Below are 60,948 nucleotides of genomic sequence, written 5' to 3' on the forward strand. Positions count from 1 at the left end.
TCATACTCTGGGAGACAAGGCTTCCAGCCCAGAGCTAAGTGGGTGCACAAAGGTGAATCACAATCTCTCCAAATGGTGGGCTCAGCCTGACAGGGCTCCTGAAAACACAGCTCCCATCCTGCTTTAGGATGCTTGAGTAGGTACTGTACAATGCACTGATGTAGCAATAGCCCCCCTTACTCCTGCCGTCATGGGGGAGGGGTTTCAGGGGCCCGCTTCCATGGCCACCTTTCAGAGCAGTGACAGCAGAGTGTCACACCTTACCTGGTTCATGCAGTGGGACAGGTGCTCACTCCTCTCTTCAGGGCAACTCTTCTCCATGCAGTCCATCTCCTTGTGGCTCCCATCTCTGCACATCATGTGATGTGGATTGGGAGACGCAAAGTAAAGTATGAAGCTCAGCTGCCACTTCTCTGCTGTATCTTAGGTGGGGGAGGGGGCTACCTAAAACTTGGTTCTTGGGGGATTCAGATTTTCAGATTTTGCTGATGGGGCGGGAGGAAGGGCAGCCAGCAACAACTAGTTACACCCCTTATTTAAACAGAATGTGTGTTGCTCCACCATCGGGTAATGTATAATTGCAAATTAGGGTTGCTGCGGTATACCGCGGTTTGATTTTGTGTGGTAATCATACCATGCACAGTCCTCTATTACCGGTTTTGGGGGAGGGGGAAGATGCAGCAGTGAGGGCACGAACAGCAGCAGGGGTGGGATGCAGCAGCGGGAACAGAAACAACAGCGGGGTAATCAGACACTCACATTGCCAGTATCCAATCGCTGCATGTACAACTTACTTCTTCCTGTTCCTGCATTTCATCTCACTTTAATAGTGCCTACTGCCTACATCGTTCCCCCTATCCACAGCGACCTGGAGGATGAATAGTATTTAACACCACCAGGACTTTTGCATGAGCAGGGTGTGCTGTTTTACAGCTTTACCTTGCCCCCAAATCTCCTGGTGGCTTAATCATATGTATGCCGAGGGAGTGGGGCACATCTGGCTACCATACTGGAGGTGGGGGGGCACATTATTTAATATAAGGGGAGGCCACGGTCCAAATACTTGTGTAATACCGTATACCGTTATACCTTCATACCGTGGTATTTTTTGAGACGACTATCATACTGTGAAGATTTCATACCATTGCAACCCTACTTGCAAATATGTGGAATAAACCTGTTTATGACAATTACAGAAACCCAGATAGCTCATGGTTACCCAGAGCCAGTAGGACCCAGAGCCAGTATGACAATCAGAGACAGTGGGGTTTTTGTTTGGTTTTTGTTGTTGTTTTTTTCAGGCATTTTGGGTATGACCCAGAAGACTTGGCAAGATTTGGCCCTGTGTGTCCTGAGGAGGCGTGCCTAGCACATGAAACAGCTGTAGACCAGGGGCTGTTATTGTGCCTGTTTGCCATGTGTTCAATAAACAAAGCTTGCTTGGAGAGGACCGGAGTCCGTATCTTTTGTTCCTGTTGTGAATTTGGCATAATGTTTTGGATTGTAAAGGTGTTCGTTTAAAGGAACCCAAGGTTTGAACCCGACCTGTGTGTGGGTCATCACGATTTTCATGATTTTTCAGGAGACCTTACTATTTAAAAACACATACGATTTTAAAAATGCAACACAACGCAGCCAGTGTGTACAGGCCCTAAGGGCTGTTTTACACTGAACGCTGAAAAACTGATATATTTTAACTGATCAGTTTGTCTGCAGAAGCGCATTGTGAAAAAGCTTTCAGTTAAAATGAGTAGGTGTGAACTGACTCATAGGGAAACATGGAAATTTCCGCCAACTGGTAAACCAGCCCTATACTATTTTCTGCAGTTTCCAAAATATATAGTTAAAAAATTGTCAGGTATTATACTGTATTATGAGCTTTATACAAGCTTTTCTTATAGCTATCCATTTTATATACAAGCTTCCTCTACATAATAACTGCAATGTGCCCCTGTGAGCTTCTATGTATATGAATAGCAGCTTCTGCTGTAGCCTTATGTCTCACCTGCCATGGCCAGGCATTCTTAGCGGAATTGGCTCCTCCCACTACACGTGCATTGTCCTGAGAATCTTCAATGTACTGAACATCAAGGCAGTGTCCTTTAGGAAGAAGAGATACATTTAATGACATGTCATTTTATCATTATTGGTTATGGTTTGTCATTCATCTATGAAGTGTCAGGTCTAGTGTAAGATATACAGGTGTCAGGTCCTCTTTAAAGGCTAATCTGCCAAAAATATTGTTTCCATTTTAGTTTGATTTTGGTCAGCTGAACTCAGTGCCAGCTTGTTATCTCTAATGCTGGGAATAAACAATGAGTTTTTAGGCAGATTTACTGGCCTAGCAATTTTCCCTGAACATTTTTCTGATTGATTCATTGATCATTTTTCTGATCGATTCCCATTCACTTCTACGAGAAATCAATCAGAAAAACAAACAAAATTAGATTGGACCTGTTGGAAATTATCTATCGAGCCATCTATCTGCCAAAAAAACTCATGGTGTATTCCCAGCATAAAGCTCTCTGGTAGCGGATGTCCCATGAGATGCCGCAGAGTACAGCAGAGAAAACAAATTGTTGGATTAACAATAGCTGTGGACAATGGTGTAGCTAAGTAGCTAGGGGCCCCGGCACAAGTTTTACATTGGGCCCCTCTTAAGCAATTGATATGGAGCACTAAAAATACATCTGCAGTGACAGAGAGTTGTAAGCAGGAGAAAGAGAACACTTTGCTAATGATAAACATTATTCAAAGCCCATATAGAGGTGGTCATTACCAGCATAGAACCAATAAAGAGCGAATACAGCAGTTGAAGGAGGGCCCTTAACCATTTATTGCAGTGGAGGCAGTATATCTACGCCCCAGTGGTAACTAATAATGGTTCCAGGGCCGTAGATATTCGTACCTCGCTCCCGATCACGTTCTCGGCCAGCCCGCTAGCACAAACAGTTTCCATTCACCGATCTAAGTGCCGGTTTCAATCATCACTGGCATCAATGAGATGCTGTGTGCTTATTGACAAAATGGAAGTGAAAACATACACGTATTACTTTCTGTAATGTGGGTATGAGCAACACACAACACATTAGGGATAAACTGAGGGGGGGGGGGGGGGGCGCATCTAGTGGCCAAATAGTAAACTACACCCTAGTACAGTACATTATATGCAAATACTTTTTTTTCCTGTTAAAATTAACCCCTTACCTCCCCCACTATCCCATAGTTTTCAAAATAAAATATTTGTATTATATTAAAAAAAAACAATGACATAAAAAATACATAAATAGTTATCTTAGGGAATTAACTTTTTTAATATGTATGTCATGAGGGTATATTACTGTTATTTTGGGGCATGTAATTAGTGCTGAATGCAAAACCGTAAAAAAATTCTCCTTTACTTCCAAATAAAATATTGTCACCATACATTGTACTAGGGGCATAATTTAAATGTTGTAATAACTGGGACAAATGAGCAATTAAAATGTGTGGCTTTTGACCACAGCAGCATGTTTTATTTTAAAACTATAATGGTGGGAAACTGAGAAATAATACATTTTTTACATTGTCTTCTTATTATTCCCATTAAAATGCATTTTGAATAAAATAATTCTTAGTAAAATGTATCACCCAAAGAAAGCCTAATTGGTAGTGAAAAAAACAAGATATAGATCATTTTGTTGTGATAAGTAGTGATAAAGTTAATGGCAAATGAAAGGGAGGACCGTTGAAAGGTGAAAATTGCTCTGGTCCACTCTGTATATTAAATAAAACACCATATGTAATAAAAAAAAAGTGAAGTGGTCACTTTAAATACACTATATATCACATAAGTACCATATTGCAGTCTTAATTATCTCTATATTTATCTTTGAATCCATATATCTTACCAGAGAGGACGAATGCAGTGAGTAAGAGGAGCTTGAGCATTTTGGGTGAGTTGATGTGTTGTCAGCTATTACTGCTCGCACCTTTATATATACAGTGTAAGCTATTGGAAACATACATGGGAATATTCACAGATGTCCCATATGCTAAATGTGCAAGCTTTGTGTTTACCATTATCTCTTAATGAGGAAACCTAAAATGTTTATGCAATCTACACTTAACTAGAAACTACAACTTTATGTGAAACTATGCAACTTTAAAGTGACACTGGAACAAAAATAAACCTTATGATATAATGAATTGTATGTGTAGTACAGATAATAAATAGAACATTAGTAGCAGAGAAAAGAGTCTCATATTTTTATTTTCAGTTATAAAGCTTTTGTTTATAACATTGCATCATACTGTCATATTTGCAATTACAAACCACACTCTGTATTTTAAACTATGAAACAGAACAGAGCTAATGACCATTTGAACTCGCCTGCAGTAAAACCTTATCTGAAGCTGCCTTTCACTGTTTCTTTGATGTATAAGTTGTCAAAAACCTGAGCGGTTCTTGCCTTTTTCATAATTGCTAACTCAGTAAAGGACCAGACTTTAAAGCGTTGCTATCATATAAATCCGGCATAGCGGGGTCTGAACCCTCTATAACAGTAATTATAGATTGACGGTATACCTTGAAATGAATTAGAGCACTCAGTATATGAGTTTAAATAAAAAATTGTATTTGCTTATCATACAGTATATATACAGAATATGAACAGTTCCAAGTAGCGTTTCCTTCTAACAGTATTCCATCTCATCAAGGCTTTAGAGCCAAGCGATCATCAATCTTCTAAGTACATTCAAAAAAGAATATAACAGTTGTGTTATGTAGAATAAGATCAAAAGTAGTCTCATCTGTATCAATAGCTGTGTATCTAGTAGCTGTGTACAACTTGTAGTAATCTTAAAGGATACTGCAGCCCACAGGCTGCGGAGAGATAAAACCTGCAATGTGTAGGGAAAGAAAAGGACATACTCACCACTCCCCTCGCTCCCTGCCGTTGGGTCCCGCTCGCCAGTCACAGCTCCCAGTACTGACCGACTCTCCTGACCCCTGACCCGGACATACTGCACTGCACATGCGCAGTATGTCCTGTAATCTTCGCTTCTGGCGTTGCATCATGACGCCAGAAGTACGGACACTCCCCCGCCTCCTGCGTGTGCGCTCCAGCGGCTCCACTATGCTAGCTTTATAGTGGAGCCGCTGGAGCGCACACGCAGGAGGCGGGGGAGTGTCCGTACTACTGGCATCATGATGCGATGCCAGAAGCGAAGATTACAGGACATACTGCACATGAGCGGCGCAGTATGTCCGGGTCAGGGGTCAGGAGAGTCGGCCAGTACCGGGAGCTGTGACTGGCGAGCGGGACCCGACGGCAGGGAGCGAGGGGAGTGGTGAGTATGTCCTTTTCTTTCCCTACACATTGCAGGTTTTATCTCTCCGCAGCCTGTGGGCTGCAGTATCCTTAAAGAAATAGCATAAAAATAACTTCTAAAAAAACTTCTTGCTAACATCTTAACAGAACTTAATGCTGAAAAATGAATAAAGTAAATCACCAGTAGGGATGGCCTTAACCTCCGATTTTCAGTTCGTGAACCGGGTTTGGTTTGCGCTAACCGGGTTCGGTTCGGTTCATGCGAACTTTTGCGAACCGCAATAGACTTCAATGGGGAGGCGAACTTTGAAAAATAGAAACACTTATGCTGGCCACAAAAGTGATGGAAAATATGTTTTATGGGGTCTAACACCTGGAGGGGGGCATGGTGAAGTGGGATACACGCCAAAAGCCCCAGGGAAAAATCTGGATTTGACGCAAAGCAGCGTTTTAAGGGCAGAAATCACATTGAATGCTGAATTGTAGGCCTAAAGTGCTTTAAAACATCTTGCATGTGTATACATCAATCAGGGAGTGTAATTAGAGTACTGCTTCACACTGACACACCAAACGCACTGTGTAACGCACCACAAAAAGCTGTTTGCGTAGTGATGGCCGTGCTGGACTGGTGCGCACCATGGCGAGAGTGTAGGCCGTGGCGGTTTTCAAGCCCATATGGTCGCCGGGCTGTTGTAGCTCAATGATAGAACAACAGTGACTGTCCATCTCCTCTTGCTCTTCCTCAGTGACAGCATGCAACTCCTCTTCCTCCCCCCCCCAGCCACGAACAATACCACGGGAACGTGGAGCAGCAGAAGCCCCCTGTGACGGCTGCTGCGGTTGTTCTTCTTCCGCCGCCTCTTCCTCCTCCACAGAAACACCTTCCTCATCATCATCATCCAGGTCCTTCCCCGCACGACTCCTCTTCCCTCTGTGCTGCCGCAGGTATTGAGGAAACATCTGGTTCGGATGAAAATTGCTCCCACGCCTTCTCCTGCCGTAACTGTTCTCGTTCACGCTCCTCCACAGCTGTATCCACCATTCTACGCACGGCATGCTCCAGGAAGTAAGCGTAGGGGATCAAGGTGCTGGTGGTGCCCTCAGCGCAACTCACCAGTTTGGTCACCTCCTCAAAGGGCTGCATGATCCTGCATGCATTTCGCATCAGTGTCCAGTTGTTGGGCCACAACATCCCCATCTTCCCAGATTGTGTCCTTCTACTGTAATTATACAGGTACTGGGTGACGGCTTTCTCCTGGTCTAGCAGGCGAGAGAACAGAAGCAGGGTGCAATTCCAGCGAGTCGGGCTATCGCAAATCAGGCGTTTCACCGGCAAGTTGTTTCTACGCTGAATGTCCGCAAAGCGTGCCATGGCCGCGTAAGACCGCCTGAAATGCCCACACAACTTCCTGGCCTGCTTCAGGACGTCCTCTAAGCCAGGGTACTTGGACACAAATCTTTGCACAACCAGATTCAGCCCTTGTGCCATGCAGGGTACATGTGTCAGCTTTCCCAAGAGTGCGAGAGTGCAGGCCGTGGCAGTTTTCAAGCCTATATGGTCACCGGGCTGTAGTAGCTCAATGATAGAAACACAGTGACTGTCCAGTTGATCAAATTTGGGCTGTCCACAATGAAGCAACAAACTTATCTTCTTGTATGTAGGTAGGCATAGGTAGGTTCCCCAGTATAGGTAGGTGGGCATAGGTAGGTGTCCCAGTATAGGTAGCTAGGCATAGGTAGGTGCCCCAGTAGTTAGCTAGGCATAGGTAGGAATCCCAGTATAGGTAGGTAGGCATAGGTAGGTGTCCCGGTATAGGTAGATAGGCATAGGTAGGTGCCCCAGTAGTTATCTAGGCATAGGTAGGAGTCCCAGTATAGGTAGGTAGGCATAGGTAGGTGTCCCAGTATAGGTAGATAGGCATAGGTAGGTGCCCCAGTAGTTAGCTAGGCATAGGTAGGAGACCCAGCATAGGTAGGTAGGCATAGGTAGGTGCCCTAGTATAGGTAGGTAGGAATAGGTAGGTGTCCCCGTATAGGTAAGTAGGTGCCCCAGTAGTTAGGTAGGCATAGGTAGGTGTCCCAGTATAGATAGTTAGGCAGGGCCTGGCTGGCACAGTAATAGCAATTACCAAGGTCCAGCTGCAACAGATAGGGCTGTATAAAGCAGTATCAGTGGGAAACACAAAAAAAACACATCAGGAGAACATTAGCTCTCAAAAGAGCTGCTGAGGAGTGCTATTTTAGCAATAACAATCAGCCAGGAGCAAGCTAACAAGCCTACAAAAGCCTAACTAATCTTTCCCTATGAGAGTCTGCCAGTAGCTGTCCCTTCACTAATTAATGCAGGCACATGAGTGAGTGTAATGGTCAGCGCTGCCTGCCTTTTATAAGGGGGGGAGTTGCTCCAGGAGAGAGTGTAGTCTGATTGGCTACAATGGGCCTGCTGACTGATGTAGAGGGTCAAAGTTGACCCTAATGGCGCACTATGGGGGCGAACTGAACTTCCGGAAAAGTTCGTGTTACATGGCGAACGCAAACCACAGGAAGTTCGCCTGGAACCGTTCGCAAGCGAACCGTTCGGGCCATCTCTAATCACCAGAACATTAAGCAAATTACCCCTTCTCTGTCATCTCTTCATGCATCTAGAACCACTTGTGGGAAGGTAGCTTCTGCCTTGTGTGTCTTCTCAGGAGATTGGAAGTCTAGTGCAAATTATGAGCTTTAAGCTCCTACTTTTTATAGTGATTGGATGCAATATTTTCTGCCTAATCTGGACTTTCCCTAAATCCCAGGTTCTGATTGGATGAAACTTCTGTGCGCAGCTCGCTATTTTTGTTTTGAATACTGTAAATAGTTGACATTTAAAATAACCATAACAGATTGGACAGTTGGCTGATGATGTAATGGTTGAGGGCTCTGCCTCTGATACAGGAGACCAGGGTTCGAATCTCGGCTCTGCCTGTTCAGTAAGCCAGCACTAATTCAGTAGGAGACCTTTGGCAAGTCTCCCTTACACTGCTAATGCCAATAGAGCGCGCCCTAGTGGCTGCTGCTCTGCTCTGTCCGCAAGGAGAAAAGCGCAATATAAATGTTATTTGTCTAGTCTTTGTCTTATAAACTCCTTAATTACCTTATCTTGTGAGAATTAACATCATTTGGAGTGTTTGACATTTTGACATTTGACTAAAAGGTCATATTTGACATAGTAAATAAAAATGGACGTCACCAGCCATCTCGTCTGCTGATTTGACTTATTTGACCCAGACATTAGGACTTTCAAACATTAAACAATGTCATTTATGATGCATTTTTGATAATGTGTCCTTCTGCTAATTAGTTTGGAATGTGTCTGTCCTTTTCCAGAAATAAAATTGGTCAGGTTGGCACAGTAACACTGTAAAGAGTCTTCAGCAATTTAAGGCTTATTGAAGCATACAGGGCTTCTAATATACTTATTTAAATATAAAGCTTATTATATCATTCTTCTTAAAACAATTAATCATATAAGATATAATTGCATATTAAAACTTAATATAAAATCATGTTCTATATATTTGTCTTTCTGATGAAGAAATAAATATAATTTCCACCGCCAGATGTCATTATTTCATCATGTAAATATCAAGCTGTATTAATAATATTAATTATAAGACTATGAAACCGCCAGGTGGTATAATTGTCCTAAATATGAGTCAATAGAAAAAACCTTGCAAAATTCTTTACATTCTAAAGGACATTTATAGTCAAAACATCCTTGTACAATACATCTAATGTGTTTTGAAACTTTCACTGCAGAATCCAGCATTTAAATATATTTCAAAATAATACATTGTATTATAGGTTTCAACAATAATTATTTCTTTCTTTGGAAGGACTGTATTGATTATTAATATTTAGATTAATAATATTTATATATAATAACTGAGCAAATGTGTATACATATGATTGCTGCAGTAAGGTGACTTTTAAACGTGTTTCTTTCCAGTCTTCACACAGTACGCTTATCTATAACCTTGACATTTGAAAGATGATTCTAACATAAACAAGAATGTTTTAGCTTCTGTAACTAAAATAATATAATAATGAGTTTCACTGTCGGGAATATGCTGAGATGTCTCTGTAATGATCGGTGTCAGCACACAGAGAGAATCTGATTATTGGTGATCTGCAGAATCACCGATAATCCAAGTATAACTAACCTCTGGACACCTATATAGTGTGAGTGTTTGCTGCAATAGTAATGACTTTGAGTAAGACCACCCGAGGAGCAGGTGGTCTTTGGCAGTATGGGCGATACTGCCTTCTGAGAAGTGCAAAAACCTTCCAGCAGCCTGAGACCTCCAAAGGGGTGGAGTCCCAGGCTGAAAGTAGGAAGGACCTGTGAGTGAGTGACACCTGAAAGGTGGATGTCACTAGCAGGTCTGGAGACTATCTCTTAAAGGAGAGAGATAGCTCTCAAGGTCGGGCAAGCCAGGTCGGCAACACACGGACAGGCAAGGTACAGAGATAGAAGGCTGATTCGGTATCCAAAGGCAGGCAGGGTTGGCAACAGATAATCAGATATGCGTAGGTACCGAATCAGAAAGCAGAGGGATAGTCAGAAAAGCAGTAGGTCATAACAGATATCAAACAATGCCTAGTCTTGGGTGTGAGGTCCGTGGTCTCTACACCCTGGAACTAGTCTGGAGTATAATATGATGGTACACAGTATCCCTAGTCTTGGGTGTGAGGTCCGTGGTCTCGACACCCTGGAACTAGTCTGAAGTATAACAGAATGATAACACAAAGTCCCTAATCTTGGGTGTGAGGTCCATGGTCTCGACACCCTGGAACTAGTCTGAATTATAACAGAATGATAAACAGAAGTAATCTGGCTCAGTGTGAATTCCCAGGTCCTCCTGGTTTTAACACACTGTAGGATCTGACTAAGGTCTGAGTGCTTCCACGTAAGTGTTCGCAAGGGCAGACAACTTGAGACTACATATAGAGCAGCGCTCTACGGCGCCATCCATCAGTGATTGACCAATAGTCACTTGCTCTGAGGTTAGCTGACCAACCTGGTCAGCTGATCCCTCCTCGGCTGTCATAAAGGTTCTGCTTCTCAGCGCGCGCGAGCGTATCTCTCAATCTGTGTGAACTAACAGACCCAGCCACACCAGACGCACGCTTCTGCGTGCAAACCGCCGCGCTGGACGCGGAATCAGCCGCCTTACTGTCAGTACACGCGGCGGCTTTTCCGCGTTCCATTACAGTCTCAGAGCAATATTTTAAAGAAGTACTCTAACTTTACAGTTTACAATGAAATTTTGCATAGAACAGTAAAACTTAAAACATACACATATGACAGCTTTTCCTGCATAAATAAACCACTAGAATTCTGACAAAGTGCTTCAGAAAATAGGACTGTCTCCGACCCAATTACGATCGAAGAGCTCAGAGAAGCTCTTTTGCATAGATAACAACTGATGTTTCCTAATGCTGGGAATACTCAATGAGGTTTTTTGGGGGGCAGATACATGGCTCTATAGATAATTTCTGACAGGTCCGATCTTATTTTGATCACTTTTCTGATTGCTTTTTTTTATAGAAAAGATTATCTGTTAAAACTGGTCAAAAGAGTGTAGGTGTTTTTTTAGGGTCACATAGATCTATGTACAGTAGATACGTTGTCTTCTAAGTGGGTGTGTGAATGCTCACAGCAGGAACACTATTTGAATCAACACCTTGGCTTGATGGCTGTACTAGTGGCATTCAAGTCATATTTACTATATAACCCGGTGTGACTCACAGTGGAAGATAACATGTATTTGCTTTAGTGACAGTGTCAGGTGTTATTTTAACCTCACTGGCATTCAATTTCCCCAGGACTTCTGTGCAAAAAGTGATAATATTAATTTTTATATTTTTCCTGTAACTTGCCAAAATGTGTCAAGCAAGGGTCTAGTATATAGTGCAGGAGAGTATTGGTGTGTATGCACATTTATACTGTTCACAGCATGTTTTGTATGGACGGATAATCTGTCAATACCGCTAGGGAGGTTAAACTAGTGAACCTTGTCAGTATTGTTTCTGTAAAGGTTACAATTTTTCCAAGTTCATCACCAGGGATGAGCAAAAATGCCCTGACGTTTTCATGAAAAGATTGTTGAAATTACAATTGTTTCACAAATTTTCCCAGAAACATTGTTGCAAGTTGCACTAAAGTCAATGAGCCGACTTTTAATGTAAATAGCAAAGCCCCTATGCATGTTACAACCACCAAATATGCCAGTAATGTGTTGGAGAGCATTGGCAATGGGTGAAAAATAAAAACAAGTTGCAAAAGACCTTGTGGCTTTCCAGGAAATGGCAGTTAATGTGACAGCAGGCCAACAGGATCTTTGTGCAAGATGCAGCAGTTGGACATGGAGGTGGCACCTGAGGTTGAGAAAGGGTGGCATAATGTAGGAACTTGACCAAGTTCAAGCAGTCTCTGCCGTTGAAACAGCAGGAGACCGTGTTGCTAGCTGGCATCATGAACTGGATGACATCTAGGGTGAAGGCCACTTATAAAGGTGGCTAGAAGTGACAATAGAACCAAGGATGGAGAACCAGAGACAGTAGCACGGGTCAGCAAGAGCAGTAGCAATAAATGTCCTCTGTTCAGCTTTTGGCAGAGACACTGCATTTATAAACGGCATAGAGATCTTGGAGATCTGGATGTAGTGCATCATCAATGCTGCCCAGAGTTGTCAAATATAAATGAGGTGCACAGAGACATGAAAGGCAGCAGCAGCAGGAGGGGAAGGTGGCAAGCCGTGAGACTGAGCACAGACTGCATAGGTAACTGGCATTGAGAGCTGGGTGTTGTGCATCGTCAGCGTGACCTAGAGTTTGTGAAACATAAGTTAAGTGCACACAGGCCTGACAGGCATCAGCAGCACGAGGAGAAGGATGAGACGGGCCCTGTGTCAGAGCCTGGACCACAGCGTGGACGTCATCAAATGAGTACTTTGAAGTTATAATAGAGAAGTATGCTGCCAATTGCAGAAGAGCCTCCCCCACTACAGGGAAGGTGAGTGATACAATGACAGAAACTCTGCATCAGAGGGAGGGAGGGGAGAAACATGGGGACATAACGCTGCAATGGCGGGTGGGGGGGGGGGGAGGAGAACCACAGGGGCAGAATGCTGCAAGTAGAGAGGGGGAGGGAAGCCACTAGACTGTCAAGGATATGGGGGATACCTCCATGCCTGCTGCCACTAACTGCCCTCAGGAGCTTACAGTCTAACCCATGCCTGATGCCACTAACTTCCCCTTCTTCATGCCACTAACTGTCCTCAGGAGCTTACACTCCCTTTCTCATGTGTAGGGTCTTCATGATGTGAATGGCACCACACTAGCAATCTTGCTATTAAAGAGATAGAAAACAGGCATAATGTTTGTGTATGGATGCATTAGATTAGAACAGTAGGTAGTAAAAATCTGACAGAACTGACAGGCTTTAGACTGACCCATCTCCTCATGGGAGGTTTACAGGGATTTCTTTTTTTTTTCAAAATGCACTTAGTTAATGGCAGTTGCTCCGTCCAACTGCCAAAAAAGTGTACGATGAGCAGGGAGGCTGGTCAGCATCTTTGTATAAATCTTTTTCAGGGAGTGTCTTTATAAAGAATAAAGGCCATGCTGAGAATCCCCTATGGAGAGATGGACTAGCCCAAAACCTGTCGGTAATGTCAGATTTCTCCTACTTACTGTAAATGCCAGCAACATAGGAGAGAGAGTAATTTATGGCTCATTTTACTCAGGAAGAAACGGACTTCTTTTTTTTTTTTTTTACTTTGTTTTTATTTCCATGAAAAGGTCAGAGAAACAAGGATGTACATTTGCATATGATAGTATCAAATAAAAATGTATATTCCAGAGTACATACATTCGTGCTCAGAACAAGGCAGTTATTTAAGAATGTACGGTTATCTCAACAGTAATGCAACTGACATTTCCATGGGTTTTACCCCCTATATATATCTATATAATACTATATGACAAAAAAAAAACCAAAATGAACAAAGAGTTAGACATATATATATCCCTCTTAACTTACCCCTCCCACCCCTTCCCCAAAAACCGTTCTGCCCTGATCTCCCCTTAGTGACTCCGGTCATATCGGAGTCAAGGGGACCCAGGGCTTCCCATCACAGCCACTTCTTCACTTTATAAGTATTAGATATATAGAGTTTAGGTCTAGATTGCACTCTACACATAAAGGGCGGAGATATGTATGTTCAATTCTAGATCATAGGTCATCATCACTAATTTCTAACGGTCCCAGGGACCCCGCGATTTTCCCCCTCAAATACCATGTCGTATAAGTAAAAGGTCTCATTATTGACTTTATTTCTGCCTTGGGAGCGTATTGAATGATGAATGGTCTCCAAAGTTTAAAGAATGCTTTGGTGTTGGCCTTTTTAGCTTGTTCTGCATTGAACTTGGCAATATATAGTAGTTTGCGCATCAGCTCTAGAACCTGTTTCTGTGAGGGAATTTCCGAGTGTATCCTTCAATTCAGAATACATTTTTTTGCAGCTAAGAAGAACAAATGTTCTAAGGGCTTCAAAGGAATTGATTTCGATGAGGTCTGTAGGGGGACGCTATGAAATATATACATTTTTGGGTCTAGAGGTCTAGTAAGTCTAGTTACCTTGAACGTGAGTCTCCCCACCCCTTCCCAGAACTGTTTAAGTTTTGTGCATGTCCAAAGTAGGTGAAATAAATCTGGAAGAGATTCTCCACATTTAGGACAAGCAGTCAAATATCGTGTGGGTTCAATTATTTTTTTAAAATTAAATGCGTAGTATCCTTTACAAATTATTTTTAGCTGCATCTCTCTCCACGTCTCCCCTATCATCACATGTCTAACATTCTGCCAGCCCTGTTCCATTAATGTTATTAGTTCATCCCTCTGACATCCCAAGGACTGGGCCCAGTAATTTAGGTATTTTGGATGGTTCTGATCAAGTTTAAAATGTCTTATCTCATTATACAGTTCTGAAATCGATTTTTTCTCTTTTAAATTGCCTAACAGATTAAACAATTTATCGTGATTTGGCAGTGAGCCAGATTGACCAACAATGGACTTAAAAAAATGTTGAAGCTGTATATACATGTAAGCATGAGTATTAGGGAGACGGAAACGAGAGCGCAGCTCTGGAAAGGTAAATAGCGTCCCTCTCTGATTTAAAATTTGCGAGAGAGATAATATTCCTCTGTGCTTCCAAAGCCTGGCCATCGCTCCCCACCGGCCACCTGGAAAAGAGGGAGAAGACCATAAAGGCATCAAGGGGGAGAGATGGCCAGGCAGATTAAGAAATTTTCTCGCTTCCCTCAGAGCAATACAAGTATCTCGAAGTAGAATGTTACGTTTAATATGGACTGGGAGTTGAGAAATCCTAACGTGTAAAATCCCTGCAAGGGACCATGGTGTTACTAATTGCTGTTCCAGGGTGGTATTGGTGAAAAAATCTGTGTTTCCTAACCAATCTCTGCAATGACGCAGGAGGGCAGCTACATTATAGGCTCTGAGGTTAGGAAAGTTGGTCCCAATGGCAAGTACCGGCCTCTGTAATACCCTCAAAGGGATTCTGGACCTCCTTCCCTGCCATAAGAATGTTTTAAAGGCCTTAGTTAGGGCCTGAGTATCTCCATGCCTGAGCAGAAGAGGTAAGGTTTGCAGTGGATATAACAGACGTCCGAAGCTGATCATTTTTATAAGATGACACCTTCCTAACAGAGAAAGTGGTAAATTTTTCCAGGTGTTTAGTTCAAATAGCACTTTATTTATAATAGGAGTAAAATTTAGCCTATACATCTGAGCAGTATCTCGTGAAAAGTGTATGCCTAAGTATTTCAAAGACACATTTGGTATTTGAATTCCCAAATTCAGGGCAACTGTCCTCGTCTTTTTTGTGTCGTTAGTGTGGTTTGATAGTATCAAGATTTCTGATTTTGTTTTGTTTATCTTAAACCCAGTGAATGTCCCAACCTGGTCAAAAAACGTAAATAGTTTATTAAGATCCTTTTCTAGGCTGTTAAGATAAATTAAAATATCATCTGCAAATAGGGAACAAAACAGTGTCGTATTTTTTACTGTGATGCCTTGGTACAAAATCCCTTGCCTGAGATACATCGCCAGGGGTTCAATAGCCAGGTTAAAAAGTAGCGGGGATAAAGGACATCCCTGGCGTGTACCTTTTTGTAGGTAGATAGGGGAGGAGGCTACCCCCTCAACTATAAGCTTAGCTATGGGACAAAGATACATAGAGGAGATATAATTCTGAAAAGAGCCCTCGAAGCCCATGGCAGACATTACCTGGTGCAGCCATTTCCAGCTAACATTATCAAAAGCTTTCTCGGCATCCAGGGACAAAATCGCCCCCGGATGCCGAGAATTACAGGAAAGCCTGTTGTACTCTAAAACTGTCATCACCTTTCTTACGTTAGATACTGCTGCCCTGCCTTGAACAAAACCAACCTGGGATGGCTCAATCAGATTTGGTAATAGAGTTGCCAGACGATCAGCTAATATTTTGGACATTAATTTGATGTCGCAGTTTAATAAAGAAATAGGCCTGAATGACCCTGGATCGAGTGTGTCTTTGTCTTTTTTCGGAATTAGTTTTATATATGCTTCATAACCTGTTTGAGGAAAGATTTTTTTGTCAAAAACATAGTTATAAAGTTTTGCCAGGCATGGGGATATGTGTTTTTTCAATCCCTTGTAAAATTCCATGGTAAAGCCGTCTGGGCCAGGGGCCTTGCCATTTGGACCATCCTTCAGCAATGTAAGAACTTCATTTTCCATTATTGGGGCATTAAGGAATTGAATGTCTTCTTCCGACAGCTTAGGTAAATGTATTTTGCTCAGAAATTCATTTCCCTTAGTCATATCCTGGGGGGAACTACTATATAGATTTTGGTAATAATCTTGAAAAATCTTAATAATTTTTTTTGAATCAGTCTGAACCATTCCTTTTGCATCCCTTAAGTGGGTTATGTGTTGAGTACGTCTTTTGCCCTTAGCAATATTGGCCAGTAATTTTCCGGATTTGTTCCCGAATTTAAAGAAGGTCCAGTCAGAGCGAGATCTCCACAGCATGGCATATCTGTCGTAGCAGAGGTCCAAGGCTGCCTTAGCATCCAGCCAGCTTTGCCTGGACTGTTCTGTCATATCAGACAGGTATTCCAAGTATGAGTGTCTGGCTCTGAGGGCTGCCTCTGCGTAAGCTATATGTGATTTCTTTTTTCTAGCACTGACATATGAGATTATTTCCCCACGGAGCACTGCTTTGGCAGCTTCCCAGAAAAGTAAAACATTGTCTGCGTGCCTGTAATTATTTCTCCGGTAGTCCAACCACCAGAGTTCCAGTTGAGCTAAAAAGTCTTCATCATGAACCAGCTGACTAGGGAATCTCCAATTAACAAATGATCGTTCCTTGGCTGAAGGCAGTTGTAAGATCAAAGTCACAGGGGCGTGATCCGAGATCACAATATCCGAGATCTCTGAGGTATTTACCATTCGCATAGTATTAGGGGAGACGAAAAACAGGTCAATACGTGACAGTGACTTATGAGGGGGTGAGTAAAAAGAGAAGTCTCTTTGCAGTGGGTGGAGAAATCTCCATGCATCTATAAGACCTGTGACTTCAACAAATTCAGCCAATGAGCGATCATTCTCATTTACTCTATAGTTTATGTCTGTTGGGTCCTCATAGCGTCTAGAAACGGACTTCTTATTTGTATGTGTTTTAAATTTTAAGATTTTTGCAACAGTTCCTCTTTAAGCATTACAATATTTATTACACTATCCAGCTACTAATTGTCTATATCAACTATTGGCTTACTGGTGGTAGTTTTATCTGGGTTCTCCTTCTCCTTCCTTATGTCTAACCATCTCCCCCCAGTAGACTCCTTCCCAGTACCTAAACTTAAACCATTCTCCCCAATGTAAAGTCCTTCCTGATGCTTAATCTAAATCTTCTATGCAGGAATGATCGTAACAGATGAATTATGAATTTGTCAGAATTCCATGTTCCGCTGGTAAATACCATATTTTGCATTTTGGTTTTCATGTTCTGAAGGCAGTTTCCATTGGAGTCAATGACGCCAATTTCCGTGGTTGATAACAAAGTCCTGTACATGACATCATTACCAAATTTGACCATGTCTTTTTGAGAAAATGGATTTTAACCTCCCTAGTGTTAAACTCCCTAGTGGTATAATTATTTCTGGATTTCAGGGTCTTTACTGCATGTTTCAGACCCTAAAATCCGGAAAAAATCATGCTGCCATAAAGCCAGCAGCAGCCCCTGCACTCACTCACCTCCCTGGGCTCCAGCGCTGCAATTTTCCCTCCATCCTCCGGGTGGCGCTGTAACTCTGTAGTGAGATCACTGAGGGCGATCGCACCCGAGTGATTCAGAGGCTCTGAGGACAGGAAAGGAAATGGCTACCGACATCTGGATCCCCTGGGAGGTGAGTAAAAATGACCGCTGCGTGCTATACTCTGCATAGAGCGCCCGGCGGCTAGCCAGAACTTAGCTGGGGCTTACTGCCAGGGAGGTTAAGGATAAGCCTGACTCATCCATTAAATCTAGCTAGGAACGGTATGGATGAGTCAGGCTCTTCCAGCAAGTACATTAATGCACCTGCGGCGTCGCTGGCATGCGGGATCCCTCACTGACACCTCGTGGCTTCCCTGCAAGCACATTCCTGATGTCTTCTCAGTGATCTCCAATGGAGATCTCCGCTCTTCCTCCTTCATTGATTCTTGTCCCTCAGCGATCACATGTCCCCCGACGTGACCCTGTGATGACGTTTCGTGAGCCCTCTTGGTGTCGGACATACGCAGCGGCATGACATCAGACGGCAAATTAAATTTTTTTGTATTAGATGCAATACAAACATATGTATTGGATGCAATGTTAAAAATTCTAAGTGGTTTTGAAAATGAAACCTGTGAGATTCTATCAAGAGGAGATGAACTAGTCTGAAACCTGTCAGTAAAAAGGTAGAAACATCAGATTAAAAGCACTTATTGTAACTAACAGCTACCTAGAAATAAAGTAATTTACAGTGCATTTTACTCTGGGACAAAGGTCTTGTACTGTATGTATGTGTACACATGTCTTTTTAAATGTCACAGTTTTCGTCATAGTGTCACTTTTAGATAACACCTGGCACTGTTACTAAAAAAGATAAAGTTTATCTTCCAATGTGAGTCACACCGGGATATATAGTAAAAGTGATCTGATTGCCATTAGTCCAGCTATCAAGGGAAGGTGTTCTTTCATAGAAATAGTGTTCCTGCTGTGAGCCTTCACACACCCACTCAGAAGATAACTTATATACTGTACATAGATCTATGTGGCCCTGAAAACATACTATACACTTACACAATCTCTTTTGGCTAGTTTTAACAAAAGCTATAATCATCAATAAAATATTATTTTTTTAATACGAGTTAAAGATCAAAGGTCTAAGGGTAAAGTAAACCGAGCACCATTTTTAGCACCCAGGGCATCTCAATAGCACAATAAAAATGTGTGCAATGTGTCTTGTTATAAAAAAAAACTTCCATTTACCTTTTACTTTTACATTTAAAAGTTAGCAGAGGTTTTATTAGCCTACTTCAGCCGATTTATTAGCCTAGTTTCAAAGAGCTTATCCAGAGGGAAGGTGTGAAGATAGCATCTGTGACTTCTGTAAATAAAGACAGCTAGAAGGAGGGGGATATGGCAGCTGCTATAGCTATTAGAAACCACGAGAAATTCTAGGGAAAAAAGGTGCTTAGTTCCCTTTAACCACAAATTGACAAAAATGCTTAGACTTGAGTTTTGATTGTAAATTATACTTCGCTGCAGACCTTTATGTGGGAAGGAAAGATGATTAGAAACTGAAGTTTGAATAGAGAAAGTTGATATATAGTAAACCCCTCATTATCTGATACTGTAACATTCTGTGGAGATGCAGCTGCGGGCGGTCAGGATGCCCCCACAGCTGCTTCGGTTTCCTGTCGGGCGTTTCTCCTGTCTCCTCGGCGTCTAGCATGCCGAGGGGATTGTCAGTGGCTCATAGGGTGGCTTTGTCGTGCGCGCGCACAGACAGGACCTTTATGTGGGGAGGAAGCGTGTCAGCTGACCTGCCGGTCGGCTGACGTCAGAGGAGACTCTCGGCAGCTCTGATTGGCTGATGGGTGTGGGCGTGGCCGAGGGGTCTCCTCCGCTTCTTAAGCCTCCGAGAGTCACTCGCAACTTGTCTGCTGTTGCGAATGCTTCGTGTGAGCACTCAGACCTTAGTTCCGGTGCGCTTTGATCTGAGAGGAAACCAGGGATTTCACACAAGACTAGGAATTATATTACTACTGTTATTATTGCTTGATTATCTGTGTATGACTCTGGCTCTCTTCTGACTACTCTTACGCTATAAGATTCTGTACTTTCGCCCATCTGATCCTGTTGCTTACTCTGCCTGAAATACCTTTATCCTTCTGCCTGCCGATTCTGTACTGTATCCTCCTGTCTGTTGCCGAACCGATCTGTCTGACCACTCTACTCACCAGTGAGCCCTTGTCACTGGTGAGGTTCCTTACTGATAGTACCCACCAGCTCCTCTGGTGAGGTTCCTTACTGATAGTACCCACCAGCTCCTCTGGTGAGGTTCCTTACTGATAGTGCCAACCAGCTCCTCTGGTAAGGTTCTGCTAAAACTAATCAGTATTACTGTTGCACCAAGCACTGTACACTTGCTATTACCTTGTTTACTATACTTGAATTATTGGTGATTCTGCAGCTCACCATATAATCAGGTATAGTGTCTAATTTATTGGTGATACTGCAGATCACACAATAACCAGACTTCTGTTTGCTACACCAATCGTTACAGATACCAACGGGGATTGGCTGATGCCGGATAAATGTAGTTTCTGGTTGCTTGAGTTTCAATGTAAAAATAGGCCTAGCTAAAGCAGTACTATACCTCACTCTATATACATACAATGGACTCTGTATTAATGTTAAAATACAGTAAATTAAAACAAATTAAAACAAAGAACAGACTTAACTAAATGTAACTGTACCATCTAAAGAAGTGAAAAAAAAGCTTTATGCATCCTGCAAGGCAAGGACTTTTATTCTGGTTGCTTGAGACATCTGGTTAACTGAATTCTGGATAACATGGGTTTTACTGTAATACCAAACTCACTAAAGGTCTTATGAGTGGTAGCAGGTCTCTTCGCTTTCAGTCATTTATCAACTACTTCAGGACGATATGTCATGGCTAATAGGCTTTTCTCTCAAATTACCAAATTCCAGGCCATTCTTGATTGATACGAATTTGGTAGATGATCATTAATATTCAATTGGAGCAACAAAGGGAACTAATTCTGGGAATACACCACGAACATTTTTGGCAGATATATGGATCAATAGATAATTTTCAACATGTCCGATCAGCTTTTCGATCATTTTTCTAATCGATTTCTCATAGAAGTGAATGGAAATCGATCAGAAAAACAATCGGAAAATTGATCTGACAGTAAATCTGCTGAAAAATATCATTGTGTATTCCCAGCATTAGGCCTTTTGAGCTGATAAATAATTACTGCTAGGATGGATAGACTGTGGATTCTGAGCATTTGAAGAAACCTGAACATTATGGGCATAAAGAAAAAGCATAAGCTTTTTGAAAGCTCCAAGTATGAACACTGCCTGGAGGTCTTGAAACCAGGAATATCTGAAAAACCTGTGATCTGTTGAAATGGCAAAGAAGTTTGCCATCATAGATTCCCACTTCTGATCTTTTAGCTGGAAAACAGAAGGATGTAGGGACCACTTAATTCTCTTGTGTGTTCTGGCTTCTAGGTATATAAGCTATTTTATGAGTTGTCCTCTGCTAACATCAAGGTGTGGTAAATATCTTTCAGTAAAGATCTACTCTGCGTCTTCTTATATAAAACTGAACTTGTTATACAGGCCAACAAACAATGAATAGCTTTCCACTTGTGAGGAAAAAATAACTAAAGATTGGATGAGAGCTCATTGTTATTGGACACTAGAACCAAATGCTTGTGCTGGGAAATTCCAAACTGTTTGAGCAGACTGATCTTGGAAAATGACACCCCAGATCCCACAGTGTTAGTATCTGATATTAAGACGTTCCAGTTTGGCTGCAAGAATGAAAAAATGTTAATATTTTGCACATTCATCCACCAACTCAGGGACATTTGGTTGCAGGAGACAGAATAATTTGTTGTGGATTTAGGTTGGACTTGTCCCACTGGCTAAGAAAGTTCACCTGGAAAGGTAAAAGTTGCCAATGCACCCACTTTACTGTCAACATTGTTAAAAACCTGATGCCTAAGGCTTTTATACAGATTCTGGCGGACAATGCTTGAAAGCATTGCAGGTTGCTCAATTTCTTTATTTAAAGTGGAATATAACCCTGCATCTTTGCTCTAAAACATTATTTACAGCATATTATATGCAACCAGTTTTTTTTTTTACTAGGCCAGCATTCGAAGGGTTACACACAGAGCTTGAAAGTTGAGTGCAGTGAATTGCAGACACATCCAAACTTTAGATAATGTTATCTTGTGTTTACTTAAATGTATCAAGTGAGGAATGTGACACATTCTCTGACTGTGCAGGAGCTGCTGGAGACAGAGAGACACTGAAAGCATGTCTGCCTGCAAAACAGCAACTAATGAAACCAGTTATTAATAAAATGCAAAGTCAGCTCACAAAGCAAAAAACTGTACTTTTGGAAACCTATAAAAATGAATAATAATACTTATGCACAAATGCAAATATGATAACCGTATGGCATATAAAAAGTAGGTAATCATGTTATTATTGAATAATATGTCAGGGTTTTAAACCGCTTTAAGTCTCCTTTGTGAATAAAAGAAAGTGTAGCGCAATGTATGTACATTTACAAAAGTTAGGAAAACAAATTCCCTCACTAAAGATATCTGAGAGGGCACTTCTGCCCTGAGTTTGCATAGACTGGCAATGCCTATGCCCGGTACCTGCAGATAGGTGCCAGGAGAGTAGAGGCTCACGGCTGGGAGAGTACAGGAGGGAGTTCCTGGGGAGCATGCCCTAAATAATAACAAATAACAAGTTAAACCACCTCCCACCAGGCAGCAGAAACAAAATAATAAGAAAAACCTTTTTTTTAAATGTAAGTGCAGAACTTATCAGAAATCATAATGCTCACCTGGATCCGGGTACCCTGGTAAACCCGGGTATCTGACCATTTTTCCGCTATCCAGTCAGATCCGGATTCCGGATACCCTGGGCCGGATCCACATAGCACTATTTTTCCGCTATCCAGTCAGATCCGGATTCCGGATACCCTGGGCCGGATCCACATAGCACTATGCGGATATCTGGCCGCATAATCCGGATACCCGCGGGTACCCGCAGATATCCGACGGATATCCGGATCCGGGTACTGTAACAACAACAACTGACAGACTTGCTCCAGTGCTGTTGGCTTAGCAAGTGCTGCCTGTATACAGGCCCGGATTTCTGCAAAGGCCACAAAGGCCACGGCCTAGGGCGTTAAAATCAGATAAGATCAGAAGGGCGGCAGGACTTGGAGAGAGAAGAGGTCATATGTCAAAGTAAATCATCTCCTCTGTTCCCACAGCGCAGCCATCCAGCGCCCTGCTCTGCACTAATAGATGAATTCCAGAGTTCCCCAATCCCTGCACCTCTCACTTCCTGATGTGTTATAACAATCAGGATCAATCATAACTGTTACCTGATGATCCAATTATGATCGACATACAGTACAAGTGGATGTGAGAAATACCAGGGATTTACATTACAAAGCAGATAAAACTAAGTTCAGCTGAGTTCTAATGCAGGCATTCACAAACATTTCTGCTAGTTTCTTTGCCTTCTTTTTTACAGCTGTGACACTGACTGACCCCAGCAGTTGTAAATTACACTTTCTTATCTAGCCGTAAGTTATTGCTTTTTTTTCTTCCTAGCCAGTGATCTCGTCTCTGCTTAAGTTAACTCTTTCCTGACTCATTTTCTGTCCGTCAGCTCCGACCATCTATGAGAACTGCTGCAGCCTGGAATAAAAATGCTGTATGCTTCCCTTTCATTGCTAAACTGTCACTGTCACCTGAGCTGTTACTACCTCTATGCTAGTTTGTATGGTTTGGCATCCTTCTGCTTTCCTGTAGCATTAGAGCATTCTACCATCTTAGCCATCAGAAAAGCAGAGAGTTTTGAATCAGGATGATACCATTTATTGGCTTAAAAGAAAAAGAGTAATCTTTCTGCTAATAAGCCTTCTTCATACTTTGTTGCTGTATACTGCCAATATGTTATTATTATGTACATTCAGCATTCAAAAGAGATACGTAGATTTTTCAGCAAATATAAATAAATGTCATTCAGATGCTTTAAAGTGGAGCTGAACTCTTGCATAGGAAAGAAGGAAAACAGAGAAATGCACCCTGTATGTATTTAGAGAGCCTTTCGAATTCTTCCACATCTGTGTCTAATCACAAATTTGATATCTTCCCTGTGTCACCTGACTGCCACAGCATATAAGCTTATTTTAAAGCACAAGATGTTAATATATTTGCTTCCATGAAAGTAGGAATTAGACACACTGTCTATTTATTGCAGGATTTGTATCAGCTGTAACAAAAATGTTTTTATGTAAAGGTTATGTTGTTGCATATCTTTTAGAGCAGAGAGGAAGTTGTGAGTTCAGGTCCACACTAATTACAACCAAACATCCAAAGTGGGTCTTGACAGGATGTTTGCTACTTACCTGTTCTCTGTTTTGGATGGGCTTCTCTCCATTGCTCTGCCCTGCCACTTATTTGTGACTCTGACTGCAGCCAGTCGCACAGAGGACAAGGAAGCAGCGCATGCTCTGGCCACTTGAGCTCCCTGTCACCTGTTTGTGGCTCTGACTGCAGCCAGTCGCACAGAGGACAAAGAAGCAGCGCATGCTCTGGCCACTCACGCTCCCTGTCACCTGTTTGTGGCTCTGACTGCAGCCAGTCGCACAGAGGATAAAGAAGCAGCTCATGCTCTGGCCACTCACGCTCCCTGTCACCTGTTTGTGGCTCTGACTGCAGCCAGTCGCACAGAGGATAAAGAAGCAGCGCATGCTCTGGCCACTCGCGCTCCCTGTAATTTCCTGCTCCTGCCCAGATGTGCACAGCAACCGAGGCCAGTATAGTGTTATGCATTCTTGACAAGTACCGATCATACATCACCGTAATTTCTCAAGTATGCATGCCCAGAACACTATCGGCTGCTGTGCACATTCGGGCAGGAGCGCAAATTTCCATCGTGAGAGGACAGAGGGAGCATCCACTGATTCTTTGTTCAATGAGGGGCACAGCAGCACAACTGAAATGGGCCCATTTAAACCAGTGATCGCTAGTCAGATAGTTGGCCAGAATGTTTTTTGGTGGTGGTGGTTGCGGGGGGGGGGGGGGGCGCTTGGAGACAGCAGGCCTAGGGCACTGGTAAGTACAAATCCGGCCCTGCCTGTATACAGTGATAAACCTACAGCTTTGAGTGCTAAACACCTTCACTACACTATTGTTCTATTGGTTTTTTTTTTAGCTAGCTAGTGTAATTGTTTGATTTCATTCACTCAGTTAGGTCCTGTCTGTGTCTGTGTGTGCTGTGCAGGCCAGCAGGACAGTATAGGTTAGGGAATAGGATTACTGTGATATTGTATTGTATTATTTAGTTAGTTAGTACTGCAGTTAGTTTTTAGAGAGAGTAGTACTGTGTTAGCTTACTACAGATTACTGCAGTGCTGCTGTGCTGAGCATTGTCAGTGTGACAGTTAGACAGATAGTGTCTGTCCTCTACTCTGCGGTCTGTCACTCTGTGCTGATTTGATTTAAAGTCCAACCCCGATTTCATTAAAGTAAAAGTACCCCACATCATCTGGTGACATCATCACGTATAGGTTGTACTGTGTCTGCTGGCACCGGCAGCCGTGGGAGGGGCAGCAAGGGCAAGAGGACAGGGAGCAACATTACGGCCACCCTCAGAAGGTCTGCCGTGTCAGTGTCGACCCCAGCGGGCAACCTACTTTCAGTCAGCGAGCTTTTCGCTCCAGGCGCCACGATTGAACTCAGGGCTGTTAGCCACAAGGAGTTTGAGGAGGATGTTCTGGGTTTTGAGGAGGTGGGGTATGATGTTGATGATGGGATGAAGGACCGTGACTACCATCCACAGGATGGGGATGTCAGCTCTGACTCTGAGGAGGAGGATGCGTCGGTGGGTTTGGCACGGAGGATCAGCATTGCAGACAGTGGCCGTAGAATGCGGGACCCACCACATCCTTCTGCCGCTACCACCAGCCGCACCACTCAACCCCCAACCGCCACAGGGAGAAAAGCCGCTGCATCCCATTCAGGCCACAGGGGAATGTTCACCTCCCCAATCTGGCGGTTTTTCACTGCCCTCATTGGACAGCAAGTTTGCCAATATGCAATGTGTGCAAATTACAGATAAGCAGAGGTTGTGACCCCTACAAGTATGGCACCTCCAGCTACATCACCCATCTGGCCATAAAACATGTTGTTGAGCATGAGGAGTTCAAGAGGCTGAAGCAAGCTGGCACTGGCTCCCACCGCCACGGTGCCACAGGCCACTGCTGCTGATACCGCCACCTATATTCAACCCAAAACACAATTGCAGTGTCATTTTTTGGAGGTGTCTGGGCTGAAAACTGTCATGTCCCAGTTGCAATTGGACTTTGGACACAATGTGAGCTGCACGACCGCTTTCTGGAACCTAGTCCTGATGTTAATTGACAGCTTTTTTTTTTTTTTTTTCATTTTATGTCCACCAAATAATAAATTAGTGTTTCCTTTTAAAAAAACATGATGCTACATGCATCATTTACCCTAAAAACCCTTTTTTAAAGCTATTTAAAGGGCACTTCCGTTTTTTCTATCCGGATACCCAAATAGGTCGGGTACCCGCGGGTAATTTGGTCGGATATCCAAATTCACTCGGATATCCGCAAGGTCGGATCCTGATATCCGAATCGGATCCGGGTATCTGGGTACCCGGATCCGGGCGGGTTTTAAAAAAGTACTACCCAAGCAACCCACAAGGGAGGTCAGAGTAAAGAGCACTGTAGACCGGGGGTACAGAGTTACTCATATTCGCTTTAACTCTGTCATTTTTTGTGGGTTCATTTCCACTTTTTGTCAGATAGAGACTTAAAATTGCATAGTTTCACATGTTGTACTTTCCAGCTACGTGTAGATTGCGTCAACAGTTGACGTTTCCTCATTAAGAGATAACGGCCAACACAAATCTGGCAAATTTAGCATATGGGACATCTGTGAATATTCCCATGTATGTTTCCAATAGCTTACACTGTATATATAAAAGTGCGTGCAGTATTAGCTGACAACACATCAACTTACCCACAATGTTCAAGCTCCTCTTACTCACTGCATTCGTCCTCTCTGGTAAGATATATGGATTCAAAGAATAATATAGAGATAATTAAGACTGCAATATGGTGCTTATTTAATATACAGCAAAGTCCCCGTTATCCGGAATTCAGGCAACTGGAAGTCTCAAGTAACCGGCATGCCTGAGATATAATGGGGCCTCTTTTGGGGGGCTTTCTGTGGGTGCTGGCAAGCAGTAAAATTCTTACAAAGCCTCCAGCGATGGCTGACAGAGACCCTGTACCTCCTTGCGGGCTCCTAGTGGCTTTCAGCGTCTGTGTACAGAAGCCAGCGGGTCACATGACCTGATGCAAGTCAGCTGACACTCCAGCTTCTGTGCAGTGGGGAAGCCGGAAAGCCAATCGTATCTCGTGGGGAAATACCGGGAGACTGACTTTGCTGGAGGCTCGGTAAATATCTAACAGGGACATTTGGCCCCTTTTCGGCCGGTTGCTCAAGCAACCGACAAGCACCGGTATCCAGAATCAGGCAATCCCCGCTGATGCAGGATACTGGGGATTGTGCTGTACAGAGTATTTTAAGTGACTTTTAATTTTATTATAGATAATAATGTGTACTTAACCACTTGAGGACCGCCCCCAGCCGATGGGCGGCGGCAAAGTCCGGGCCCAAACGACCGCAATACGCCCATCGGCGGGGGCGGCTGCGGGAGTGGCTATGCGGCGATCGCGTCATTCGTGACGCGATCAGCCGCCGGGGACTGGCTCCGCCCACCGCTCGTAGTAACCCGCCGGCCGTTCGGAAGCGCCGGCGGGTTACTACCACCCGGATCGCCGCTGCACATATGTATAATAGGCTTTGTAATGTATACAAAGCCTATTATACTGGCTGCCTCCTGCCCTGGTGGTCCCAGTGTCCGAGGGACCACCAGGGCAGGCTGCAGCCACCCTAGTCTGCACCCAAGCACACTGATTTCCCCCCCCCTGCCCCCTGATCGCCCACAGCACCCCTCAGACCCCCCCCTGCCCACCCCCCAGACCACTGTTTGCACCCAGTCACCCCCCTAATCACCCATCAATCACTCCCTGTCACTATCTGTCAACGCTATTTTTTTTTTATCCCCCCCCCCTGCCCACTGCCCCCTCCTGATCACCCCCCACCCCTCAGATTCTCCCCAGACCCCCCCCCCAGACCCCCCCCCCCCCGTGTACTATATGCATCTATCCCCCCTGATCACCTGTCAATCACCTGTCAATCACCTGTCAATCACCTGTCAATCACCCGTCAATCACCCCCTGTCACTGCCACCCATCAATCAGCCCCTAACCTGCCCCTTGCGGGCAATCTGATCACCCCCCCACACCAATAGATCGCCCGCAGATCCGACATCAGATCACCTCCCAAATCCATTGTTTACATCTATTCTCTCCTCTAAACACCCACTAATTACCCATCAATCACCCATCAATCACCCCCTATCACCACCTGTCACTGTTACCCATCAGATTAGACCCTAATCTACCCCTTGCGGGCACCCAATCACCCGCCCACACGCTCAGATTGCCCTCAGACCCCCCCTTATCAATTCGCCAGTGCAATATTTACATCTGTTATTCCCTGTAATAACCCACTGATCACCTGTCAATCACCTATCAATCACCCCCTGTCACTGCCACCCATCAATCACCCCCTGTCACTGCCACCCATCAATCAGCCCCTAACCTGCCCCTTGCGGGCAATCTGATCACCCACCCACACCAATAGATCGCCCGCAGATCCGACATCAGATCACCTCCCAAGTGCAGTGTATACATCTCTTCTCTTCTCTAAACACCCACTAATTACCCATCAATCACCCCCTATCACCACCTGTCACTGTTACCCATCAGATTAGACCCTAATCTACCCCTTGCGGGCACCCAATCACCCGCCCACACGCTCAGATTGCCCTCAGACCCCCCCTTATCAATTCGCCAGTGCAATATTTACATCTGTTATTCCCTGTAATAACCCACTGATCACCTGTCAATCACCTATCAATCACCCCCTGTCACTGCCACCCATCAATCACCCCCTGTCACTGCCACCCATCAATCAGCCCCTAACCTGCCCCTTGCGGGCAATCTGATCACCCACCCACACCAATAGATCGCCCGCAGATCCGACATCAGATCACCTCCCAAGTGCAGTGTATACATCTCTTCTCTCCTCTAAACACCCACTAATTACCCATCAATCACCCCCTATCACCACCTGTCACGGTTACCCATCAGATTAGACCCTAATCTGCCCCTTGCGGGCACCCAATCACCCGCCCACACCTCAGAACGTCCTCAGACCCCAGCCCTGATCACCTCGCTAGTGCATTGCTTGCATCTATTTCCCCCCTCTAATCACACCTTGAGAAACCCATCAATCACCTCCTGTCACCCCCTAGCACACCTACCCATCAGATCAGGCCCTAATTTGCCCTGTGTGGGCTCCTGATCACTCGGCCAAACCCTCAGATCCCCCTCAGACCCCCTTCCGATCACCTCCCCAGTGCATTGATTGCATCTATTTTCCCCTCTAACCGCCCCCTGAGACACCCATCAATCACCTCCTGTCACCCCCCTAGCACTCCTATCCATCAGATCAGGCCCAAAACATCCTGTCATCTAAGAGGCCACCCTGCTTATGAAAGGTTCCACAAAATTTGCCCCCTCATAGACCACCTGTCATCAAAATTTGCAGATGCTTATACCCCTGAACAGTCATTTTGAGAAATTTGGTTTCCAGACTACTCACAGTTTTGGGCCCGTAAAATGCCAGGGCAGTATAGGAACCCCACAAGTGACCCCATTTTAGAAAGAAGACACCCCAAGGTATTCTGTTAGGTGTATGATGAGTTCATAGAAGATTTTATTTTTTGTCAAAAGTTAGCGGAAATTGGATTTTTATTGTTTTTTTCACAAAGTGTCATTTTTCACTAACTTGTGACAAAAAATAAAATCTTCTATGAACTCACCATACCCCTAACGGAATACCTTGGGGTGTCTTCTTTCTAAAATGGGGTCACTTGTGGGGTTCCTATACTGCCCTGGCATTTTAGGGGCCCTAAACCGTGAGGAGTAGTCTAGAAAACAAATGCCTCAAAATGACCTGTGAATAGGACGTTGGGCCCCTTAGCGCACCTAGGCTGCAAAAAAGTGTCACACATGTGGTATCGCCATACTCAGGAGAAGTAGTATAATGTGTTTTGTGGTGTATTTTTACACATATCCATGCTGGGTGGGAGAAATCTCTCTGTAAATGGACAATTGTGTGTAAAAAAAATCAAAAATGTGTCATTTACAGAGATATTTCTCCCACCCAGCATGGTTATATGTAAAAATACACCACAAAACACATTATACTACTTCTTCTGAGTACGGCGATACCACATGTGTGACACTTTTTTGCAGCCTAACTGTGCTAAGGGGCCCAAAGTCCAATGAGTACCTTTAGGATTTCACAGGTCATTTTGAGACATTTGGGTTCAAGACTACTCCTCACGGTTTAGGGCCCCTAAAATGCCAGGGCAGTATAGGAACCCCACAAGTGACCCCATTTTAGAAAGAAGACACCCAAGGTATTCTGTTAGGTGTATGATAAGTTCATAGAAGATTTTATTTTTTGTCACAAGTTAGCGGAAATTGATATGTATTGTTTTTTTTTTCACAAAGTGTCATTTTCCGCTAACTTGTGACAAAAAAAAAAATCTTCTATGAACTCACCATACTCCTAACAGAATACCTTGGGGTGTCTTCTTTCTAAAATGGGGTCACTTGTGGGGTTCCTATACTGCCCTGGCATTTTAGGGGCCCTAAACCGTGAGCAGTAGTCTAGAATCCAAATGCCTCAAAATGACCTGTGAATAGGACGTTAGGCCCCTTAGCGCACCTAGGTTGCAAAAAAGTGTCACACATGTGGTATCGCCGTACTCAGAAGAAGTAGTATATTGTGTTTTGGGGTGTATTTTTACACATACCCATGCTGGGTGGGAGAAATCTCTCTGTAAATGGACAATTGTGTGTAAAAAAAAATCAAACAATTGTCATTTACAGAGATATTTCTCCCACCCAGCATGGGTATGTGTAAAAATACACCCCAAAACACATTATACTACTTCTCCTGAGTACGGCGGTACCACATGTGTGGCACTTTTTTGCACCCTAAGTGCGCTAAGAGGCCCAAAGTCCAATGAGTACCTTTAGGATTTCACAGGTCATTTTGCGACATTTGGTTTCAAGACTACTCCTCACGGTTTAGGGCCCCTAAAATGCCAGGGCAGTGTAGGAACCCCACAAATGACCCCATTTTAGAAAGAAGACACCCCAAGGTATTCCGTTAGGAGTATGGTGAGTTCATAGAAGATTTTATTTTTTGTCACAAGTTAGCGGAAAACGACACTTTGTGAAAAAAAACAATTAAAATCAATTTCCGCTAACTTGTGACAAAAAAAAAAATCTTCTATGAACTCACCATCCTCCTAACGGAATACCTTGGGGTGTCTTCTTTCTAAAATGGGGTAATTTGTGGGGTTCCTATACTGTCCTGGCATTTTAGGGGCCCTAAACCGTGAGGAGTAGTCTTGAAACGAAATTTCTCAAAATGACCTGTGAAATCCTAAAGGTACTCATTGAACTTTGGGCCCCTTAGCGCAGTTAGGGTGCAAAAAAGTGCCACACATGTGGTATCGCCGTACTCAGGAGAAGTAGTATAATGTGTTTTGGGGTGTATTTTTACACATACCCATGCTGAGTGGGAGAAATATCTCTATAAATAGACAATTGTGTGTAAAAAAAATTAAACAATTGTCATTTACGGAGATATTTCTCCCACCCAGCATGGGTATGTGTAAAAATACACCCCAAAACACATTATACTACTTCTCCTGAGTATGGCAATACCACATGTGTGGCACTTTTTTACAGCCTAACTGCGCTAAGGGGCCAAAAGTCCAATGAGCATCTTTAGGCTTTACAGGGGTGCTTACAATTAGGCACCCCCCAAAATGCCAGGACAGTGAACACACCCCACAAATGACCCCATTTTGGAAAGTAGACACTTCAAGGTATTCAGAGAGGAGCATAGTGAGTCTGTGGCAGATTTCATTTTTTTTTGTCGCAAGTTTGAAGAAATGGAAACTTTTTTTTTTTCTTTTTTTTGTCAGAAAGTGTCATTTTCCGCTAACTTGTGACAAAAAATAAAATCTTCTATGAACTCACCATGCCTCTCACTGAATACTTTGGGATGTCTTCTTTCCAAAATGGGGTCATTTGGGGGGTATTTGTACTATCCTGGAATTTTAGCCCCTCATGAAACCTGACAGGTGCGCAGAAAAGTCAGAGATGCTTGAAAATGGGAAAATTCACTTTTGGCACCATAGTTTGTAAACGCTATAACTTTTACCCAATCCAATAAATATACACTGAATGGTTTTTTTTTTATCAAAGACATGTAGCAGAATAACTTTCGCGCTCAAATGTATAGGAAATTTTACTTTATTTGAAAAATGTCAGCACAGCAAGTTAAAAAAGTCATTTTTTTGCCAAAATTCATGTCTTTTTTGATGAATATAATAAAAACTAAAACTCGCAGCAGCAAACAAATAGCAGCAAAAGAAAGCTGTATTAGTGACAAGAAAAGGAGGTAAAATTCATTTAGGTGGTAGGTTGTATGACCGAGCAATAAACCGTGAAAGCTGCAGTGGTCTGAATGGAGAAAAAGGCTCTGGTCCTTAAGGGGCGAAAAGACTGTGGTCCTGAAGTGGTTAATGTTATGAAACAATATGATTTTCTTTCACTGCCATTCTCATGTCAAAACATTCTGTCATTGTAGAGATATAGGCATGTGGTAATGTGACGCAATGTTAGAGAGATGAATAATAACATTCTCCAAAGCTATTGTGAATCCAACAATTAGTTTTCTCTGCTGCACCCTCATGGCTCTGCGGCAACAAACAAAACAAAGGGGACCTCCTGCTACCAGAGAGCCTCAGAGGTAACAAGCTGGCACTGAGTTAAGCTGACCAAAATCAAACTAAAATGGAAACAATATTTTTGGGCAGATTGGCCTTTAATAAGGAAATGACCTGACACCTGTGTGTGAACTTTTTTTTTTTTAATTTATAATATTATATATTTATAATTCATATATGAATGATTAACCAATAAAAATGCATGTCATTAAATGTATCTCATTCCTCTTCCTACAGGACACTGCCTTGATGTTCAGTACATTGAAGATTCTCAGGACAATGCACGTGTAGTGGGAGGAACCAATTCCGCTAAGAATGCCTGGCCATGGCAGGTGAGACATAAGGCTACATCAGAAGCTGCTATTCATATACATAGAAGCTCACAGGGGCACATTGCAGTTATTATGTAGAGGAAGCTTGGATATAAAATGCATAGCTATAAGAGGCAGCACATTGGCACAGTGGTTAGCGCTCTTGCCTTGCAGCACTTGGTCCCTGGTTCTAATCCCAGCTGGGGCACTATCTGTGAGGGGTTTGTACATTCAGCTTTTGTCTGCATGTGTTACCTCCAGGAATTCCAGTTTCCTCCCACATCCCAAAAACATACAGATAAGTTAATTGCCCGAAATTGGCCCTAGACTACAATACATACACAGACATATGACAATGGTAGGGATTAGATTGTGAGCTCCTTTGAGGGACAGTTAGTGACAATATATATATATATATATATATATATATATATATATATATATATATATATATATATATATATATATATATATATATAGAGTACAGGGTTGCGTAAGATGTTGGCGCTATATAAATACTGAATAATATTAATAAGAAGAAAACCATGTATAATCCCCATACTATAGCAATGCATCTACCACACATTAAAGTATACCCCTAACATATAATTTCTTTCCCTTTTTTTAAATGTTGGAAACTGCAGAAAACAGGACTGGTTTACACTGAATCAGTTAGGAGGGTCATAGTGACTCACCTGTCCTGGCTGGCGCGGTGCTCCATGCGTCTGTGGCTCCGTGCCTTCCCTTCTTCATCCCCGCTGACCACACCTTGTCAGTGACCTGATGGCATATTACATAATAACATGCGCTGGGTCATGGAGGAGAGGCATGCACTGGGTCATGGAGGAGAGGCATGCACTGGGTCATGGAGGAGAGGCATGCACTGGGTCATGGAGGAGAGTCATGCACTGGGTCATGGAGGAGAGGCATGCACTGGGTCATGGAGGAGAGGCATGCACTGGGTCATGGAGGAGAGACATGCACTGGGTCATGGAGGAGAGGCATGCACTGGGTCATGGAGGAGAGGCATGCACTGGGTCATGGAGGAGAGACATGCACTGGGTCATGGAGGAGAGGCATGCACTGGGTCATGGAGGAGAGGCATGCACTGGGTCATGGAGGAGAGGCATGCACTGGGTCATGGAGGAGAGGCATGCACTGGGTCATGGAGGAGAGGCATGCACTGGGTCATGGAGGAGAGGCATGCACTGGGTCATGGAGGAGAGGCATGCACTGGGTCATGGAGGAGAGGCATGCACTGGGTCATGGAGGAGAGGAATGCACTGGGTCATGGAGGAGAGGCATAGCTGTGAGGATGAAGATGGGAACGTACGGTGCCATGAATTAAGGGAGGAGTTGCTGCCACACTCTTCAGGGGCCCTGGGGGACACAATTAAGTTTGGGGGAAGCTGGCTTGGGGGAATTAAAGGACCACTATCGCAAAAAAATTCTGGCATAACCGACAGGTTTTGGGCCAGTCCATTTCCTCATGGGGGATTCTCAGGGTTTTCTTTGTTTTCAACAGCATTTCCTAAACAGCAGTTGCAGTGTGTAAGTGAGTAGGGAGGCTGGCTGGCATCTTACTATTTTGGCAGTTAAACTGCTGTTCAGGGAATGCTGTTGAAAACAAAGAAAACCTTGAGGGCCCCACTTAAAGGGACTCCGAGCAGTGAATAAAAACAAAATTTGAACTTACCTGGGGCTTTCTCCAGCCCACCGTAGGTCGAGAGGTCCCTCGGCGTCCTTCTGGCTCCTCTCCCAGTCCCTGCTCAGAAATGGCTCCCGGCAACACCGGGACCGAGTGCCGGGCTCCCTCTTCATGAAAGATGACGTTAGTCGTCATCACGCTGGCCGCCTCACGTCATCACAGCGACTGGCGTGACAGTTCTGCGCATGCGTAATTAAACCGTGCATGTGCAGTACAGTCACGCCGGCCGCCGTGATGACGAAAGACAGCCGGCGCAATGACAACATCTTTCAGAAAGAGGGAGCCCGACACTCTGTCCCATGTTAACCAGTGGCTCAGACGTGCTCACCACCCATCCAACAGACCAAAAACCAATAGAAAACACAGTGCTTGATCAAAAAATCAGCAATTTATTGATACTCCCAGATGCTACGCGTTTCACGGGATTAACCCGCTTCCTCAGGCAATTATACAGGAGTACAGGCTATAAAAGATACAGGACAAAAAACATCCATAAATAAAAGACCCCAAAAGCTTGTAATAGTTAACAACCAAATTCATGCTTCACAGATCAAGGTGCAAATCATAGTGCAAGTAAATGTATTTAATACATGATCATCTAAAAAGGCTCAATCACTGGAACTCATTCGAGTATCTACCTGTGCCAATACTGCAAAAGTAAAATTGTTGGGGAGAGGTAAAAATATAAATATAAAACTGTTGGGGAAGGTGAAAACTAAATGATTAACATGCCAGGCTGAATCGTGATGGCTGTAAGCAATATATGCTGGGCTTTAACAGTAGTGAGAGTGTCTGGGTTCCCTTGACCCGGGATAATGCAGATATAATGTTGCAATACAATGTGCATAAAAAAAACCAGTACAGTGTGCATAAAAATGAAGAGGGGACTTACCAGTTGGGGGTCTGAAACGAGTTCAGCGCCTCAGTGGAGAACGAGGTGCACTGAGCCCTAGAAATAGCTTGAATGAGCGGAATTGAAGCTGGCCTTCAATTCACAGCCCAACACCATTGCACCACCATAGAATTTCTAGACTTGTCCTTATATGTTGATGGAGACAAAATAAAAACTAAAACCTTTTTCAAAAAGGTCGATGCCAACAATTATATTCATTTCAAAAGTCACCACCATAAACCCTGGACCACCAATACTCCCTACTGCCAATATAAACGCATCTTCCGTAACTGCACCGATTATAAAGACTTCCATTCACAGTCTGCGATTCTGACAAATAAATTTATTGAACGTAAGTACCCCAACAAACTGTTGAGAGATGCCAGGCGCAGAGCCACCTTAACAGACTCTACCAAACCGACATTAGCTACTACCCAGGAATCATCTTTTCCACGATTCATCACGAGATTCAGTGCCCAACACAACACTATCAGGTCAATATTACAAAATAGATGGGACCTCCTGCTCCAAGATCCTTATCTAAAATCGGCAATCCCCGATAGACCATCTTTAACATACAGGAGAGCCCCGAATTTACGTAACCTACTGGCCCCAAGTAAGCTTAAGAACATGCAGTTCAAAGGCTACACTAGACCCGGATCTTTTCCATGTAAAAAGCCCCGTTGTACAGCTTGCCAGTTTGTAAGTGACACCAACACCTTCCAATCGGTTGTCACATCAAGTACATACCCTATTAAACAATATATCAATTGTGACTCCCGGTACATCATTTATCTCATATCCTGCCCTTGCGGCCTCCAATATGTGGGCCGGACGACCCAGGAGGCTCGCAGCAGGGTCGGCCAACATAAGAGGAACATTATCAACTGCCTGGCAACTCACAGTGTCTCTAGACATTTTGGCACGCACCACGATAGAGATCCCCGATTATTTCACATCACTTTCATAGAGGTGATTCCCCCGCACACCCCTAACATCTTTGAAGCGCTGCGCCAGAAGGAGATATACTGGATCAATATCCTAAAAAGTCTGGTCCCGAACGGTCTTAATGAGGTCCTAGAAAAAGCGTTCTAGACTAAATTATAGTTTTATACCCATACGATATTGTATCTATGGTGCTGTTAGTCGCACGACGATTGATAGTGATATTTGGTTTTAGTACATTTGTCCTCTCTTTTATCTATCTTTATCCATCAAGATTATGATGTTTTCCGCTGTTTGATGAATTTTTATAACAATCAATTTATATTTATTTTATGATTATGATCTTATATTAAGCATATGTATAGATTTTCTCTGTTTATTGTGCTAAATATGATTTTTATGTTTATGTAATATACCAAGAAAAATTTGAATGCTGGAATTGTTGTAGCAAAAATTCCTTGATTTTCCTATAATATTATGTTTTAAAAAAACTCCTTCCCCTATTCCCCAGGCTACAGCGGCCATTATTCTCAACGTCCACTACATATAAAGGCAATTTAATGCCTTAGCGTTCTGTGAGTTGGTAGGCGCTTATAGCGCCAGCATTGTGCGTGTGGTCGCGTCACATGGACGCAGATAACTGACGGAAAACCGCGTACAAGCGGAGCCCTGTTTGCCAGCACTATACCACATCCAATATGGCGCCGATACCCTCCGGCGCATGCGCCAAGCGTCACTTCCGCACAGCGCGGCGGAAGTGATGCAGCCCATTGCGGAGACGGCGTTCTCCGCTCATTCAAGCTATTTCTAGGGCTCAGTGCACCTCGTTCTCCACTGAGGCGCTGAGCTCGTTTCAGACCCCCAACTGGTAAGTCCCCTCTTCATTTTTATGCACACTGTACTGGTTTTTTTTATGCACATTGTATTGCAACATTATATCTGCATTATCCCGGGTCAAGGGAACCCAGACACTCTCACTACTGTTAAAGCCCAGCATATATTGCTTACAGCCATCACGATTCAGCCTGGCATGTTAATCATTTAGTTTTCACCTTCCCCAACAGTTTTATATTTATATTTTTACCTCTCCCCAACAATTTTACTTTTGCAGTATTGGCACAGGTAGATACTCGAATGAGTTCCAGTGATTGAGCCTTTTTAGATGATCATGTATTAAATACATTTACTTGCACTATGATTTGCACCTTGATCTGTGAAGCATGAATTTGGTTGTTAACTATTACAAGCTTTTGGGGTCTTTTATTTATGGATATTTTTTGTCCTGTATCTTTTATAGCCTGTACTCCTGTATAATTGCCTGAGGAAGCGGGTTAATCCCGTGAAACGCGTAGCATCTGGGAGTATCAATAAATTGCTGATTTTTTGATCAAGCACTGTGTTTTCTATTGGTTTTTGGTCTGTTGGATGGGTGGTGAGCACGTCTCCCCCCATTTTTTATCCTTACATTGTTTTTACTCTTTTTGGCGCCTCTGGTCCTTATCCTCATCACATTGCTGTCCACCTATGGTGGCAAGGATTTTCTCCTAATTTCCTTCTACAGAGAGCGACATCTTATACCTGAGTGGGGTCAGGTTCTAGTTCTCCCCACCGGCATATGGAGTGGTTGCCTAGGGGCAACCCACGTTTGTGAGTATAAATTCTTTCGATCTATTGTGGCTACATTGTCTAGATTTACTACACCATTTGGGCTCTCGGTCTTTTGTCTTTGTTTTCTAAAGTGCATCCAAAGCCTCCCCTGCCTGGTGGAGTGTCAGACCTGATAGCAGCCCCCATAAAATGGAATTCATTGATGAACGCGCCGTACATAGGACTTGCTTATTTGCACAATTCAAGAGCAACGCTGAAACACAGATCCCTCCAAATACACCAACAGTGGATAACCCCGTGACACCTCATATTGATCTCAAACCCATCTTTCATAAACTCGAGGCCGCATTGAAGGACGAGTTCTTCAACCTCGCGGACATCGCCATGCAGCAAACATATATAGCAGAGAAAATATCGCCGGACGGTATACGTATCAAAACATTATCCTCCTTTCCCAAAGACCTCCTCTATACAGAGGATTGGTACATTTACCTTGAAACCTGCACAGGCGGGATGATGGAACGGATTATAGGGAAGAGAACCTCCATAGTGAATGACCTCCAACCCGTCATTTTTGAACTCAGACAGACACTGGCCCAACACTCCAAAAATAAAACGTATCAATTCCACATGTCCAACCTCATCTCACGGGTGAAAAAATTTGAAGTAGACACTATTGACACAAAATTGAGGAAACTGAATAGAGATCGGTTAGCCTATGCGGAACATAGGGAACGCGAGCGAAAAACTCGGTTCCCTATAACCGATCCTATATTACCACGTCCTCCACTGCTGCCACTTATGAGTATCACTGTTCCTCCACCAACACCTCGTGTTTTTCCGTCCTATCCACCCCCTTGCCCTTTACCTCCACCCACCTTCCCACCACCAGTCACAGCACCTGGCACGCCACTACCACCTCCCCCAGCATATGTCCCACCAAAATCCTGTTTGGCCCACACTACTGTGCTTGAAAAGACACCTATCGATAGGCCTGTTGCAACCTCTCCCGCTGCAGTGGCAGCGGGGCTGGCTGACCCTCCTGCGGCCCCTGTAAACACTTTAGCGAATAAAATTACCTCTACACTTAAAATTAAGAATAATCCAATATTTAAAATTAAGTCGAAAAAAGGGAAATTACCAAACATCAAAATTAAAAATAACAAAAACATCCCTAGATCCAGTAATTTGAAACCACTTTACAAGTTTTTCAAAGGGCCACCACCAGCCACACTGTGTATGCCTCTCAGACCTGATCCTAAGGGTGCCACACTGTCTGACCGTACCTGTAATGCTACTACGGACGTCATTAGCATCTCCCAATTGAGCATTTACGATACCTCAACACAGAATTCAGATCACCCTACAGACCCGACAGCCCTGAATGACACACCAGACACTACGGAGAGTCTAGATAACACTATAACTACAGCATGTTTTTTAGACCTACCAGCCTCCTTATCCCAAAATACCTTGGTTCTCCCGCTACCGAGCCCCACCAACAATCGAGTTGTCTTGAATCCCAGACACAATATGAAGCGGTCGCACCCAGACCCCGGAAAAGAGGTAGCCGGGGCAAAGGTAAAACAAATAAAAAAAGACGCACTGGAGCTATCTCCAATCCCAACTCGCAAATGAGAAGTATTTTTAATTTGTCTGATCATTTATTATCTACACATGAAACAAAATTGTTGGAGAAAGGCTTATCATTTTGTCCTACTAATACTTCAAATCTAAACGAATTATACACAGATCTTAATGCTTATATACGGAAGCTTACATTAAGACGTCATTTTGCCATAAAAAAGCATAAGGAGTTATCCACTAACCCTGACAATGGCTTGATCATTACCGATAACCCATCAATACCCCCGAACACTATTAACCAAAGTGAGGTGTCCACCGAGAGGTATATTACTACTCAGTTAAAGGGTCGCTCTAGATTCTATCCCACAGCATCCAAGGGTCATCTATTACAGTCCTTTCATGATCTTGTTTTAGAGGATCTCCAAAAGATCAATCTACAGGCTCCCCCCCCTCAAACCTTACACAAGCAGAGCAATCTGCACTTCAGAGACTCAAATCAACACACGACATTGTGATCAAACCCGCGGACAAGGGTGGGGGCATTGTTCTTCTCAATCGGGCCGACTATCTTGAGGAGGCCTCCCGCTTATTAGATAACCCCCTACACTATGCCGTTTTGGATCATGACCCAACAGAGGAATATAACAACACATTGAAAGCTTTCATAAATGATAATTTTTTCAAGGGTATCCTTACTAAAAACGAGAGGAGCTTCCTTATCAACCAACATCCGAGAACCCCATTTTTTTATCACCTTCCTAAGATACATAAAACACTCAATAAACCACCGGGCCGTCCTATTATATCAGGCATTGAATCCACCACAAGTAATTTATCGGTCTTTGTTGATCATCACCTTCAGCCCCACGTTCGGACACTTCCATCCTACCTCAAGGACTCTCAGCACCTTATACAGCTGATAAAAGATATAGCTTGGCAAGAGAATTATCACTGGCTCACCTGCGATGTAACATCATTATACACCAACATTCCCCATGACTTTGGATTGACAGCCATTGACCAATTTTTAAGCAACAACGCACATATGCCCATAGCCCAGAGAAATTTCATTACGCAATGTGCCGAGTTCATCTTAACGCACAATACCTTCAGTTTTCAAGAAAAATACTACCACCAGCTCACCGGGACGGCCATGGGCAGTTCGTTTGCGCCGTCCTTCGCAAACCTGTCCATGGGCCTCCTGGAACGTCTAAAATTTCATCCGCAACACCCCTTCCAAAGTAATATTATATTCTATAAAAGATATATTGACGATCTTATCTTTATATGGCATGGTGATTCCAATAGCATCACAGATTTTGTTCACTACCTAAACAATAACACAGCTGGCCTTCAATTCACAGCCCAACACCATTGCACCACCATAGAATTTCTAGACTTGTCCTTATATGTTGATGGAGACAAAATAAAAACTAAAACCTTTTTCAAAAAGGTCGATGCCAACAATTATATTCATTTCAAAAGTCACCACCATAAACCCTGGACCACCAATACTCCCTACTGCCAATATAAACGCATCTTCCGTAACTGCACCGATTATAAAGACTTCCATTCACAGTCTGCGATTCTGACAAATAAATTTATTGAACGTAAGTACCCCAACAAACTGTTGAGAGATGCCAGGCGCAGAGCCACCTTAACAGACTCTACCAAACCGACATTAGCTACTACCCAGGAATCATCTTTTCCACGATTCATCACGAGATTCAGTGCCCAACACAACACTATCAGGTCAATATTACAAAATAGATGGGACCTCCTGCTCCAAGATCCTTATCTAAAATCGGCAATCCCCGATAGACCATCTTTAACATACAGGAGAGCCCCGAATTTACGTAACCTACTGGCCCCAAGTAAGCTTAAGAACATGCAGTTCAAAGGCTACACTAGACCCGGATCTTTTCCATGTAAAAAGCCCCGTTGTACAGCTTGCCAGTTTGTAAGTGACACCAACACCTTCCAATCGGTTGTCACATCAAGTACATACCCTATTAAACAATATATCAATTGCGACTCCCGGTACATCATTTATCTCATATCCTGCCCTTGCGGCCTCCAATATGTGGGCCGGACGACCCAGGAGGCTCGCAGCAGGGTCGGCCAACATAAGAGGAACATTATCAACTGCCTGGCAACTCACAGTGTCTCTAGACATTTTGGCACGCACCACGATAGAGATCCCCGATTATTTCACATCACTTTCATAGAGGTGATTCCCCCGCACACCCCTAACATCTTTGAAGCGCTGCGCCAGAAGGAGATATACTGGATCAATATCCTAAAAAGTCTGGTCCCGAACGGTCTTAATGAGGTCCTAGAAAAAGCGTTCTAGACTAAATTATAGTTTTATACCCATACGATATTGTATCTATGGTGCTGTTAGTCGCACGACGATTGATAGTGATATTTGGTTTTAGTACATTTGTCCTCTCTTTTATCTATCTTAATCCATCAAGATTATGATGTTTTCCGCTGTTTGATGAATTTTTATAACAATCAATTTATATTTATTTTATGATTATGATCTTATATTAAGCATATGTATAGATTTTCTCTGTTTATTGTGCTAAATATGATTTTTATGTTTATGTAATATACCAAGAAAAATTTGAATGCTGGAATTGTTGTAGCAAAAATTCCTTGATTTTCCTATAATATTATGTTTTAAAAAAACTCCTTCCCCTATTCCCCAGGCTACAGCGGCCATTATTCTCAACGTCCACTACATATAAAGGCAATTTAATGCCTTAGCGTTCTGTGAGTTGGTAGGCGCTTATAGCGCCAGCATTGTGCGTGTGGTCGCGTCACATGGACGCAGATAACTGACGGAAAACCGCGTACAAGCGGAGCCCTGTTTGCCAGCACTATACCACATCCAATATGGCGCCGATACCCTCCGGCGCATGCGCCAAGCGTCACTTCCGCACAGCGCGGCGGAAGTGATGCAGCCCATTGCGGAGACGGCGTTCTCCGCTCATTCAAGCTATTTCTAGGGCTCAGTGCACCTCGTTCTCCACTGAGGCGCTGAGCTCGTTTCAGACCCCCAACTGGTAAGTCCCCTCTTCATTTTTATGCACACTGTACTGGTTTTTTTTATGCACATTGTATTGCAACATTATATCTGCATTATCCCGGGTCAAGGGAACCCAGACACTCTCACTACTGTTAAAGCCCAGCATATATTGCTTACAGCCATCACGATTCAGCCTGGCATGTTAATCATTTAGTTTTCACCTTCCCCAACAGTTTTATATTTATATTTTTACCTCTCCCCAACAATTTTACTTTTGCAGTATTGGCACAGGTAGATACTCGAATGAGTTCCAGTGATTGAGCCTTTTTAGATGATCATGTATTAAATACATTTACTTGCACTATGATTTGCACCTTGATCTGTGAAGCATGAATTTGGTTGTTAACTATTACAAGCTTTTGGGGTCTTTTATTTATGGATGTTTTTTGTCCTGTATCTTTTATAGCCTGTACTCCTGTATAATTGCCTGAGGAAGCGGGTTAATCCCGTGAAACGCGTAGCATCTGGGAGTATCAATAAATTGCTGATTTTTTGATCAAGCACTGTGTTTTCTATTGGTTTTTGGTCTGTTGGATGGGTGGTGAGCACGTCTCCCCCCATTTTTTATCCTTACATTGTTTTTACTCTTTTTGGCGCCTCTGGTCCTTATCCTCATCACATTGCTGTCCACCTATGGTGGCAAGGATTTTCTCCTAATTTCCTTCTACAGAGAGCGACATCTTATACCTGAGTGGGGTTAGGTTCTAGTTCTCCCCACCGGCATATGGAGTGGTTGCCTAGGGGCAACCCACGTTTGTGAGTATAAATTCTTTCGATCTATTGTGGCTACATTGTCTAGATTTACTACACCATTTGGGCTCTCGGTCTTTTGTCTTTGTTTTCTAAAGTGTAATCAGTGGCTCAGTTCACACTATATGCGTTTTAACTAAAACGATTTTTCATAATGCACTGCTATAGAGAAGAAAAAAAATGCGTACCAACTGATTAAGTGTAAATGGGGCCTAAGAATCCCCCACGAGGAGATGTACTGGCCCAAAACCTGTCGGTTCAGATCTTAACTGCTTACTTTTTTCGCAATAGTGGTCCTTAGGAGAAGGCCCCTAATGCCACTTTGTTGGGGGGTCTGTCAGGCAAGTCCCCAGGTTAATTGTGCCCGGTGGTCCCGTTGTTACTAGATCCAGCCCTGGAATCAGTTGCTTTCAGTTATACTGTAACTGATCGGACAACTGATGTGCATCACAGGTGAAGGAAATAACCATGTTTCCCTATGGGTCAGTTCATATCTAGGCATTTTAACGAAAGCTGCTTCACAATTCAAGATTGTATCACTAAGGGGCACCTTAAAAATCTAAAACATTAGGGCAAATATTCTGGGTCACCCCTATGTGCCTGCAAACCCCCCCCCCCCAAAAAAAAACACTGTCTTTGTCACACTGGCTGACACATCATTGCATTCCAGCGGTTCTGGAGGTGTGTTTAGCTTCTAAGGGTACAATGGTTAATTTGCATATATTCAGCAGTGGTGCCTGGGAGACATCTCGAGCTCACTCCAACCTGAATTATCGCAAATTCTTTCTGTTTTAGGAAAGCAAACTTTTGTTTTTGTCACACTGGATCTGGGTCCTAATGGCTCTGAGTCACCATGAACTATCCAGGATATTCTGTAATTGTCATAATACAGTGCAATCATGATAATGTTTTCTCTCCCAGGTATCTCTCCAGTACATCTCTGGCAGCAGCTGGTACCACACCTGCGGAGGCTCCCTCATCCGTGCCAACCGCGTCCTGACTGCCGCTCACTGCGTAGATAGGTAAAAATGTCAAAACTACAAGCAGTTTGGTGGCCGAAGTTTATTCTTTCCACACAGGAATCTTATTTTGCAAAAGTCTCAGATGACCTGAGCATCTTGCTACAGATTATAAGGTCCTGCAAAAGTATGTTAAAAAAAATTACATAAGCACCAGGCAGTAAGTAGTAAAGATGAATCTAAGGAGCAAAATAAGATGGCAGCCCTAAACACCACCATTTAGCCATACAACCCTAATTTAAAACTAAATTCAGGGTTAAAAAAACACTCCTTACTTCTAAAGGTCTTGTTGTGGCAATCATGGATTTCCTCCATGTCTATCCTCCTAGTCAGTGGACTTACAAGCACAGTATGATGCAGTGTCCGTTAGCTTCTTGTCCCTCAGAGATCTCAGCAAAGAAATAGAGCACCCCCCAGAGGAGAGGAGGAAGACTCACCAGCTACCTAAACTAGGGGGGGTACAATCTGGCAACCCAGACTCAGGGGTCACTCTCCAGCTGCCTAAACTGGAGGGGCTGCTTATACTTGGTCTAATCCTTTCCAGAGAAAACATTGCACCACTTGTAGAAGTTAAACTGTGGGAATAATCATATCTCTAAGGCAGTGTTTCTCAAACCTGTCCTTGTGATTCCCCAAAGGTGCACGTTTTGCAGGCAACCTCAGTTATACACGTGTGGGGTAATTTGAGTCTCAGCTAGGTGGATTTGATGTAGCTGAGACACTAATTACCCCACCTGTGCATAGGTGAGGTTGCCTGCAAGACATGCACCGTTGGGGAGTCACATGGACAGGTTTGAGAAACACTGCACTAAGGAGTTATACTTGTATCCAGTGACATTATCACAATGCAAAATCCACTGCAGACTACCTGACCCAATGACTATTTGAAAGAGTAATGATAAAAAATGTGTGTGTGTGTGTGTGTGTGTGTGTGTGTGTGTGTGTGTGTGTGTGTGTGTGTGTGTGTGTGTGTGTGTGTGTGTGTGTGTGTGTGTGTGTGTGTGTGTGTGTGTGTGTGTGTGTGTGTGTGTGTGTGTGTGTGTGTGTGTGTGTGTGTGAGCGTGGGGAAGATGGGTAAATAAATACATTACAAAACGAGAAGTTAATAAATAAAAGACAGATCAAGAAATGAGTGTGTGTGTGTGTGTGTGTGTGTGTGTGTGTGTGTGGTGTGTGTGTGGTGTGTGTGTGGTGTGTGTGTGGTGTGTGTGTGTGTGTGTGTGTGTGTGTGCGTGCGTGCGTGCGTGCGTGCGTGTGTGTGTGTGTGTGTGTGTGTGTGTGTGTGAGCGTGGGGAAGATGGGTAAATAAATACATTACAAAACGAGAAGTTAATAAATAAAAGACAGATCAAGAAATGATGTATACTACCTATGTTATTTGTTCATGTCGTTTGATCCACAATGAGCCAGCATGTCATCATCTATGCTACTGGCAGACAAGAAAAAACTAGACAGAGCCAACTTCCATTATCTATAACCACACTCACCAATGTGATAGGCTAAAAGGTTGTTTTTTTTTTTATAGATTTACATATGCACAGAGGGAAATACTGTTTGCTTGACAGTTGGAAACAGACGTTATTTCCCACAATGCAACAAGGTTCAAAGGAAACTGACATGACCGTGGTCATGACATCACCCTGTGGGAGGGGTTCACCACACTTTTAGACACACACACCCCTAATGATCTAATCAAGAAAAGGTAAATGTTTCCTATGGGAAAGGGCTACTGATTGGGGTGACATTTAATGTTTGATTAAAATCCTCTTAAAGGCTTGGATTCCCATGAAAATGTAGTCTTCTGCATAACTTTAAATTGACTTTGCCTACCAATGTGAATTATGATCTGGCCAGTGACCAACGATATAAAAAAAAAAAAAAACCTGTCAAAACATTTCCTTGTTTAGCACCAGGGCAGTATTCCACTGTTGGCATAAGGGACATACCAGAATTCTTATTTATCTGTTTACGTCATTGGTTCAATTCTTTTCCAGAAGACTGCACACAGTACCATTTCCAGTATCCTCTGTATTGTTTTCAGGTTTACAGCACGTATTCTTCATGCATAAGTGCGGCTGTACTGCACCCGTATGAGTATTGCCGCACCTGTAGAGTAGCACGGAGCCACTCATGGGCGACCTGCTTTGGCTTACTGTGCAGGTGTGACCGTGCAGGTGTGACCGTGCAGGTACAGTGCAGCCACTCTTGTACACAGCAGGAGCATGGCCACAAAACACATCAGACAACAGCTTGCCAGATATGCTTAGAGGGTCCATAGATGGTAACAGTGAGGCAAGGAGGAGAAGGGAAGCTTCTAGATTATCCAGAGGCTTTCATCTGAGTACATATGTTCCGTGTACTAATTTGGCTGCAGGTAGAAGCCAAAAGACGGCTCTTCCTGAGCAAGGTAATCTTGTTGAATGAAACAAATATTCCCCCCGTGATTGCCTATTTTTTTCCCTTTGCTCACGTAATTTGGGGTCCATCGATCACCTTAATTATGGTTATTTTATAGTAATTCCGCCTGAGCCGCTATAGCCATAACAACAAGAACTCCTAGTACATTTCATTACATAATTTTACCTCAAGCCCTTTTTAAGAGTACCAAAGATATGAACTAAGCAGTTTCCAAGTAAGAAAAAGATATTTTGGGCAGTAAAGTAAAAACTATTGGTAACTACTGGTTGAAACAGAGAATTCATTTTAAAAATATAAAATTTTGCTTATATTATATAATATTATATGCTATAAAATTAAAAAAAGAAAATCAATAGAGTTGAACCTTTCTTTAAGCTCACTGTACCTTTATCTGTGTTTAGAGTTGCCACCTATCGTGTGGTGTTGGGGGAACACGACCTGAGCAACAATGATGGAACTGAACAGGCGATCTCCGTGTCTACAATCCGCATTCATGCTTCCTGGAACACCAACAATGGGGCTGCCGGGTATGACGCCAACTAACAAAACCTAAATATATTTCATTTAAAACATTTTGCAAAATATGGAATATAAACCTAATAGGGCATATGTGACAAGGCATCAATAGGTCAACAAAGTTTTAAAAAGCATGTATAAGCGCGCTCCTGCCCAGGCATGCACGCTCCACCAACGCCCATGCTCCTGCACCCATTCATAGCTTAGTGATTGCTGCTGTTGGAAATTGAACAGTTAAAAAAAAATATTACAGTCACACTAAAAAATATATTTATTTAATTTTTATTATTTTTGCTGGAAGAAAGACTTGCGGATACCTTTAATGACTGCCGCCTGTAGCCATTGGATGCGATCACTAAGGTGACAGTTCGGGTCCCAAATGCTCTTCAGATGCATTGCTGTGCTGTTGGCTGGAAGCAATACCTCTTTACAGCATATCTAATCACTACAGACACACATGCTGGTGATAATAGCCCACTACATGCCCAACTAGTAATGAAATATGACATACGGTATGTAGTATAATTTTCCCCAGGAAGAGCAAAAAATATATTACGAGGACAGCGTTAAATAACTGTGGAACTTACAGTATGTAAAAATTAGTAAGGGTAAAAGGTTAAAGAAATTAGTATTTTCTGCATTCACACCTGTATTTTCCTATTAAAATGCCTATGAAATACAACTATTTTTGAAAAAAAAATTTGCCCAAAGATAGCCTAGGTTGTCACAGGAAAAAAAAATAAAACAGCTAATTAAATTTCAGCCATTCCTTTTAAATGGGAAAATGCAAACTGCAGCCTGCAGACACTGTTAATTGCAGGGTTCTCAAACTTGGCACAGTTGGTCACTGGGTGACTGATATTTATATTCAGAAAAGTAGGGGAGCCTACAACAGCCATTCAAAATTCACAAATTGATTTTCAAGGGGAATATTTAAATGTCTGCCATTCTTATATTGTTAATGGCAGAGGCCTCAAACTGGCTACAGTCGTTCACTTGGTGACTGGGATTCACAATAATAAACAGCCATAAACAGCCAATCAGATTTCTTTAATTGATAAACTGCTTCCATTCTCACATTATTGATGCAAAGGACCCCAAAACACACAAACGTGGTGATTGAGTGACAGTGGGCCACGGTTACAAACAGTGGGCAGAGCCAACAACAGCCAATTTTTAAAAGGGTTCTTAAACTTGGCACAGTTGGTCACTAGATGAATGGTGTTCAAATTCAGAAAAGGGGCAGCCACAAACAGCCAATCAGATTGATTTGATTGATTTCAATAGAAAAATGTGAACTGCTTCCATTATCACAGTATTGATGCCAAGGAGCCCAAAGCTAACAAACTTGGTCACTGATTGAATGTGTGTCAAGGATAGAAAAAGTGGCTGGATCCAACAACAACCAAATACATACCCAAGCAACACTGGGTATGATATAATATAATATATAATACATCAAAAAAGTTATTGCGGTTTCAATAGTGAGACAGCTTACATGTCAAAATTGTCAGGAATCTTAAGTGGTAAAAACCCAGCAACCTGGAGGTGGCCAACAATAGTTTAAAGAAAACTTTACTCAGCTATACTGATGCTAACTGCTACCAATGTGAGATTACCTACATGTCTTTCATTCTCTCTGCAGTTATGACATTGCTGTCCTGCATCTGGCTTCCAGTGCTACTATTAACAGCTACGTAAGACTGGCCTCTCTTCCAGCTGAAGGAACTATCTTGGCTAATAACCACAGCTGCACCATTAGTGGATGGGGAAGACTCAGCAGTAAGTGGAATACTAATTAACCCTTTGTGCCTTGCCATTCATGTCCTCTCTGCTACCAGTTGAAGCAAAAATATTTGAATGTTAGCCTGTAGCGTTGATGTCACACACACAGCAAAACTCAATAGCACGTCTGTGTCCCAGGCCTAAATAGGTCATATGCACTTACTCTGTGTATGTCCCTCATTTCATGTGAATTTTACCTAGGCCTAAATAGCTGGTATAGCTTGTATGTATCTATTCTATTCTATGTCTGTTCTTCATCGCATGTGTATTTGCACTACTATGTTTCAAAGCCGTTTTGTACTACGCTCAATGCCGATGTGTACCACAAACAATTCCAGGTGCGGCAACTGCTGCACTTGGCGAAAAAAATCTGATTCTGATTCTGATGAGCACAGCCCCGTGCTAGCATGTGTCTATGCTCATCAGAGCAGGCAACAAGTAGTGCACTAACCTGGGTGTAATGCCCTGGTGTTCTATCTCCAATCCCTCCTAACCCCTCAATCACCCCAGCACAGTTTGGCAGCTATAAGCATGGCTAAGTATGACTCACCTCTCCTGGTTCCTGCAGTGATCATCTCTCTCCTCCTCTCACTCATACTGATTACCTTATCAGCCAGGACCCAGTACATGGAGACACAAGACAAGAGGCTGGCAGTATGAGTGAAAGGAGGAGAGAGCCGATTGTCACAGGAACCAGGAAAAATACCTACAGCCATGCTACTAGCTGCCAATCTCTGAGTAGGGGGATGGGAATGGGATAAGTGATCAGCGGACTACCATGATACAACTGCCACAGTTGCACAGTGGGACATGCAAGTGCCATTGCAACATTGCATTTGCATTGCAAAATGGTTTTCATCAATGGGGTTGCACTTTCCAGTCACTATAATTAGTTGGTAACCATACTCTTCTATGCAGTGATTGCTACACATGGATGGGGTAATCAAACAGTGCAGTCTATGCTATTCCGATGTCCCTGCAGATTGCGTAGAATCACATAACCTATTACACAGCTGAAAATGCAAATGTGGGAAAGAAGCCTAAAGCACAATCTACACGATACGATTCTTTGTGCGATTCGAGTACGATTCTATTTACGATCCGATTAAATCCGGATCACAAAACAGTGGCAAATCAAATTGAATCGAATTGAATCCCAATCGGACATGTCGGATTTAATCGGATCGTAAATAGAATCGTAATCGAATTGCACAAAGAATCGTATCATGTAGATGGGGCTTAAGAGTTATGTTACTGGCAGCTAAATATTTATACCAGATTTTAAAATATTGTGCCAAGGTTTTGCTACTAAGTATACTAAAAAGAAAGCTAACTATGTTGCTGTTTCCATTGCTAAAATATTGCTGATCCTTTTTTCTTTTAGCTGGTGGGTCTTCTCCCTCCATCCTCCAGCAGGCTCCTCTGCCCGTTGTTGCCCACTCAACCTGCTCTACCAGATCCTTCTGGGGCACCACTGTGAAGACCACCATGGTGTGTGCTGGGGGCAATGGAACCCAGGCTGGCTGCGATGTAAGTCCGATAGCTTTCTAATTCTAGTTTTTACTATACTAAACAAAATACAAAGACGTTAAAGCTAATTGTGATGGAATGAAAAATGAGGCTTTATGTAAAATAATGGTATAGCTTTTAAATGTTACCACTGATATTATCCTCTCTGTGTTCACATGACAGGGTGATTCCGGTGGACCTCTGAACTGTCTTGTCAATGGTGCATACCAAGTCCATGGCATTGCTAGCTTTGTGTCCTCCCTTGGATGTAACGCTTACCAGAAGCCCACTGTGTTCACCAGAGTGTCCGCCTACATCTCCTGGATCAACAGCGTACGTTTTGTTTTATTAATATCCATATACAATGTAATTTCTTATTTTCAGCCTTATTTAAACCATAACTTAAATTCATATTGACAGAAAACCTCCTTCTCATACATTTCTCATCATATATTTGTAGGATACTGTAAATATACATGTGTTTATCCCTGTAACCCTGACATCCATATCAATATAATACCTCCCCTAGTGGTTTTGGGTCATTCTGAGCTGCTTGGTTACTCTGTCTAACTAAGGAAAAGGAGGCCGTTACTAAATTACATCTGCTCATGGCCAGCGCAGAAGGGGCACCATGCTTGACATGCCTCTGTACCCCAGTTTTCACACATTAATCGGGGTGGGGGAGAGACTAAGGAGAATGGATCATACTCAGGGCCGGCCCGCTCATGAGGCGGGGTGAAACTTTTACCTCAGGCGGCAAAGTTCTAGGGGTGGCATCCGCCCGTCCGTGGGTGCGGGGGTGCCGGCCGCCGAGCTGGAGGGGTAGCTGGCAGGGCGGGGTATTGGGCCTAGCAGTGGGGTGGGGGGTCGGACCCCCCCGGGAGGGGGGTCGGACCCCCCCCCCCCTCCCTCACCTGGGTCCCCCGATCTGCGCTCCCCTCCAGCTTTAAATGTAGCGTAAGCAGCCGACAGACAGTAAGAGGCACGGGCGGGGGATCACTCACCTCTTCCTCGTTCCAGCGTGCGCTCCACTGATGTCACTTCCTGCAACGCCGCCCACTGTATTGTACGTGGCCGGCGTTGCAGGAAGTGACGTCAGTGGAGCGCACGTTGGAACAAGGAAGGTGAGTGATCCCCCGCCCGTGCCTCTTACTTATATTTACAGTATCCCCACTGCTAGGCCCAATACCCCCGTACTGTGCAATGGCAATCAACACCAAGCCTCCTTGTCCAGTATGGTGAGCCAGATGATAAATTGTGGGCCAACGTACCAGTATAAGATGGACAACTCCTCAGTCGCTTCCTTTTTTTATTCAGAAAATCTATACTGGGCCTTTCTTAACATCCTTAGTGGTTATCACGAGTCCAGCTCGGGGTGGAAAAAACATGCTAGGAGCGATTACCCTGAGCTGAACTTGTGGTAGCCGCCAGAAGGTCTATGCAGAGCAATGCACACAGCGAGCAGTTTTACTCACCTCCCAGGGGATCCTGACATCAGCTGCCATTCTTCTTCCTCTCCTCCGAGGCTCTGCTTCCCCCTGGTGAGGTCGCCATCTGTCCTCATGATGACAGCCAGCAATCTCACTATAGGGTTACAGCTTACGGAGGCAGGAAGAACTACAGCGCTGCATCCCAGGGAGGTGAGTGGGTGCTGGGCTGCTGCAGATCTCTCTGCAGTGTGATTTTTTCCCAGGCTTTAGGGTCTAAAAGCATGCTAAAAAATTGCACCACTTTTAGACCCTAAAATCCAGAAAGAATCAGACCACCAAGGGGGTTAAGATAGTCAGTATGGACAAACAGGGCAGTGATGGACCAGTAGTGAGACTGGGGAGTGGGAGGTGGGGTATTTAGTACAGATTTTAGAGGGAGAATTGTTCTTTGCAGCTGTTGGGTTTTTTTTGCAGTCAGCTGAAGCCATGCCTTCCTACACACTAATAGCATAGCTTGGCTTCAGATTTATGGGGGAGAGGAGCAAGCTGCTGAAGGAAATGGGGATCTATGAATTGGTGCAGCAAATATCTTACAGCTTTTTTTATTTTGCAAAAACTGCAATTTTTTTTATAATTTGTATTATACACAATTTATTATTGCTTATTTTGAACAAATATACAGGTTTTCTTAACTTGTGCTTTATTTATATTTCATTACAGCAGCTTAGCTTGCTTCAGACACCTCAATCCTTAGCAGCTCAAAATTGGTACTGTGCCAAATTAAAACTTGCCCTAAGCTAGTTCTTATATGTGCACCTCTTTACTCTCTTAAATCTGTCACATTTTGGCACAAAAGCATTATCTTATGTTTTCCATATGTGCATTCACTACACATGCACCTTCTTATAGTGAATTCTTGTTTCATAAATGTCTTAAGACTGACACTTTTGGGTTGGTTGTATTTTAATCATGCCTTCTTCTCTTTATTTTAGAACGTGTAACATCATTAAATTGGTTGGAGAAACATACTAGACCGCACCTTCAAATATAAAGACTGGAACTCTCTTTGCAAAGCAAAATATATAATAAATTATATTTTTTATCATCACTTACAGTCTTACTGTGCTCTGTCTTTGTGAATTATGACATGACAACAAAGGAGATATGACATATGAATGATTTGAAGCAGCTACAAGTTTCCAACTGCAGTTCTGCTGTTGTTATAAAAGCAAGCCTGGACTACAAAAGAAAAGCAAGATAAGGAGAAGGAAGCCTCTGTATAGTGCTGAGGTCTCCCATCTCCTCCTGGACCACACCATTGTCACGCAGTGATCATCTTAATATATCTGACAAAAGCTTGTTAGATATGTTTTTACAGCTGTGCTCCTCTTCTGGGCTGGACTACTGACCAAGCACACCAAGCAATTGATTGTGGCCCAGTGAAAGGTCAATGACCCAATGTACAGTGCAGGGAAAGTCCTGTCCTGCTAGTCATTTGACCCAGTCTGCTTCCCTAGTAAAATGATTCAAATGATTTGGTTCAAAGATGCGGATCTTTTCAATGATCCGATTCAAGTGATCCGAATCCTTAAAAAGATCCGGACTTCCTATCACTAACCTGGAGCAGCTGCTTTGAGAGCCACATAACGCGGCTCAATCTAACGTCCAACTTCAACACCACCATGCGTTGGGTTAGGGGCACCTTATGCGACCATAACGTCCCCTAAAACGCAATGTCTTGGTGTGAAAGTAGCCTCACTTTTTCTTCTGAGTTTCCTCCAAGGTGATATTTTTAAACTTGTAAATAAAATGCATTTTAACCCATTTACAGACATTTATAGCACTCTTTCGCCTACTTTTTGGTACTTTCTAAATTGCAGAGTGCTGAAACGTTATTTTAAACAGAAGCTGAAAAATGATCTCCTAGGAGAAAACTCAGGAGAAAAAGTGAATTGCATATAGACCTGTGTCTCTCGCCAAAGCTCTGTTGTGTCTACCTGATCAACTGTCTGCTCTGTAGCAGCCAGCAACCCAGCCGGGGCTACAGCTTCTGCACAAGTGTGAGTGTTGGCACATACCGCTCCTCATCACACTTCCATGACCAGGAGCATTCTGGGCAGGCACAGTACTACTGCACCTGTGCAGAACGCTCCCTGCCACAGGAGTGCGACCGCCAAGGTCGCCGGCTGCTACAGAGCAGACAGTGGAACCATGAGGCACAGTGGAGCTGTGGCGAGAGACACAAAGGGCTTGATTCACAAAAGAGTGGTAACTGTTAGCACGGCTGTTTTTCACGCAGATTTTCTTGTTCGCACGCAATGAAACGGTTTAGCGCGAAATCGTTATCATTTTCACGCACAAATGCAAATTTTCGTGTCGAAATTGTTACCGTTTTAGTGCGAAAATTTGCGTGTGGAAACGATAACGATTTCGCGCAAAACCATTTAATTGCACAAGAACACGAAAATTCACGCGAAAAACGGCCGTGCTAACAGTTAGCACTCTTTTGTGAATCAAGCCCAAAGACTTCTAAGGGCTGTAAGAAGCACCAGGTAAATAAAGCAGTATGCACTGTATTTATATTAAATGCACAGCATTGGCCCAGTCTGGCTCTGATTTTCCCAGGCTCTGAAGCCCATGCGGGTCCTTACTACTGTGCAGATGCAGTGCGGCCATGTGCCCTTGAGTTTCAGGGGTCCCAGTGCTGGAGCAGCCTGATGGAAGAAAAACACGGGGACAGCCTCTAGAGCACCGGTGTCAAACTCAAATACAAAGTGGGCCGAAATTGAGCTCTGGGAGCAAGTCGCGGGCCGACCTCAATGTCTAGTGGCCACCTCTCTCCCTTATAAAGTTCCCTGGTGTCTAATAGCCTCCCCTCCATCCCCTATACAATTCCCTGATGTTTAGTGGTCCACCATCATCTATACAATTCCCAGATGTTTAGTGGTCCTCCCTCCCCTATACAGTTTTCTTGTGTTTAGTGGCCCCCTCTTTCCCCTATACAGTTCCTTGGTGTCTAGTGCTGCCCCCCTTCCCCCCATATGGCTTCCCTGGTGATCTAGGGTTTACCATTCAATATAGCTTCTCTGGTGGTCTAGAGTGGGCCAAACCTAATGTACATTAGGGAAATCAGGCCAAATCTGATGGCTCCAAGAGCCAGATTTGGGTTTACTTTAACAGAATGGAACAACCTTGCTTTCCATTAGAATGTGGGATGCTTAGGCCTGATATCATCTAGACTTTTGCATTCTCCCAGGGAAGGATCACTCTTACAGCAATATTACATGAATATGAGTTTAAGGGTTAGTCTAGTCCACAGTGCATCAGTTGCATTGCAGAATAATTCTGCATGTCAACTCATTGCCCATATTATTCTATGGGGCTGTTCACATCTTCGCATTGTAACTAATTGAGTTATTATAACTCACTGTATGCCGGCTCTGAATGAATGTCCAGGTCCAGTCTCCATTCTAGTTCACACACATTATAATGCATGTGTTATGCAACACACCGCTGTGTGTTGCCACAGCCTTATGAATAAATAGTGGAACACGTGACCATTTATTGTAAAATATCTTATTTCAAAGAACAATTTTCTTTTTTGAGGAAAAAAACAGTTGTCTTAAAATTAGCATTACGGATCAGCGCTCAGCAAGATGTCGGCCCTCTCATGCAATCAAACTTCCCCGTGGTTCGTAGCTCTGCCTCCTCGCACGTAGCCCCTGCATGAGAGGGCCGACATCTTGCTGAGCGCTGATCCGGAGCGGCGCACGGGGAGAGTCCGGTCAAAACTCTATGCTATTGAAATCACCTGATGTTTGTGAGTGCTTTTAAATTTTATATGTTTATTTTATTAAACGGTGTTGCACTATGAAAAGTATTATGTTTATTTGAGGTACTATTGGTCTAAAAGGAATGGATTAGTGTGCCTCTGTAGTGGGGGAACACAAAGTATTGCTACACAGCAGGAGGAAGCTTCTGTTTTGTGTAAGACACAGTGTGACTGCAGGAAGAGGAAGTTCCTGTCTTGATGCAAGACACAGTGTGACTGCAGGGAGACGGCCAGACAGCTGAGAAGGGGGCTTAAACCCTTCGCAGCGAGATTTGGTGCTATCTAAGAGTCAAAGGATCTAGTGAGTCTGATCATAAACTTTAGTACACAGGAATTTGCTCTGTGGGATCTCTGGATATTATTGCAGTATCACTGAGAGACTGTATTACTTATTGCAGCATTGCTGAGTGACTGGGTTCTGCTATACTGTGAATTGCATGCTGGCAGCGCTGTTATATTTTCTTTTGCATTTCTTATAGGACAAAATAACCTATTACAATAGCGCACCGGCGGTTATAAATTACCTTTGTGTGAACGTTACGTAGCACAGTGTATATAATTGTTTTTAATACAAATACATTCTTTGAAAATCATACAATGTGATTTCCTGAATTTTTTTTTAAATGCCTCTCACAGAGGGAATGCACCTACAATGTGAATTTCAGACCCCTCCATGATTTCTAAGTGGAAGAACTTGCAAAATCGCAGGGTGTTCAATTACTTATGTTCCTCACAGTACATGTGACGAACAGCCCCGCGATCTCGTCTAACTTACTCCAGTACCATCAGGGATTAATCGCCTCTGATGGCTTGTAAGACTGTGAGCAAGTTGACGTTAAAATACCGGTTGCTGGGTCGTCAGGTAATAATGCGACAACGCGTGCCAATCTTGTCTAATCTGACACCGTTACAATTCGGGGAATAGGTACATCTGATGGTTTGTAATATGGTGAACAGAGTGGCGACAAAGATTGGTCGCACCGCTGCCGGCAATGTGACGTATGCGCAGTCACCCACCAATTCCTGTTCCCTTTGCTGCAGTTTACTATAAAGCCTCAGACCCTGAGGGAATCCTGAAGACAGTCAGAACTGCAGGCAAAGTAACCTTTTGGATTGGTTGGTGAGTCCACACACAGTCCAATTTCGATTGTATATACAATTGATACAATCTGTGCTCTCATAAAGAGGCCAGGTCGCTGCCACCAATCCACAATAAAAGTGTGCGAATGCGCTAATTCTAACTCTAGCTAAATCCTGTAGAAAAAAGGGTTAATTTGACAACCTTTCTAGAGATAGCAAAACTAACAATATTTAATATCAAAACAGTTATGGTAACATGTCTCTCTGAAGATGTGGATTCTTTTGGCGGAGATTTGTTTCAGAACAGCACTTAGACGAACGATTTTTTAATCGTTTATTTAAAGAAATAATGCAGAACAAAATATTGTAATAGAAACAAATGGATACAGAAATAATAAGGGTTCAATATGAAAATAATAGCTGATTACAGTCTGAGCAGTTTGTCAAGTTACCGTGTCCTTTGCGATAAGTCCCACAGAGATATGTAGTCCAATTCTGGAAAGTTCTGTGGAATGGGTATTAATCCTTTTATCATCCAGCCCAAATCCGTGATGGTACAGGATGGCTGGGGTCTCTCCCTCCAGGCTGAGTGTCAGTCAGTTTTAACCCTTTCCCTGCCAGAGGGTGTGGATGGTAACAAGAGAGGTTTCCACCCTTAACAATCTTACCTCAGGCTGCTGAAGTCCGCCCCTATTGTCTGTGGGACAGAATTGGCAGTTCCTCCAAGTATGCCATACCTCAGCGGATATCTGACATATCATATAAAACCCAACATTTTACATTCTGTCAGCATGCACTGAACCAATTGATATCAAACTCGCTTGGAGTGCCACCTTCCCTGCCTATGTAATCAATATCCCAGGCTGTGAGATGACTAGGAGATCGATTAACATCTCAGAAGGTGTGCTGCGCTGGTCGCATGGTGCACTGTGAGTTGTGGACCACTGGGCCCAAACGGTTCTGCAATATCCATCGAATTATGGACTACTATGCAGTGAGATATCAAAAGATCATTAAGCCAGGGACATGTCTCTGGGTATTCTCAGGACAGGCAGGAATGTGAATGGGTCCTAATGAGTTTATGAGGGGATCTGTTCCTCTCCTTATCTTTAAAACTAGGATGGGAGAAATTTCCTGGAGAATCTTTATTGCCCCCCTTTTAGATAACCTTTTTCCTGTGTGGATGGTCTGGTTTTAGGGTGAATGGCTTCTTTCAGTAAGTACAAACAAACACTCCCTCACATTCCCCAGGGCAGGGGTGGTGAGATGGAAGAGCACTGAGTTTCTAAAAGCCAGGTATATGAATTAAAGGGGCTCTCCAGATCATAGTTTGGGCGCATTTACATGCGCTTGCAACAATGGCATTCGCAAAATCGTGACACCTCCCCCTGAACTCGTTGCGGTGGGGCTAGGCATTCCCACAATGCCTTGAACTGAGCAACTTACTCCTTTGGTGTTGTAGGGTTCGCCACAGCGAGAAAGACCATCTGATCCGGGGTTTACTCCGGGAGACGGAGTGACTTCTGACTGCAGCATCTCCCTAATCTCTCCCTTCACCTCAGTCATGGCAATCTGATCTGTGTCTGTTCCAACAGTCAGATTTTCAGCTGACAGCTGTCCTAGTACCAGGGATGAGGGATTGCGGTGTTGCTCCAATGTTGGGCGGAACACAGTGATGTCATCCGGGTAAGCGTCTGCACAACCGCGCTGGCCTTCCAACAGGTCACTCCAGGCTTGTTGAAAGGTGGTTGGGGCCTTCATCACCCCAAAAAGCATCTGCATTAATGCATGTGGGCCAAAGGGCATGATGAACTCGAATTCCTTGCGCGCTTCAGACATGGTTGGAATCTGCCAGTATCCGTGACTCAGGTCCATGATTGTTAGATAGTTTGCAAATCCAACAGATCACCGATTTGAGGCATGGAATACGCAACGGTTATGGTGATGTCGTCCGACCTCCTATAGACCTCACAGAACCTGGCGGCCTGTGGGCTAGAGGATTTTTGGAAGACCGCTATCTGTAACATCTCCTCAAACTTCCTTTTCTCTTCTGCTTGCACCGCAGGAGCGGTGAGATAGGTTATCTGCCGTAAGGGCTTGTGGGTCCCTGCGCCTCTTCTGTGACCTGCGGTATTGGTCTGCCCAGGGTCCTGGCGAAGGTTTCGCTGTGGGTGCACAGTGTGCTCCAGCAAGGCCTTCTGGGAGTAAGAGAGGTGGGGGGTGACGTTCACATCATCCGCCACTTCTAGTGTGGGAGCTATCAAGCCTAACAGGGGATCTGTCTCTTCCTGTTCTAACTGGCTGTACACTCCTAGGACTTCCCGTGGTCTGTCTGCATGGGCTCCGAACACATTCACAGGGATCATGCTTTCACCTGGGGTGTCTGCTACCTGGGGAATGGGGTCACTGAAGTATTTACCATTCTCCCTGCATACCTTTAATTGAGATTCAACTGCTGGCAGCTTAGTGGTCAGGACCGCAAGCACATCCAGGTTGGAGTTGCTCTGTAGTATCCTCACGGATTTGGGACTACAAGTCTCAATCAGCTGTTTAGTAGGATCTGCGGTCAGCTGCTGAGAGACATACTCCCTGCTGGGGTCAGAGCTGACAGGCATGCCTGTATGCTCTGAGCTCAGGTTACTGGAAACACTGGGAGTGTCTTCCAGCACAGTTACACAGGGATTGTCATCATCACACAATATGTCACTTACAGACTTGTCATAGGCCTGGTGATCACAGTGATCAGAGCGGGCTGGAACCCCTTCTGGTGGCTGTGAGCTTAGGCTCTTAGCCATATGACATGCACTGGCTAAAGTGGGCACAACACAATCTACATCACATTTTGTGTAAATCACATCAATATTGACATTGGCCTGGGGGTCAGAGATATCAGGGGAAGTCGAGACTTCTCCAGATAGTCCTGAGACCAGACTACTGATGACACTGAAAGCATCATCCAGCTTACTCTCAAAATCATGCACAACATTATCACAAACATTTGCATAACATGACATGTCTTATTTAGCAAGAGTATCACCCGCCTGAAGGTCAGAATCGTCCGAGGGAATCCCTCCTGTCGGCTCTGCGGCTGGCCATGGCTAATGTACTGGCCAGAACAGGTACAGCAGCATTTACATAACACTTGTTAATACTGACACATGCATTTTTCTCAACAATGACAGGTGCAAAAACATGTAAATGACAATCAGTTGGCTGTACGTTTGAATCTGATACCTCCCGCACAGCTGCGTTAGGTACAGTAAAGATAGCAGGTAAGGTGTCCCCATCTCCCTGTTTCCCCACAGGTGAGTACAGTACCTGGTTTTGTTCAGGGAGTCCTACTTGGATCACCTGCATGTCAGCAGGGAATTCCGAAGGGCACACAAGCGTGCCTAGATCAGCGCCAAGCACAGTAGAAGAAGGAATCTCATTGAAAGCCCCCTCTTGAAAACCCAGCCCCCATCCAGCCTTCTCAGGACCTGAGACAACAGGGTCGTGGTTGCGCCCGACTTCAGTCAGGGCGAGGAGCTTCCGTGGGAGAATATCTTTCTCAATGGCAAGGTTGGAACGGACTGAGGAAACGTCCGCTTCCAAATCTCTGGAGCAAAAGACGATCTGGTTGTTCCCTGAAGCACTCTGAAGATCTCTGGAACTGTAGGGCATCTCTGACACACTGACAGGCAGT

The 60,948-nt window shown here is 43.6% G+C and overlaps 1 protein-coding gene across 2 annotated transcripts; it reads left to right on the plus strand.

The window, feature by feature from the left end:
* Window positions 1-17,335: 17,335 nt before the first annotated feature.
* LOC137544069 (chymotrypsin-like elastase family member 1) lies at window positions 17,336-53,459 on the plus strand. 2 transcript variants are annotated; one of them, XM_068265131.1, is made up of 8 exons: window positions 17,336-17,387; window positions 33,017-33,111; window positions 44,596-44,696; window positions 47,513-47,638; window positions 49,273-49,409; window positions 50,797-50,942; window positions 51,105-51,254; window positions 53,344-53,459. In XM_068265131.1, exons 1-8 carry the CDS (start codon window positions 17,351-17,353, stop codon window positions 53,350-53,352), a joined length of 801 nt encoding a protein of 266 aa, XP_068121232.1. In that variant the 5' UTR covers window positions 17,336-17,350; the 3' UTR covers window positions 53,353-53,459. The 2 variants fall into 2 exon arrangements, with proteins under 2 accessions (XP_068121232.1, XP_068121233.1); XM_068265132.1 differs by lacking the exons at window positions 17,336-17,387; window positions 33,017-33,111 and adding an exon at window positions 44,112-44,156.
* Window positions 53,460-60,948: the final 7,489 nt, after the last annotated feature.

This window comes from Hyperolius riggenbachi, chromosome 2 (assembly GCF_040937935.1).
Source record: "Hyperolius riggenbachi isolate aHypRig1 chromosome 2, aHypRig1.pri, whole genome shotgun sequence".
Taxonomy (NCBI): domain Eukaryota; kingdom Metazoa; phylum Chordata; class Amphibia; order Anura; family Hyperoliidae; genus Hyperolius; species Hyperolius riggenbachi.

What these genes read in the sequence shown, in the direction of transcription:
- LOC137544069 (XM_068265131.1), top strand. Translation starts at nt 17,351, where the DNA reads ATGAATTATGAATTTGTCAGAATTCCATGTTCCGCTG. An exon ending in AGAATGCCTGGCCATGGCAG is followed by an intron (nt 33,112 to 44,595) that starts GTGAGACATAAG and finishes TTTCTCTCCCAG; the next exon opens with GTATCTCTCCAGTACATCTC. An exon ending in GAACCCAGGCTGGCTGCGAT is followed by an intron (nt 50,943 to 51,104) that starts GTAAGTCCGATA and finishes TTCACATGACAG; the next exon opens with GGTGATTCCGGTGGACCTCT.